The sequence below is a fragment of the Triticum aestivum genome, chromosome 5D, assembly GCF_018294505.1.
Source record: "Triticum aestivum cultivar Chinese Spring chromosome 5D, IWGSC CS RefSeq v2.1, whole genome shotgun sequence".
Taxonomy (NCBI): domain Eukaryota; kingdom Viridiplantae; phylum Streptophyta; class Magnoliopsida; order Poales; family Poaceae; genus Triticum; species Triticum aestivum.
The window spans coordinates 276,920,832-276,981,370 of NC_057808.1; the positions used below are offsets into that span (position 1 = coordinate 276,920,832).

General features: G+C 49.5%; 1 protein-coding gene and 3 non-coding genes across 4 annotated transcripts; all 4 read right to left on the reverse strand.

Annotated features, from left to right (window-relative positions):
• Positions 1-18,340: 18,340 nt before the first annotated feature.
• LOC123120900 (60S ribosomal protein L17-1) lies at positions 18,341-21,148 on the reverse strand. Its single transcript, XM_044540872.1, has 7 exons — positions 21,017-21,148; positions 20,876-20,912; positions 20,725-20,765; positions 19,000-19,230; positions 18,815-18,917; positions 18,657-18,724; positions 18,341-18,546 (listed from the first exon to the last, which is right to left on the reverse strand). Exons 1-7 carry the CDS (start codon positions 21,107-21,109, stop codon positions 18,517-18,519), a joined length of 603 nt encoding a protein of 200 aa, XP_044396807.1. The 5' UTR covers positions 21,110-21,148; the 3' UTR covers positions 18,341-18,516.
• On the reverse strand, positions 19,432-19,570 carry LOC123126451 (small nucleolar RNA snoR74). Its single transcript, XR_006461698.1, has one exon. It is a non-coding gene; the product is annotated as a small nucleolar RNA snoR74 (small nucleolar RNA).
• Positions 19,680-19,820, reverse strand: LOC123126448 (small nucleolar RNA snoR74). The gene has a single exon (XR_006461695.1). It is a non-coding gene; the product is annotated as a small nucleolar RNA snoR74 (small nucleolar RNA).
• Positions 19,975-20,113, reverse strand: LOC123126450 (small nucleolar RNA snoR74). Its single transcript, XR_006461697.1, has one exon. It is a non-coding gene; the product is annotated as a small nucleolar RNA snoR74 (small nucleolar RNA).
• Positions 21,149-60,539: the final 39,391 nt, after the last annotated feature.

The window sequence follows — 60,539 nt, forward strand, 5'->3', positions numbered from 1 at the left end:
CCGCTCGACGTCGCCCCTCCGGCCGCCTCCTTCCTCCTCGTCGTGTCCCGCCGGCCGCATCTCCTCCTCCGGCGTCGGCGAGGCCGAGCTCCTGTTGCTCCTGATCCAGATCCAACTGTGCGCGTTGACTTTTTCCCCGTGCCCGATTTTCTCCAAGTCCTTAAATTTTCATAGCATATGCCTCTGTTCAATAGTGCATAACTCCTTGCATGTAGCTCCGATTCACGCGTGTAATATGTCAAATTGTTCGTCTCGCGATGCTCTACATTTTGTTCAATTGCACCATGTTCATTAGAGGTTATCTTGATGCCCAAATATCTGTTGGAAGAGGGCTAGTTGCTGTTATCTGCTGGTTCTTAGCAGAACTTGGAGATTTGTCATTTTTGTATCATTTAATCTGTGCATCTTATGGGCTTGAGCTCTACATGTCTTTTGAAGTATGCCATGCCATCTTTCCAAGGGTGTATGCCATGTATTTTTTTGATCTCTGTGGTGACTAGCACAAGCATGCAAAGTAGGCCCCGTAATATTTCTGATTTCACGGACTCAAGTGATTTCTCCAAGTCTTTGTCTGCTGTTATTTTGTTGCCATGTAAACTTGATGCTACAGAGAGATCCATGCATATTTTGGAGATGTTCAGTAAGGATGTTTTGTAGCTATAGTTGTAATAGATCCATTCCTGCCCGTTTTTGCAATTATGGAGTGCCATAGCATGACTCAATCTTGCTCTACTTTTGCTATAAAATATTTCTGGCAGATTCTTAACATGATATTCATTTTTGCCAAGCTTATTGTAGTTGATCCATACATTCTATGCAATTGTTCTTGCCATGGATAGCTTCACAAACATTCCATATTGCTGTAGGTGTGCTTGTTTTGTCATGCATTGCTCTGTAGTGAGTGCATCAAGCTCACAAAGAGGCCTACATATTATTATTTCTGCCATGCTCTGTTTTCTGCTAAGTCTGGAACCTGATAACGAAACTTGCTATGTTTACATGCTTGCCATCATATCTTCTGGTCCTTTTTGGCTTATGGTCAGTAAGGGACTTTTGTCATATGCATTTAGTAGAACACTTCCATGCCTTGTTTTGCTATGTTAAGTTCCTGTAGCATGTTGATTTCGTGCTCTGAACATTGCTACCTGATGCTGTTTTCTGCCATGTCCAGTTTTTCACCGTCTGTGAACCTGTTATCTTTTGCACTTTTGCCATGCTTGTTTGAGTTTGATATGTTGTGATCTAGCCGTAGCTCAGTGTTCATCTTTTGTCAAGCATCTCCTGTAAATTACTGTTATATGCTTTGTTGCTATGTTGGAGTGTTGTAGCATTGTTGCTTGTTGCATTTTAAGTGCTATCATGCTGTTTATCGCAGATTCGCGTCATTCTTGTTTTGCTTGCCATTTGCGAACCGTGCATCCGATTCCGGTGATCTTTATATCGATTTCGACCGAAATCATATCATCTTTCAAGTGGCATGCTTGGTTTGCTAAGTTACTGCCTTGTTCATCATTTTCCTTCCGGAGCACGCATATGCATCGCATATCATATCTTGCATATCATACATGTTTTGCATCATGTTGCTTGTGCATTTCTCGTGGTTGATTGTGGTTCCGTTTGTTTGTGTTCTTGTCTTGGATAGAGCAGGGAGACGAGTTCGTGTACGAGGAACCTTTCGAGTACGCTTATGAGGATGAAGCTCTCGACAACTCTGAGAACCTTGCAGGCAAGATGACCACCCCTCGAAATCACTTCTATCTTTGCTTTGCTAGTTGTTCGCTCTATTGCCATGCTACGCTACCTATCACTTGCTATATCATGTCTCCCATATTGCCATGTCAGCCTCTAACCATCCTCTCCTAGCAAACCGTTGACTGGCTAAGTTACCGCTTTTGCTCAGCCCCTCTTATAGCGTTGCTAGTTGCAGGTGAAGTTGAAGTTTGTTCCATGTTGGAACATGGATATGTTGGGATATCACAATATCTCTTATTTAATTAATGCATCTATATATTTGGTAAAGGGTGGAAGGCTCGTCCTTATGCCTGGTGTTTTGTTCCACTCTTGCCGCCCTAGTTACTGTTATACCGGGATTATGTTCCTTGAGTTTGCGTTCCTTACGCGGTCGGGTGATTTATGGGACCCCCTTGACAGTTCGCCTTGAATAAAACTCCTCCGGCAAGGCCCAACCTTGGTTTTACCATTTGCCACCTAAGCCTTTTCCCCCGGGTTTTCGCGAGCCCGAGGGTCATCTTATTTTAACCCCCCCGGGCCAGTGCTCCTTCGAGTGTTGGTCCGAACTGAGTAGACTGCGGGGCCCCCTCTTGGAAACTCGAGGTCTGGTTTTACTCATAGGATGTCTCATCCAGTGTGCCCTGAGAACGAGATATGTGCAGCTCCTATCGGGATTTGTCGGCACATTCGGGTGGCTTTGCTGGTCTTGTTTTACCATTGTCGAAATGTCTTGTAAACCGGGATTCCGAGACTGATCGGGTCTTTCCGGGAGAAGGTTTATGCTTCGTTGACCGTGAGAGCTTATGATGGGCTAAGTTGGGACACCCCTGCAGGGTAATATCTTTCGAAAGCCGTGCCCGCGGTTATGAGGCAGATGGGAATTTGTTAATGTCCGGTTGTAGAGAACTTGTCACTTGACCCAATTAAAATACATCAACTGCGTGTGTAGCCGTGATGGTCTCTTCTCGGCGGAGTCCGGGAAGTGAACACGGCCTGAGTTATGAATGACGTAAGTAGGTGTTCAGGACCACTTCTTGGTCATTGCTAGATGACGACCGTTCCGTTGCTTCTCTTCTCACTCTCATTTGCGCAAGTTAGCCACCATATATGCCTTGCCGCTGCAGCTCCGCCTCATTACACCATTCTTCCCTATAAGCTTAAATAGTCTTGATCTCGCGGGTGTGAGATTGCTGAGTCCTCATGACTCACAGATTCTAGCAAAACAGTTGCAGGTGCCGACGATGCCAGTGCAGATGATGGGGTCGATCTCAAGTGGGAGTTCGACGAGGAACATGGTCGTTACTATGTGTCTTTTCCTGATGATCAGTAGTGGAGCCCAGTTGGGACGTTCGGGGATCTAGCATTTGGGGTTGTCTTATTTTCATCTGGATTTTGACCGTAGTCGGTCTATATGTTTGTATTTTGGATGATGTATGAATAATATTTATGTATTGTGTGAAGTGGCGACTGTAAGCCAACTCTTTATCCCATTCTTGTTCATTACATGGGATTGTGTGAAGATGACCCTTCTTGCGACAAAACCACTATGCGGTTATGCCTCTAAGTCATGCCTCGACACGTGGGAGATATAGCCGCATCGTGGGCGTAACACCCTGGCTCTTCGAAAAATTATCAGGCCATTCGAGCCTTCAAGCATACAAAGCAGAGGGCCGCCTTCCCCCGGCCGGCTATCCCCAGGACCGACTACCAGAAGGCGACCCGGCCTCAGAAACCTTCCCCAAGAAAGATACGAGATGGCCGACTCTAGGAAGCCGGCCCCAAGAGGACCGACTCCCAGAAGCCGGCCATGAAGAAAGCCGACTCCCAGAAGCCGGCCAAGACTGCACCCACCAAGACTGTATCCACATAACGGTGATAAGACAGGGCGTGGCCGCAGTAGAGCCCACTACCCCCGAATCCTGAAGCAGGCATGGCCACAGGGCGCCGTACGGGCCAGCCATCTCCCGTCCGGCGCGGCACTGTAGCCATGTTGACCTTGATGTCACCCACGACAGGCGCCAGTACGGCCCGCGGGCGGCGGGCCCCTTTAGCCAGAGAGACACTCGAAGGCGGCCCGGCCTCCCCTAGTCGGCCAGGGGCGTGGCCGGCTCCCAATAGCAGGCTGCCTCCCTCCCTCGAAACATGTGCCTCATTAAGGAGACAAGACGAGGTAAGGCTACAGTGAGAGCCCACAAGGCGGCGGCACTGTAGCCACGCTTACCTCGACAAAGCCCTCGTCATCAGAGGCGAGGCAACAGTAACCAGCCGCCGACAAGGCCCCCAAGCGGTGGGGCCGGCCTGTCGGCCAAGAGGCCGGCAGCCGGCGGGACCCACCAGTCGGCGGGCCCCAATGGCCGGCGGAGAAGCCGGCGAGCACAGACACTGACGACTGGGACCCGCGTCCAGACGGATTACCATTGTACCCCGGGGGGTAGGCCTATATAAACCCCCCGGGACACCCATGCAAAGGGTTGATCTCATAGAGTTTCAGACACCACATAGAGAGAAAAGGAGAGCTAGCCTTGCCCTTCTTCTTCCTCTAGCCAAACAGCTCAAGGAGCACTTGTAGCTACTTGTATTGATCTAGTGATCATGCGGAGACCCCGCAGAGCAGGACTAGGGGTGTTATCTCCACGGAGAGCCCCGAACCTGGGTAAGATCCGCCGGCGTGCATGTCTTCGCCTCATCCCGTTTCCAGGCACCGGTGATGTCTTACTGGCTCCCACAATGATAAGCCACCCGTTGGCATATGTCGCACCTACCACCCGACATTTGGCGCCCACCGTGGGGCCAGGTCCACCATCGTCCGGAGACCTGTTCTGGACGGGAACCCTTTTTCTCCCCCGCGAGCGTAGCCAGCCTGCTACGCCCGATGGCGCTTGCCTTGACGCGCTGCAAGGCGTCGACGACGCCTGCGCGGCGAGCTGCCTCGCCGACCTTCTTGGCGAGACTCGCATCTCTGACGAGCCCGCGTCCGACGCGGGCACAGACTACCCCGAGAGCCGCCTCGTCAGCCTCCTCGACCAGCTTCACGTCTCCAGCGAGCTTGCTGTGGACCTGGAGTCGGTCGGCTCCACCGACCCGATGCTTGTCGACTCCAACACGGCATCGCTCGACGCCTACCCCTCCGACGTGGTAGACTTCGACGACCCTCTCCCTCGAGCCGACAGGGGCAGCAGCGCTGTCACTGAGGTGCTGGTCATCAGCCACGGCGCCGACTCGGGCGAGAACGCCCACGACGCCCTACAAGCGGCGATGCATGACTTGTCCGCCCCCATCCCGGCCGACGCCGACGCCGAGACTCTGGAGGCACGCCGCCTCGCCCTCATCGCGGAGGGCCAGAAGATAGCCTCCATGAGACGCCTCACTGAGGCTCACCAGCGCGAAGTCGAACGCGCCGCCTTTGGCACGCCGCCTCATGGCGGGCCGAGCCGAGCCGGCCTCATCAAGAAGCGCGGCGCGGCCATCGCCAGCATGCTGGGGGCAGACCGCCCAGTCTACGCCACACCGCTCGAGAATCTGCGAGCCGCTCAGGCGGCCGCAGAACAGCTGAACGGGCTGGGGGCTGATGAGCTCCCCTACATGACAAGGCGCATCCAGCAGCTGATCGACGCGGCCGCAGAACGACATGAAGCCGGCGCCCGCGCTGAGAGTCCTCCCCCACGCCGAGAACACGCCGCGACATCCCGGTCGCCGACTGCGAGCGGCGCCCGAGGAAAGACAAGGAGCCGGCTGCTAGCCGCAGCCGGACTCGAATCACCATCGAGCGCGACGCAGAAGGCCGCCCTCGAGCGGTGGAGCGCCAGGGCAATCCGCCTCCTCCCCCGCCTCGTGGGGAGAGATATCCCACCCCGCCGCCTGTCACGCATCCGACTCTCGGTGGCTGACTAGGCCACCGCGAAGGAGTCGGCGAGAACGACGCCCGCCACCGGATCGATCGCCTAGCACGATCCCTGGTGCTAGACGAAAAAGACGATGTCGGCCCGCCTTGCTTTGGCCCCCGCATCCGCGACGAGCCCTTCCCCAAAGGGTTCTCGCTCCCCAGAGACACGCCCAAGTACGACGGCTCCGTGAAGCCAGAAGATTGGCTGATCGACTACTCTACCGCTGTCAGCATAGCGAATGGCAACAGGCGCGTAGCCGTGAAGTACGTCCCTCTCATGCTGCAAGGCATAGCACGCACCTGGCTAAACAGCCTCAAGCCCTACAGCGTCAACAGCTGGCTGGACTTCACAGAAGTCTTCGTCCGCAACTTCACCAGCACGTACAAGCGGCCTCCAAAGCCCCTCCAGCTCTCCTTGTGCGTCCAAGGGCCCAGCGAATCGACTCGCGACTACCTCACACGGTGGGCCGAGCTCCGCAACTCCTGCGAGGGGGTGCACGAGGTTCAAGCCATCGAATACTTCACCGCCGGGTGCCGAGAGGGCACCCTCCTTAAGCACCGACTCCTCTGCGACGAGCCGGCTACCCTCGACGAGCTGCTGGTCATAGCAGACAAGTACGCCACGGCCGACTCCTCGATGAAGACCGAGCTCCGAGTGGACGCCTCTGGGAAGGTGCTCGCTCCGGCTCCCAAGACGCCGGCTGGTGACTCCAACCGACGCCGCTACCAGAACGACCACAAGCGCAAGGCCCCTATGCCGCCTTCCACCAGTCGGCAGGTGGCCACTGTCGAAGACGAGTAGCCCGAAGAGCGGCCAGCTCTCAAGAAGAAGGGCGGCAGGGCGGCTTGGCAACCGGCCTTCTCCTACGAGCAGACTCTCGATGCCCCCTGCAAGTTTCACAGTGGCGCGAAGCCGTCCAACCACACGACCCGGAAGTGCCACTGGCTCACACGGATCTCCAAGGGCGAGGGGCTGGTGCCGCCTCCGCCTCCCGGCCCGCCGCCTCCCGCCCCCCAGCAGCCGGCTGCTCGACCAGCAGTCGGAGCCATTCAGGATGAATTCCCAGATGAGCAAGCCGCCTACGTCGTCTTCACGAGCCAGGTTGAAGACAAGCGCAGCCGGCGCCGACAGCAGCAAGAGGTCAACGCGGTCGCCTCCAGCAACCCCGAGTTCATGCATTGGTCTGAAAGGCCTATCAGCTGGAGCCGGGATGATCACCCAGAGGTGATGCCGTCTCCTGGCTCCTACGCGCTGGTGTTGAACATCACCCTCGCGATGGAGAGGCGAGCTGCCCGATTCTCCCGCGTACTGATTGATGGCGGAAGCAGTATCAACATACTGTACCGCGACACCATGGAGAAGTTGAACCTCAAGGCGAAGCAGCTCATGCCAAGCCGGACCGTGTTCCATGGCATCGTACCCGGACTGTCCTGTTCCCCAATCGGCAAGATCAAGATGGATGTTCTCTTCGGAGACAAGGATCACTTTCGCCGAGAAGCAATCTGGTTTGAGGTAGTGGACCTAGAGAGCCCTTACCACGCCTTGCTTGGCCGACCTGCCCTGGCCAAGTTCATGGTTGTGCCCCACTACGCCTACCTCAAGATGAAGATGCCGAGCTCAAAGGGGATCATCACTGTAGCCGGCGACTACAAGAAGTCCATCGAGTGCGCTGCAGCCAGCAGCCGACTGGCCGAGTCCCTCGTGGTGGCAGAAGAGAAGAAGATGCTGGAGCGAGTTGTGGCCATGGCCGGCAAGCAGCCGGCCCTGTCCCCCGACCCCAAGGAACATGATGCGCAGAGCTCCTTCCAGCCGGCCAAGGAGACGAAGAAGATACCTCTAGACCCAGAGAACCCGGAGAGGTTTACTGTCATTGGAGCAAACCTGGACAGTAAATAGGAAGGCGAGCTCGCCGACTTCCTCCGTGAGAATCGAGACATCTTTGCATGGTCCCCAAAGGACATGCCGGGTGTTCCGAAGGATTTCGCCGAGCACAAGTTACACGTCCGAGCGGACGCGAAGCCAGTCAAGCAGCCTCTCCGCCAACTGTCGGAGGAGAAGAGAAGAATCGTAGGAGAAGATATAGCCCGGCTCCTGGCCGCCGGCTTCATTACGGAAGTGTTTTTCCCAAAGTGGCTTGCCAACCCGGTCTTGGTGTTGAAGAACAACAACAAATGGCGTATGTGTATAGACTACACTAGCCTCAACAAAGCCTGCCCCAAAGATCCGTTTGCCCTACCACGGATTGATCAAGTGATAGACTCCACAGCCGGATGCGAGCTGTTGAGTTTCTTGGATGCCTACTCAGGATACCACCAGATCAAGTTGGACCCAGCTGACCGCCTGAAGACCGCCTTCATCACACCCTTCGGAGCTTTCTGTTACCTGACTATGACATTCGGCCTGAGGAATGCCGGTGCCACTTTTCAGTGTTGCATGCAGAAATGCCTCCTCAAGCAACTCGGCAGAAATGCCCACGTCTACGTAGACGATATTGTGGTGAAGACGGAGAAGCGCGGTACCCTGCTGGAAGACCTCAAAGAAACATTTGCCAACTTGCGCCGATTCCAGATCAAGCTCAACCCCGAGAAATGTGTGTTCGGAGTACCAGCCGGCCAGCTTCTAGGCTTTTTGGTCTCTGAACGGGGCATTGAGTGCAACCCTGTGAAGATCAAGGCCATTGAGAGAATGGAGATTCCCACCAAGTTGCGAGACGTTCAGAAGTTCACCGGGTGCCTGGCCTCCCTAAACCGCTTTATCAGCCGGCTAGGGGAGAAGGCTCTCCCCCTGTACTGGCTCATGAAGAAATCCACTCACTTCGAGTGGAACGACCAAGCAGACCAAGCCTTCCATGAGTTGAAGAAGATGCTGACCACTCCACCTGTCCTGGCGGCGCCGACTGAGAAGGAGCCCATGCTCCTCTACATTGTCGCGACTAGCCGAGTGGTCAGTACAGACATCGTGGTCCAGCGCCCAGAAGAAGGCCGAGCCAAGTTAGTCCAGAGGCCGGTATATTATTTAAGCGAAGTACTGTCCACCTCAAAGCAAAACTACCCGCACTACCAGAAGATGTGCTATGGAGTGTACTTCGCCGCCAAGAAGCTGAAGCCCTACTTTCAAGAGCATCCCATCACGGTCGTATGCACCACCCCGCTTGCCGAGATCATAGGCAGCCGCGATGCATCCGGCCGGGTGGCTAAGTGGGCCATTGCGCTGGCTCCTTACACAATATTCTACCAGCCCCGCACCGCCATCAAGTCCCAAGCATTGGCCGACTTCCTTGTCGACTGGGCCGAGACCCAGTACCTACCGCCGGCTCCCGACTCCACCCATTGGCGGATGCACTTCGACGGGTCCAAGATGCGCACCGGCTTGGGAGCCGGCATCGTCCTCACCTCTCCCAAAGGCGACAAGCTCAGATACACACTGCAAATCCATTTTGCCGCCTCCAACAACGTGGCTGAGTACGAGGCGCTCATACACGGGCTCCGGCTTGCCAAAGAGCTCGGCATACGCCGGATCCTGTGTTATGGCGACTCAGACTTGGTGGTCCAGCAGTCATCTGGCGACTGGGACGCCAAGGATGCAAACATGGCGAGCTATCGATTCCTCGTCCAGCAGATCAGTGGATACTTTGAAGGGTGTGAGTTCCTTCACGTGCCACGGGCCGACAACGACCAAGCAGATGCCCTGGCACGGATTGGCTCCACCCGACAGGCTATACCAACCGGTGTCTCTCTCCAGCGCCTCCTCAAACCGTCTATCAAGCCGTCTCCAGAATCGGACTCTATCTTCGTACCGCCCGCCCCTGATGCAGCCGGATCCGACTGGAGGAACCCAGCAGGCGGCTCAGGGACCTCACAAGCGGCCCGGGGACTGCCGTAGTCGCACCCAGCTCGGGGACTTCAGAACCCGGCCCGGGGACTGCAGCGGCAAAAGAAGCGGTGGCCGACTCCAACTCTCCACCATCCAACCCACCCACCCGGGTCACAGTGGTCGTACTGACAGTAGAAGAAGTCACAACTCCATCATGGGCCCAGCCCATCCTCAACTTCCTAGTCAACAAAGAGCTGCCGATTGATGAGATCTCGGCAAGACTAGTGCAACGCCGAGCCGGAGCATACGCAATAATAAACAGAGAACTTGTCAAGCGTAGCGTCACTGGAGTCTTCCAGCGCTGCGTCGAGCCAGACAAGGGCGTAGCAATCCTCAAGGATATCCACCAAGGAGAATGCGGCCACCACGCAGCCTCAAGATCACTTGTGGCCAAAGCTTTCCGCCATGGTTTCTTCTGGCCGACTGCTTTGGAAGATGCCAAGGAATTAGTCAAATGCTGCAAAGGATGCCAAGTCTTCAGTTCCAAGCAACACCTGCCGGCTTCTGCACTCAAAACCATCCCCCTCACCTGGCCCTTTGCCGTTTGGGGGCTGGACATGGTGGGCCCATTCAAGACAGCCCGCGGCGGCATGACACATCTGCTTGTCGCCGTGGACAAATTTACCAAGTGGATCGAAGCGAAGCCAATCAAGAAGCTGAACGGGCCGACTGCCGTGACATTCATCGCCGACATCACTACTCGGTATGGTGTGCCACACAGCATCATCACCGACAACGGCACAAATTTTGCCAAGGGAGCACTGGCACGTTTTTGCGCGACACAGGGCATCCGACTGGACTTAGCGTCCGTTGCCCACCCGCAGTCAAACGGCCAGGTCGAGCGAGCAAACGGCCTCATCCTCTCCGGCATCAAGCCCCGACTGGTCGTACCACTGGAGCGTTCGGCCGGCTGCTGGCTCGATGAGCTGCCGGCTGTCCTCTGGAGTCTGCGTACTACCCCAAACAAGTCAACCGGCTTCACTCCTTTCTTCCTTGTATATGGTGCCGAGGCTGTCATCCCAACTGACATCGAGTTCGACTCGCCTCGGGTCACCATGTACACGGAGGCGGAGGCCAAGGAAGCACGAGAAGACGGCGTCGACCTGCTGGAAGAAGGCCGGCTGTTAGCACTCAGCCGGTCCGCCATCTACTAGCAGGGTTTGCGCCGTTACCACAACCGGAAGGTCAAGCCAAGATCCTTCTAAGAGGGCGACCTTGTGCTCCGGCTGATCCAGCGAACAGCCGGCCAGCACAAGCTCTCGGCCCCTTGGGAAGGCCCTTTCATCGTCAGCAAGGCACTAGGCAACGACTCCTACTACCTGATCGACGCATAGAAGCCAAGAGCGCGCAAGAGGGATGATTCCGGCAAGGAGTCGGAACGACCATGGAATGCCAACCTCCTGAGAAGATTTTACAGTTGAAAGCAGTATGTATCATGCTACCTTTTTTGTATTAAGTACGACACAAACGGGCCCCCCGAGGCGCACTCGGGGACTGCCCTCCTTTATCTATGAATGACGAGTGTCATACTCATGAATGTATTAGTACACTTGATTTTCTATCTGGCACCGGGTTCGACTATTCGGCCCGGGGACTGGCCGCCTTAAGTTATATTAAAAGTTCTACCTGAAGTCAGACAAGTAGTGTGACCAGCACCCGAGCCCTCTCTTGTTGAAAGTCGCAGCTTGAAGAACCGACTGTCCGACTGGCAAGAGCCAAAGGCATAAAGGATGCCCACACGAAAAACGGCTAAGGACTAACGAACTTATATAACACAAGCCGGCCTCCAACCATGCCTTCCGGCTGTCAAAACAGCCGGCTGGCCGGCCTCCCAGTCACTTCGCTACAATCCAACAAAGCTAGAGTACTTGCCCTCCCAACTGGCCAAGCACTTCTCCAGCCACAGACTGCAGAGCAGCTGTCCGGCTGAGAAGGCGACAACCAAGGGAGGGCGGCAAAGGAAACAGCCGAAGGACGACAAGCAAAGAACAAGGGAAAGCCAAACGCATGCATAATTATATTTACACATAAGGCCTCCAACAGGCCGGCAGTCAATATAGTTCGAATACACCCCAGTGGGTGGAATTGTGCAAACTTAACAAAATACTGTTCCAAGAGTAATAAAACAGGAAAGAAGAGGCAGCAAATTAGACTAAGGGCGCAGCAGGGGAGCCGGGCTGGTCGGTGGAGACGGTGGCACCGGCTGGAGGAGTGGCCGGCTGGCGAGTCTCGGCTTGATCATCGCCGACTGCAGGCGGTGCGCTCGCACGTGCCTTGTTGCTGGAGGCACGGTCAAGCTGAGGCTGACCGGCCGCTCCACCATCTCGCGCGGCGTCTTCACCCTCCTCCTCCTCCTCGCCCTCGTCGCTGGAGTCGATCTCCTCTGCCGAGTCCTCGCCATCTGCTGGGTTCAGCCCGAACCACTCCTCCGGCTGGGCAACGCCGTTGTCGTCCACCTCAGGAGCAAAGGCGCTGGTGTCGGTGTAGTCGGCGATCGCCGAGGCTCGCTGGATGATAGCCGGCCGCACCAGCTCCAGCTTCGTGTCGGCCTCCTGCCGCCAGGTGGCCAGCTGGTCTAAACTCAGCTCGGGATACCATGCCTTGACGAACTCCAGCGCCGGACCGAGCCGTAGAAGCCTTCCAAGCCTCGAAGCGGTCGGCCGCCACGTCCAGCCAGTCGGCAGTCCGACTGGGGGTGCGGGGAATCACCTCACCGGGCCATAGAGCGGCCAGCACCTGCGCCCCAACACACTGAAGCCGGCGGAGCATGCGGTGAGCTGGCTGGAGGCGGGCTTGAATCGCCAAGAGTTGTTCCTCCAGCGATCAGCGAGCGTTCGGTGCGATCGTGGCGCCAGCCTGCCTTTGCGCCTCGCGGTGGGCCTCGACGACCTGGTTGGCGGCAGTAGAGTAGCCAGGGGAGTACTCTGCGCAAGAAAGAAGAGAAAAAACATCAAGTCAGAAAATGAACCAAACGGCAAGTGGCAAGCAAGGGACGAAGAAGAGGGCGGCCTACCGTCAACCAAGTCTTCAATCTGGCCGTAGCCGTTGATCAACGACTGCCTCGCCTCGGCCCAGCTTGCCGCCTCTGTCTCATATTCAGCTTGAAGGGCGGCATCGCTGTCCTGCACCGCCTTCAGGGCCGCCTTGTGGCTCTCCTCCTGGTCGGCCAGCCTCTTGGCCAGGCGGTCACGCTCCTGGGCCAAGGCGTCAAACTCGGCCTCCTTAGCGCGAAGGGCGGCCTGAGTCGCACCCAGCTGCTCCCTCAGTTTGGCATTGGCCGCTGCAGGCATGGCAGAGAAGAAAGAAGCAATAAGGAAGAAGTCGTCAAGAAAGATCCGACCCGACTGCTCAGCAGTTGGCCCGAATCTCGGGGACTACACCCAGTGGGTGCGCTGACGCGCCCCCACATGAGAAAAAAGATGAAGCACTTACCCCGGATCTCAGATAGATCAGCATTCTTCTGGGTCAGCTCCCGAGCCTGGGAGTTGAAGGCAGCCGCGCGGAGGTTGTGGTAGTCCTGCAAGTCAGGCAGAGAAGCGAATGAGAACAAGATAGTAAACAAAGCCCGCTAAGAAGTTCCAAGCCGCCTGCTCAGCAGCCGACTCGGAACTCGGGGACTACACCCAGTGGGTGCGCTGACGCGCCCCCATGGAAGAAACCAAGATCAAAAAAGCAAAAACGGGAAGACTAACCCGAATGGCCGCTCGCGTCGCAAGGAACTCGTCATTGTCTTTCCTCAGCACCGCAGCCTGGGACTGAAGCCGGTTCCGGACTTCCTGCGCCGCCACGTTCATCACGGCCGTCCCTCCACCCGGCGTCCACCCCGAGCTGGCGCTGGCCGCCTCCACGTCCCGGGCCGACGAGCCGGAGCCCGCGGCCTTCTGCGGGTCCGAAGTCGCCTTCCCCGCGCGCTGGCCCGATGGTGACTGGACCACCAGGTCCGTCCTCGCAGCCGGCTCGCCCCCAGCCGGTTGCGCCGGCGGCGCGTTAGGCCGGCTGCCTTGGGCCGCCCCAGTCGGCGAGGACGGTGCCGCCTCCCTCTTCGTGACGACGACGTCGTCCCCTTCCCTCTCCAGCCCCGGCAGATCGCCGCCGGCTTCCTCCGGCGGGGGCTCCGTGACCTCGGGCGCCACGACACGCGGAGGGGTGACAAGCAAGGCCCCCTCCGCTGTCGCCGCGGCCGCAGCCTCCACTTGGGCCTTGGCCGCCGCGTCGGCACGCGCCTTCGCCGACTCCTCCTCCTCCTGTGCCGCCTTGGCGGCAGCCGCCCTCAGCTCCTCCGCCTCCCGCGCCTCCCGCGCATTTCGCTCCGTCGCCACCTGAAGCTCGGCGCGGGGGTCCACACGGCGGGTGCTCCCGGATCCTCCCGGCGATCCAACCACGGAGGCGGCAGCAACCCGCTCAAGAGAAAGCAGAGCCCTGATTTTTGAGAAAGGGCAAGGATTCAGAAATCAACAAGAAAAGAAGAAAGAGTATGCAAAAGAATATACGCTTACGCCAACACCGTCTGCGGCTGCTTCACCGCCTTGCGGAAGCGGGCCGCCTTCGCGGCCGCCTCATCCCGCCTGGTCGCCGCCGCCCCGCCCTTGGGTTTCTTCGGCCGACTGCCGAACAAGCCCGACGCGGCCCGGCGCTTCTGCCCGCCGCCCCGAGCAGGCGGCGCGGCGGAGGAACCCGTGCCATGGCCGGACGCCGGCTGGCGGCGCGGGACGATTTCCGCCTCGTCGTCATCCGGCCAGTCGTCGAAGCTGACTCCAAGCCCGGAGCCGCCAGCTTCGCCGCCACCCGCCTCGGTGTTTTTGTCCATGGCAGCCGCCCCCAAGTCGTGGTCCTCCAGGTCATGCTCCGCCCGGTCGGGGAGAAATCGGCGATCCGCCTCCAACCCGGACGCAGGTCGAAGGAGAGGGCTCTGCCAAGACGTGCCGACTGGTCAGAGTCGGCCAAGAAAAACTCGGCGACAAAACTAAGAGAAGAAAGGGTAAAGAGAGCATAGGCGTGCACGGGAGTATGGCTCCTTGCCAAACCGCCACTCTGTGGAGAGCTGGCAGTTCGCAAGATAATTCACCATATGAGCCACCTCGTCGTGCGGCATATCCTTGGTGCACATCCGACTCGGATCGAGTTGGCCGCTCATCTGACAGATCAGGTGAGGGCGGCTTTGAAGTGGAAGCACCCGGCGCGCGACGAAGGCGGCCAGCAAGTCGGACCTAGTCAGGCCCTCCGACTGGATCATCACCCGGAGTCGGGCGACGGCCACGGCTCCAGCCTGCGACAGCGTCACGGCCCGATAGGACCACTGGGGCCGCCTCCCAGCCGGCGGGCCGGCTACGTAAGCAGGCAAGTTGACGTAGTCGCCTTGCGGGGCGACGTTCTTCGCGTAGAAATACGACTTCTGCCAGAGCTTCACCGACTGGATCAGCGTGATGACGGGGAAGGGGTTGTCGGCCGCCGGCCTCCGCATCACGATGAAGGCGCCGCTCTGAGCCGGCACGCCCTGCATACGGGTGCCAAGCTTAGATTGGAAGAACTCCCCCCAGAGCTCGAGGGTAGGGAGAACGCCAAGAAAGCCTTCGCACAGGGTGACGAAGGCGGACAGCAGCACCACCGTGTTCGGAGTGAGGTGGTGCGGCTGGAGTTGATAGAAGTTGAGGAAGGAGCGGAAGAAAGCGCTCGCCGGCAGGCCGAGGCCGCGCAGGAAGTGCGAGCGGAAGACTACCCGCTCGCCTTCCTCCGGCGCCGGCGTGATCTCCTTCTCCGGCGCGAGACGGACCTGCACCTGGTCCTTGCCGGGCAACCGCCGCGTCTTGCGGAGGAAGTCGATGTGGTCCATATGGACGAGGGAGTCGTCCCAGTCCCCGCCGTACTGCATGGTGGCGAGAAGCTAACGAGGAAGAGTGCGGCGGCGGAGAAAGCACAGCCCTGCGACGGCAAAGCCGCGGGGCGGAGTGAAGATTGGTGGGACGGCGCGGCGGCGAGGCGCTGTTGCGAGGGAAAGCAGGAGGAAGAAGATGGCGGAGAAGAGAGGAGCGTGCGAGCGTTTGCCGCTTCCCCTCCCCCCCTACTTATAGCCTCATGTGGCGAAGCCGAGGAGGCGAGGCGTGGGGAGGAACGTGGGATTAACTGCGCCCACTCCCCCACGTCCCGCGATTATTACGCCCTAACGGCGTGCGGAAACCGCCGCCGGAAGACGTGCGGACAGTTCTGGGCCACAGAGGGATCCGTGCCTGGGCCTAGGCGTAGGAGTGGTGGGCCCTCGGCCTGCGGCGACGTCCTGTCGCGCGCGTGGGTTGGCAGGCTTTTTTCAGCCGGAGGAGGCCACGTGGTTCGCGGCGGCGAGTGGCCGGCCCGCAGCCCGGCGCACACGCCAACAGACTCCCGCCTTCCGACTTTAGAAATTTCGCCAAGACGGCGCGCCCAACCGAAGCCGGCTCCTAGATGCTGGCTCGTCAAGATAAGAAGCTGACCGAGCTTCTTGACCTCCTCTCAGCCTCGAAGCCCAACCAGCTTCAGGGACTACTGTCGGAGTAAATGGCCATGGGTAGCCTAACCGACTCCCCCTGACTCTTCGAAAAATTATCAGGCCATTCGAGCCTTCAAGCATACAAAGCATAGGGCCGCCTTCCCCCGGCCGGCTATCCCCAGGACCGACTACCAGAAGGCGACCCGGCCTCAGAAACCTTCCCCAAGAAAGATACGACATGGCCGACTCCAGGAAGCCGGCCCCAAGAGGACCGACTCCCAGAAGCCGGCCATGAAGAAAGCCGACTCCCAGAAGCCGGCCAAGACTGCACCCACCAAGACTGTATCCACATAACGGTGATAAGACAGGGTGTGGCCGCAGTACAGCCCACTACCCCCGAATCCCGAAGCAGGCATGGCCACAGGGCACCGTACGGGCCAGCCATCTCCCGTCCAGCGCGGCACTGTAGCCATATTGACCTCGATATCACCCACGACAGGCGCCAGTACGGCCCGCGGGCGGCGGACCCCTTTAGCCAGAGAGACACTCGAAGGCGGCCCGGCCTCCCCTAGTCGGCCAGGGGCGTGGCCGGCTCCCAATAGCCGGCTGCCTCCCTCCCTCGAAACATGTGCCTCATTAAGGAGACAAGACGAGGTAAGGCTACAGTGAGAGCCCGCAAGGCGGCGGCACTGTAGCCACGCTTACCTCGACAAAGTCCTCGTCATCAGAGGCGAGGCAACAGTAACCAGCCGCCGACAAGGCCCCCAAGCGGTGGGGCCGGCCTGTTGGCCAAGAGGCCGGTGGGACCCACCAGTCGGCGGGCCCCAATGGCCGGCGGAGAAACCGGCGAGCACAGACACTGACGACTAGGACCCGCATCCAGCCGGATTACCATTGTACCCCTGTGGGGTAGGCCTATATAAACCCCCCGGGACACCCATGCAAAGGGTTGATCTCATAGAGTTTCAGACACCACATAGAGAGGAAAGGAGAACTAGCCTTGCCCTTCTTCTTCCTCCAGCCAAACAGCTCGAGGAGCACTTGTAGCTACTTGTATTGATCTAGTGATCATACGGAGACCCCGCAGAGCAGGACTAGGGGTGTTATCTCCACAGAGAGCCCCGAACCTGGGTAAGATCCGCCGGCGTGCATGTCTTCGCCTCATCCCGTTTCCAGGCACCGGCGATGTCTTACTGGCTGCCACAATGATAAGCCACCCGTTGGCATATGTCGCACCTACCACCCGACAAAACTAGTAGTTTTATGCTATTTACTCATACTTCTCTCCATCGGCGACGGTTGCTATTTCTGGTGCGCTGGTCCTCTAGGGCCTTCGCACGATGACTTTCTGATTTTCTACCGCAACAAGTTTGGCCCGGCTCCGGTGAAGGGCGGGCGATGAAGGCGGCGTACCTTCGTCTCACTCCAGCACTTGTAGTCGTCGCAAGGAGATCTATGGACATAAATGCAATTTTAGCTCACATGTTTTCGTTGCAATCTCTCTTTATTCTAAGACTGGCTCCTAGTGAAGCATCTATGTTATGCATGGCGAAGTCATCCACCCAATGACATCTCAAGTTAGCTTAGCCGGTAGATGCCTATTATGGGTTTATCATCATGCCCAAGGGGGCGTCAGAAACATTTGGCTATGCCCGCAATGATAATTTCATCGACAATGTAGTTGCCAAAGGTGCATGTTGTCTTCCCGTGGTAAATTTGTGAACCTTTTGCTAACAATATGCTCTCATCATTTTTGCTTGATGAAAAACAATATTTAGTTCAGCTCTAAGAGGCTTGATTGCACCTCTTAATCAAGTTCCATGACAGAAAAAAAGGAAGGCAAATGATAGCTCCTAGCCGTCATCCGTCTCAACAACTGTCAAATGCACATCATCACAGCCTTTGCTCGTCCTGATCCCCATCTACGCCTTCCCTCCCGTAACACCCGCAGTTCCATCCGCAAACACCCGTTCGCAGCTCACAACACTGCCATGTCGCCTACAAATCCTATTACCCGCCCTCACAATGTCGGCGAGCAGGCCGGCCCTTTCAAGATCAGATTGCAATAATGGCTGTTGTTGTGACCACGCCTTAGTTTGAGGTCCTGCGTTGCAGCACCGACGCCCCGTTCTTCAGGGCCATATTGATGGTGTGTGCGCTCGTCATTGCCAGCAGCCTGGCAGTCGGAACTAGCCATCTATGGAGGGATGCGTTATGTTCGTCAAGGACATCGCAAAGTTGAAAATAGTATAACGGGCGCTTAAAATCTTGGATGTGGGCGATTCTTTACAAGGAATTTATGTGTTTCATCAACTAAGTTACATACTGATGCGGGACAGCATAACGTAGGGATCAAACAGTAATAGCAAAGGAAAACTCATGCGATGAAAAATATTCCAAAACACAACCAGATTGAATCCAGTACATGAGACATCATCAAAGGTTTCACAAAGTATGAGCTAGCAGTATTTAGACGACAGATAACAGGCCAAAATTTCCACTCAGCCAAACCAGATGCTACAAGCTGCTCTAACGAATAGGGGGATAGGTTATGTAGAGCTTCCTTCTCTAGGCCTTCCTGGCGATCTGGGACTCAGCCTGCACGAACAAAGATCAAAACACCTATTAGGATAGCTCAAAACAGCATATACAACAAGAGCATCACAAACATAGAAATAGCAGCTGAGATAAATGCAAAGAATGCCGACCTCCTTCTTCACCGGCTCTTCCTTCTCCGACAAGATCAGCTCGATGTGGCAAGGGTTGGACATGTAGGCTGCAGCAAGGTAGTCGGAGCTATGAGCAATCTTCAAAAATTGCTTCAAACGTTACTACTAAGATGAAGCGAGTGTTTCAACAAACTTACGGTTGATGCGTCCATGGGCACGGTAGGTCCGGCGCCGCTGCTTCTGGGCCTGGTTCACTTGGATGTGTGAAATGTAGAGAGCATCGACATCAAGACCTTTCACCTGTAGAGCAGATACTGGGGTTATAAAAATGGAAAGGTAACATGGAATTGAAAACTACAGCAGTCACGGTAAGATAATGGACCTCAGCATTGCTCTCTGCGTTCTTAAGAAGATCCAGAACGAACTTAGCAGACTTGGCAGGCCAGCGTCCCTGACCATTTGGCTGGCGGTTCTTAACCTGGGCTGTACGCCCAACACCACGGCAGTACCTCCGGAAGGGGATAGCTTGCTTGTGTGCCAACACATCCTCAAGGTACCTCTTGGCTTTGTTCAATGACATCTTCCTCAGGGCAAACGCTGTTTCCCTCGTGTTCTGCAAATTTAAAAATCCAGGTTGGAAAATCAACACTTGCGTAAATCAGATCACACACCAAACAGCAAGTTTCTAAAAGTGAGCTCGGGAAAAAGATCTACAAAGCTGAACATAACTAACCAAGACTACCCTAGATTGTACTCCTGAAAACACAAAAAGCATCACATCCCACATTGAAGCAGAAAACAGAAGTCTGAATAGCAATGCGCCATCGTTTATTGAACCAATAGACATAAAACACATAGTACTGTGTCCAATGGTTCACCCAAGAACAATGATCATAATGTTCCTAAAGCTTACGGGGACACTGCTTGTAAAGAGCAAAGCATCCTGCTTTTTTTACTTTAGGGTCACAACAAAAGAAGCAGCTCCAAACAACAGCAGGTCACTCATTAGCTCAAAACAGTGAAAGTTACCAGTCAACAACAAAATTTTATAACATTACCAAAGAATGTGTCTTCGTTTACTGAACCAATAGACATAAAACACAAAGTACTGTGTCCATTGGTTCACCCAATAACAATGACAATGTGATCTTCCTAAAGTTTACGGGGACACTGCTTATAGAGAGCAAAGCATCCTGCTTTTTTACTTTAGGCTGATACCAATAGAAGATCAAGAACTACAACTGACTAACAATCAGAACAAAACTGTATCCATAACATAGCAAAAGTGAACATTTGTTGTGGCATATATTCAACAACAAACCCAACATTTAACAGTGAAGAGAATATAATTGACATAAAATGTGTCATCATTTACTGAACCAATAGACATAAAACACAAAGTACTGTGTCCACTGGTTCACCCAAAAACAATGAAAATGATATTCCTAGAGATTACGGGGACACTGCTTATTGAAAGCACAGCATCCTGCTTTTTTTCTTTAGGATGCAAATGAAAGAAGCTCCAGCACTATATGCAACTAAGCTCAATACAAATAAATAAGATTTTCTAAATTTGGATACGCCAGAAGAAGATTTCCACCGAGAAAAACTGAGAGTGCTAACTACCACAGAAACTGCACTTGTATTCGAGTTTCAGATGATTACATTTTCCTGAGTCTAGAGGACACTGTTTAACTCATAAACAAACACCCTGCTTAAGAGACTTGTCACTTAAAAAAACTGTATCAGGTGGTACATTAGAGGAACTGATACTATCAATCACTAGCTAGTTCATTACATACCAAACAATGGGATTATGGGAATTCGTGACTGCAGCCAAATCAGTTAGATTGTTCTTCAAACTAAACTTTAACTACAACCCATAAGCTTATTGCCCAAAATATGTACAAGAACTAACGCGCTAAAGGTACCACTACAACAGATAAATGCACACCACATGGGTTAACAGCTAATCCTTCTGAAGATAGGCTTCCAATCTTTAAGTTGACAAAAAGGGGAGTGACAAAACAGTAGCATAATCTACGAGCAAGCCATTCACTGCAAGATCCGTTGAAAAGCGTTATCGGAATTAGACTCGGGAGCTCACCTTGAAATGCACACGCAGGTCCCGGCCCATGGCCTTGGCGGCTGCAAGAATCAAGGGAAAATGCACACATGAGTAATCAGCAGATCTGCGGAAATCATCATACGACACGGCGAAAACAAATCCATCCGTCTCCTCAAGCAAGGGAACTTACACTTGGTGGGATTGGCGGGATCCGTTGAGTACTTCACCTGGAAACCATGAACGACAAACGAAACACACTGAGTCAGAGCAAAGCCAAGGAACATAGACGCTGGGGAGACGGCCGTGAGAGGGAGGGAGAGAGAGAACGAACCATGGCTGCGGCGGCGCGGTAGACAAGGCAGCGGCGGCGGCGAGAGCGAGGGGTTGGGAAGGTTGGGGGAAGCGGCCATTTATATAGGAGCATCGAGACCTAGAAGCAAAACCCTATCGGACTTCGAATGGGCCAACCTGTGGTCGCGGGGTCTAAAGGGTCGAGTATGAAGCCCAGTTACAAACAGTAGTCTGAAGCCCAGCCCAGTGACCAGACCAGCAGACCCAGATCGGTTGTCCTCTTCTTCTTCTTTTTTCCTTTTTTCGTGTGCAATTCAGAGGGCTTTATTCAGAAAATGCATCTATATCTGTACCAATATAAAAATACCTTAAGTGGCAGATCCTACTAATCTCGTCCATCAAACCAGGTCAATCCAACGACTAAACTGCTCCAATGACTAGCGCATAACATATTTAGCGTGTAACTAATATCATACCAAATATAGCACTAATCACGTTGATAGGTTTTGACGAACTTTGTTTTTCACAAAATAACGAAGAAAAAAAACGAGTAGGGAGCACCTTTTTCCCTTTCCGAGAGGCACGACCGTGCCACTCGTGAAAGCAAATCCACGTCTCCACGAGAAGTAAATCCATGTCTATTCCGAAAGGAAAAAAATGCGATTTTTTTTTCTTTTCCGAGAGGCATGGTCGTGCCTCTCGCGGAAGCAAATTTGTTTCTCTCATGGCAGGAAAAACGCCTTTTTTTCCTTTCTGTGAAGGCACGACTGTGCCTACGCGTAAGCAAATTCGTGCATCTCATGGTAGGAAAAAACATGTTTTTTTTTGTGAGAGGAAGGGTTGTGCCTCTCGTGTAAGAAAATATGTGCCTCCATAAGAAGTAAATTTGTGCCTCTCGTGGAAGGAGAAAAAAATGTATTTTTTCTTTTTCGAGAGGGACGGTCTGCGGAAGCAAATCCGTGCCTCCACTAGAAGTAAATCTGTGCCTCTCGTGGAACAGGAAAAAAAGGAAAACGCGTCTTTTTTCCTTTTGCGAGAGGCACAGCCGTGCCTCTCATGTAAGCAAATCTGTGCCCCACGAGCAGTAAATCTATGCCTCCCATGAAAATGAGGGGAAAATGCGTTTTCCGCGTTATTTTTTTATTTTTATGTCCAAAACATAAGAAAAGCCGAGAGAAAACAAGAAAAAAACATCTAAAAGCTGAAAAGCGCGTATATAAAAATAATAAAATAAAATTTCGAGGAAGCGCCCAGAGCGTGACACATGGTGGTGGCTTAGAGTGTACCACTTCCTAGCTCACCCCAAGTGACCTTTGCGGAGGCTCTCGAAGGAGTACTCCTTCGTTAGTTGTCGGTTACATCTTTCTTTCACAATAGACATGGATTTACATCCTAAAGATCCACGGTGACCATACGACGCAACCCCCCCCCACCCCGGGCGGCCCAGTTACATCTTTCTTTTCTCTTTCCATTAATCTTTTAGAAAAACCGCCTGGCCGTGACTCGAATTCTAGACCTCTAAGCAGCGCATGCAGTTGTAACCATCACAACACATTACATGTTGTGATATTTCTACATCAATTTACTTCTTTAATAAAGCTAACAAATGTTGTGCTTTCTTTGTGTCTTTTTTTGTATATGTTTTTTGGCCGGTTTTTTCTTCTAGCGTTTTTCTTTTTCCCTTTCTCTTTCTTTTTCATTTTATTTTTCTTTCTTAAAATTCGTGTTATGATTTCTCAAAAATTGTGAAGTTTATTTAAATTCGTGAACTTTTTTCATTTTTATGAACTTTTTTGCAAACTTGATTAACTTTTTAACAAATTTGATGGATTTTTTTCAATTTTATCTGAACTATTTTTTGCAAAATTGATGAACTTCTTTCAAATGAACTCTTTCAATGTTTGACGAACCATTTCCTTTTTTCAAATTCAATGAACTTTTTCTAATCCGATGTAATTTTTATCAAAATTGATGAACTTATTTTAAAATCGATGACTTTGTTTTTCAAAATCGATAAAAATTTCAAATTGGATGAACTTCTTCAAATCAATGAACTTTTTTGAAGTTTTGTGAACTTTTTTGAATTCATGAACCTTTTTGTGATTCTTTCTTTTTCGCAAAAGCCAACAGTTGACCGGTCAACTAGTCATCCAGCCAACCAGCTGGAGCGAGCGACCCGTTCAACTTCGCTGCGATCGATCTAAGTTTAGTTGGGCCAGCGTTGAGAACGCCAGTTAGGAGCTCCCCTCGCTATAGGCAAGACATAGGTGTGCTCCGGTTTAAGTGTGACCGAGAACTTGCTAATTCTCTGTCAACTAAAGCCCTGTTCGGAGTCCCTCCACTCCGCCGCTCCACTCCGGGAGCAGGGTGGAGCTGCAGTTAAACAGTACGGAGCTGCAGTCCATCCACTCTGCAGCTCCTCGTATTTTGAGGAGCTGGTGGGTTGCCGAACACTGCCTTAAGAAGTGCCAAATTAGTTTTTCTTTTTGTGCATAGCATACCAGCAGAAGCTATAGTGTTGGGTGTCTTCTTTTGGCCTACCGAGTTTTATATCGTGGAGACCTTCGCCCCGCTCGGGTAGATGTGTCCAGTCATTGTACGCAAATGTCGTTCCATCCAAAGCCAGCTTAGGGCATCACAAATCATCAAAACGTCTGTAAATGTTTGGATCGGACAATCCGCGTACTTTTAGACCTTCAACGCAAGTCATCAAATGTTCATAAAATAGTCCGGACATCTGAAATCTTACAAACAGTCCTCAAACAATGCAAGCTTTGGGAAAGTTCCGAAGTTCGCTTGGTCCACTCTCGGTTCGATCACTCCCCCCACAACCCAAGTTTTCCGCGCATCTCTTTATTTTCTTGGTTCGCATGACCCACTGTCAGTCATAACCCCAATCCGAATTTAAGGAACACGGTTGAATGACTAGTGTGTCCATGACCACGTCGCTGACATTTGGTGATATCTATTAGATGATCCACGTTAAAGATGCTCTTGCAGCAATCACTTGAAGACATCATATATTCAGTTAATCACTTGAGGACAGCATGTATGCGATTAACGATTAACGAGACCCAATTGCTATGCTATGCATGCAAAACGGCAAATATGCTTGGGAACTTGTTAAACTGTCATGTTCTTTCCACACAGCAGCGGTAGCGCGGCTTTGGCCTGGTCCTCTACGTGTCGGGGCTTTTTTCGTGTTTTGACCCTTTTTCCTACCACCAGGGGCTCGGCGGTAGGATTGTGTAGCCTAGCGTCAGGGCCTTCGGCGGTAGGAAACTAAACCACGTCAGCTGCCTAAACGGTCGTCGTCCCCCTCCGTCCCACCCTACCGTCGCTGGTCCTGGCGGTAGCTTGTCTTATCCTACCGCCACGGGCCCCGGCGGTAGGGTCTGGACAGTTATACGCCCGCGGGCCGGCCGCCCCACCCCCATCTCCCCCCACCCAGCCGCCGAAGAACAGAGAGTTCTTCTCTCTCGCCCCCTCTCTCATCTCCTCCACCCCTTCCTCGGATCTTCTTCGTTTCTTCACCGTTTTTGCGGATCGAGATGGCCCCGAAACGAGAAAGGTAAGATCCTCCTATCCCTCCAACTAGTTTTAGTCAAATAGCTTCCGATTCGTCGCATTATTTGATTGAAATCACCCCTATTTTTGAACTGGATTTAAATCTTTTGTACCCTAGGGTTGTTTTTGGTTGATTCTAGATGTTCTATTGTGTTGGATCTGAACTCTAATCTAGTTGGAATGGTAGTGTGAAGATTAAACCTTGTTCATTTTTTGTGAAGGAATTTTTTTATATGATGCATGTTGATATGCTATGATGCATGATGTATAGTGGATGGTGTTTGAGGAAAATATGCCTAAGATCATCCCTAGTTCATGTTTTTTGTTTTTGAAAAAAATATGATATGATGCATGTTGGATGGTTAACTCGTATGTGTGTTTTGCTATGATGCATGTTAATATGATGTGATGCATGATGTATAGTGGATGTTGTTGGAGAAATTTATATGAATGAATTAATCATGTGTACGCTATATTTTTTTGGATGTGATGAACCTTGGTGATGCATCTCAACCATTTGAACCTTGGTGATTGCATCTTGATATGTATTTGCTTATTTTTGAACCACATGATGAACCCTAGTTCATGTTCATGTTTAAAAAAATCTTCATATGCTTATTGTATGATTGAACTCATAGGTTTTTTTGGATGTGATGAACCTTTGTGATGCATCTCACCCATATGAACCTTTGGGATGAATCTATATGTTTCCTAGTTCATGATGAACCCTAGTTTATGTAAAAAAAATCTTGTTATGCTTGTTGAAGGAATGAACTCATATGCTATTGGAAGGAATGAACTACATGATGTGATGAACCTTTGTGATCAACCATATGCATAAAAATTGTACAAAATGAATGAATAATGTTAAAACAATCTTATGCAAAATGAATGAATGAATATGAGAATCATGTTTACAAATGAATGAATAAAAATTGTACAAATGCGTGTTCAATTATGCTTATGCTTATATTTATGCAATTTTTTAGGAGGCCACCTCTTGCGGACGACATCGACACAAAGTATACCATGCTTGACCCTACGTTCGACAAGGGTCATTGTGCCCGTTTTATTGAGAATGGAGTGGTAAATACCATTCTTAAACCAAATCTTTCGAATTGATGAAAACAAGTTGCTTTCTTCATTTTGACAGATGCTCCCACCACTGCGGATGAGGGGTCACAAGACGACCGTTAAGACGGAGTACGACAAGCGGTACACACCGTTCTACAAGAGAGCCCGACTGTTGGGTTTCGTCCTGCAGTTCAAGCGTAAGCCGCCGACGCTCGTTGCTACCTCTTGAGCACTGCGTTGGTTTTCCCTTGAAGATGAAAGAGTGATGCAGCAAAGTAGCGTAAGTATTTCCCTCAGTTTTTGAGAACCAAGGTATCAATCCAGTAGGAGGCCACGCCCAAGTCCCTCGCACCTACACAAACAAATAAAAACCTCGCAACCAACGCAATAAAGGGGTTGTCAATCCCTTCATGGTCACTTACGAAAGTGAGATCTGATAAGTATGATAAGATAATATTTTTGGTATTTTTATAATAAAGATGCAAAGTAAAATAAAAGGCAATAAAAATAGCTAAGTGTTGGAAGATTAATATGGTGGAAAATAGACCCGGGGGCCATAGGTTTCACTACTGGCTTATCTCAAGAGCATAAGTATTACGGTGGGTGAACAAATTACTGTCGAGCAATTGATAGAATTGAGCATAGTTATGAAAATATCTAGGTATGATCATGTATATAGGCATCACGTCCGTGAAAAGTAGACCGACTCCTGCCTGCATCTACTACTATTACTCCACACATCGACCGCTATCCAGCATGCATCTAGAGGATTAAGTTCATAAGAACAGAGTAACGCTTTAAGTAAGATGACATGATGTAGAGGGATAAACTCATGCAATATGATATAAACCCCATCTTGTTATCCTCGATGGCAACAATACAATACGTGCCTTGTTGCCCCTGCGGTCACTGGGAAAGGACACCGCAAGATTGAACCCAAAGCTAAGCACTTCTCCCATTGCAAGAAAGATCAATCTAGTAGGCCAAACCAAACTGATAATTCGAAGAGACTTGCAAAGATAACCAATCATACATAAAAGAATTCAGAGAAGATTCAAATATTGTTCATAGATAAACTTGATCATAAACCCACAATTCATCGGTCTCAACAAACACACCGCAAAAGAAGATTACATCGAATAGATCTCCACGAGAATCGTGGAGAACTTTGTATTGAGATCCAAAAAGAGAGAAGAAGCCATCTAGCTAATAACTATGGACCCAAAGGTCTGAGGTAAACTACTCACACATCATCGGAGGGGTATGGTGTTGATGTAGAAGCCCTCCGTGATCAATGCCCCCTCTGGCAGGACGCCGGAAAAGGCCCCAAGATGGGATCTCACGGGTACAGAAGGTTGCGGCTGTGGAATTAGGTTTTCGTGGATGCCCTTGTCGGTTTGGGGGTACGTAGGTATATATAGGAGGAAGAAGTACGTCGATGGAGCAACGTGGGCCCCATGAGGGTGGAGGGGGCGCCCCCTACCTCGTGCCCTTCTGGTTGCTTTCTTGACGTAGGGTCCAAGTCCTCTGGATCACGTTCGTTCCAAAAATCACGTTCCCGAAGGTTTCATTCCGTTTGGACTCCGTTTGATATTCTTTTTCTGCGAAACTCTGAAATAGGAAAAAAAACAGCAATTTGGGCTGGGCCTCCGGTTAATAGGTTAGTCCCAAAAATAATATAAAAGTGCATAATAAAGCCCTTAAACATCCAAAACAGAATATAATATAGCATGGAACAATAAAAAATTATAGATACGTTGGAGACGTATCACTCGTGCACTCAGCTCTCACGGCTTTGATCGACCGGTGGCGGCCAGAGACGCACAGTTTCCATCTTCCATGTGGGGAGATGACGGTGACCCTCGAGGATTGGGGGATGATTACGGCCCTACCACTCGAGGGTCGTGCTCTCACAGGACGAGTGGAGAGGAAGAACTGGCATGATAGGGTTATCGCCCTCATCAGCGAATGCCCCCCGGCTAAGAATAACCGGACTTCCGGCGTACCGCTACCCTGGCTCCTGAAGTACCAGAGCAAGTGCCCGGAAAGTGTTGAACCCCGGGTGGTGGAGCAGTACGCCAGAGCCTACCTGTGGTATCTTCCCACAGAGGTCGTGTTTCCAGACTGCTCTTAGGACATTGCCCTATGGATGTATCTCGACTTCCTAAAGGACTGGGATGTGGGGTATAGCTGGGGAAGCGGCACCGGCCTCGCCTATCTATACCGTTCGGTAAGTGACTATCACATTGTTTCAAATATCATGGACATGTGTTGCTTTAGATTATGTCATCTTATCATCTATACTTGTTTTGTAGCTTGACGACGCAACCCAGAGGGCGGAAGATACGTCCGGTATGTGTGGATGTGTATGGGGCCTCTCCATTTGGATGTGGGAGCGAATCCCGATGGGGCGTCCGGAGAAGCTACGCTCGCGTGAATGGACTGACTATGATGAAGATGACGAAGATGATCAGTACCCGACCGTCGCATACGCTTGGGACGTGGTGGGTGTCTACACGGGCACATCCAATGCTTTGTACAAGGTCTTCAGCAACGAGCTTGATGTTCTGATTGTTTTCCAGGTATAAGAACTAGATTTTGAATATTATAGACGACACTTTCACTTGAGCTTACCATTTTTTACTAGGTTAATTTTTTGACTATAAACATTAGGGTAAACACCCCACTGTATTTTTTAAAATAGCAAAGAACAAAAGGTACACAGTAACAAAGATACAATGAACAGCAAGGGCTTGAGAGAAGCCCCCTAAAAAAAGAAAAGCTAAGAAACTACAAAAAAACTAAGACTAAAAAGAAGAAAGAAAGAAAACACCTAGGCAGTTAAGTAGAGCTGCCACCAAAAAACTATCCTTGAAGATCCAACCATGAAAGGAATTGATTGGCATGCTTTGGTTTTATTCTATGCTTGAGTAACTTCATCTCCATCAAATAGATTTGCTTCCATCCTTGCAATGTGGGTTGAACATGCTCAAAGATCTTGTTGTTTCTGGAAATCCAGATTGCCCAAGAGCTGAGAATTATTATTTCCATGAAAAAAGGGAGTCTCAGTTTATCTTTAATGTCCTGAAATGCTTCTAAGACAGATAAATCTGGAGTTCTAGTGGGGCAAATCTAATCCCAACATCTCTTGGCAAAAGGGCATCCCCAAAATAAGTGATGTAATGTTTCCTCCTGTTGGCATCCTCTGACTGCACAGTTATATTCGTCTAGTACAAAGGTTTTCCTTCTCAGTAGATTTCTTGTATTGAGTCTGTCATGTAACAGCATCCAGAAGAACATTTTATGTTTTGGTTGGCATGAAGAATTATAGATCCAATTGAAGTGTGGAGGGGTTTGCTTGTAACCAATCATAACATTATAAGCCTTGGCCAAAGAAAAGTGTTCATTGCCCCATATATAGCTCCAGGTATCTGTCAAGTTCTGGTATTGTGATTGCCTCAGTGTGTAGCATATATCTTCCAGTTTAAAAAATTGTTCATGTGCCTCCATTGACAGTGGTAGGTGAAAAAGGTCTTCCAAATATTCTGTGTTAATGACCTGATGTACAGTGAGTCTGTGATTAATCACATAAGAGAAAAGATGTGGGAATTTATGTTGCATGAGTTCCTCAGCCCATAAATCATTCCAAAAGTAAGCAGTTCTGCCATCTCCCAAATTGCACCTTGCTAAAGCTTTATATTGTTGAATTAATTGCAAGTTTTCCTTCCACCAGAAAGATCCCACTAACTCATCTCCTGGCAGCTTGTTTTCAAAGTAGCGAGTTTTCCAAATCAATTGTACCTAGGGGATTTCATGTCTGTTGTAGAATTTGTGCAAATTTTTCATAAGTAGTGCCTTATTCTGTGTAAAAATGTCCATAACTCCTAGTCCTCCCTGATTTTTTGGCCTACAAACAGTGGTCCATTTCACGAAAGCAGGTCTATGATCCTCCATGTCTGGCCCTCTCCATAGGTAGTGTCTGAAATATTTTAGAATGTGCTGCTTAATAGTAACTGGAACATCCAAACAACTCATGAAGAAAATTGTGAGTGATTCCAAAATAGCTTTGACCATTAACAATTTACCTGCATAGGTCATAAATGTGGCAATACTAGCTAGCCTTTTTGCAACTCTATTAACCATTGGGAGACATTGTTCCACTGTTGGATTGTATAGCCCTAAAGGCAACCCCAGGTATGTGAGTGGAAAGTGGCCCATCTGACAATTAAGAGTTCATGCAAACACTTGTGCCCTCTCCCCTTGAATATTAATATGTACCATGATAGACTTATGATAATTTATTCTGAGACTAGTGGCAGCTGCAAAAGTGTTTAGGAGAGCTTTAAGGCAAATAAGTTGTCTGGAGTCAGCTTGCATTATCAATAAGGTGTCATCTGTATATTGTACAATTGGGAAATCAGGGCATGAATTAATTTGCAAAGGTGCATGTACAAGGCCCAGCCCCATTGCTTTATTGATCACTGATTGTAGAAGATCTGCAGCCAAAACAAATAGCAATGGGGATAGAGGATCTCCTTGCCTCACCCCCCTTCTACAATATTTTTTAGCTGGCACTCCATTCAGCAGTACAACAGTTGAAGCAGAGTTAAAGATCATTTGTATCCATGAGATCCACTTGTTGCCAAAACCTTTAGCTCTAAGAATGTCTATAATTGCTTGATGCTCAATGGTATCAAATGCTTTTTCAAAATCTAGCTTTAGCCCAAGCATTCCTTCTTTAGATTTCAGGCATTATGAATATACTCATAAGACCACCCCAAGCAATCCTGAATAACCCTGCCCTTAAGAAAACCATATTGGTTGATGTGTATCATTTGCAGAATAACCTTTTGCAATTTGTTTGCCAGTAATTTAGTGATGATCTTAAGCACCCCATTAAGCAGTGAAATTGGTCTAAAATCATTTGGAGTGAGAGGAGCATTATTATTGGGGATTAATGAGATATATGAAGTGTTGATGCTCTCAAGGGAAATATTACCTTCATGAAAAGCATGTATCAATTTTCTGACATCAGATCCTATAATATCCCAGCATGCTTTTAAAAACCCATTATTGAATCCATCTGGCCCAGGAGATTTGTCACTGGGGAGCTCCTTAACAATATTGTTAATCTCCTCATCTGAAAAAGTTTTTTCAATGTCACTGAAAATATCTGGATTTATCTGTTGTCCAAGGAGATTTTCTAAGTCAAAATGCATTGAGTGTCCCTCGGATTTTCCTAGTCTCTTTTTGAAAGCTTCCCAAAGTATACGAGCCTTGCCAGCATGATCTGTTATTTCAATGTGGTCATCATTAAGGAGCATAGCAATTTTATTATGTCTGTAGTTAATGGAAGCTCTTGTATGGAAAAACTTTGTGTTCTCATCTCCAAATTTTACTCCTTTTACTTTTCCTCTCAACTTCCAGTATATTTTCTGGTTTTTCAGAATAGTCAACAATTGATCCTTGAGCAAAGCGCTACAATTCCACTCCATTGTGTCAAGCTTTCTAAACTCCTCAAAGAAATCCAATAGGAAAATGCATTCATTGATGTCAGCAATATGTTTCTTAAGACATGTCAAACTCTTAGCCCATAATTTTAAACCCCTCCTTAGATTCTTGAATTTTGCATTGATCATTTTAGCAGGATCTGTGTATCCCACAGGAATGTCCCAAGCTGCTTTGACCACCTCCTTAAAAGAGTTGTGTTTCAGCCAAAAGTTTTCAAATCTAAACATTTTGGATTTAGGTATTGAAGTGCCCACTTTAATCAAACAGGTCAAGTGGTCAGAAATAGACCTTGCTAGTGGAAGAGAATGTAACACCCCAAGTGTCATGCTATAGTAATCCCCTGTTAATGGTGCCATGTCATCATGTTACTGTTGCTAATCTTCACTTGATCCAAATCACAATTCAAATTCAAATTATGAGTGAAATTCAAAATTTCTCATACATGAAAACTAAAATGTTCTTCATGTGCCAAATAATCCATAACTAATATTGGTAGTGAACCAACATTTTTGCAAATGTCTAAGTGCCCTAAACCACTTTAAAACAGTGGCTAAAACTATAGTTTAAATGCCTTTTAAATTATGAAGGTTGCAAACTATTTCAAAATCCTCACAATCTTTTGTGGCAGTGCCAACTATTGCAATGTAATTATGTGGCCCAGTCCCACACTTTACAGAATCCTTGGCAACTCAAATATTTCGTAGCATTTTTCTGTAAAGAGAAAAGAGCATTAGAAATAAAAAAAGAAAAAAGGGGAAAGAGAGAAAGCCCCTGTCCCACTTGGGCTTCGGCCCGCCCGAGCCACCTGGCCCAGCTAGGTCGGCCCACGCCCCCCTCCCCGGTCGCTCTCCCCTCCCAACTGTTCCACCGACCCGGTGCACGCGCCGAGTGTGCCCCACCGCACGCGCCCGCCGGCATCGAGGTGGATAAGCCTCCCTGACGCCTCGCCCCTCCTCCCCTGCCACTCCCACTTCCCCTTGCCCGCTCCGCCTCTCCCACTTCCCACTAGATCCCCCTCGCTCTTTCTTCCCCTCTGCCCGAGCTCCTCCGAGCAGGCTCGCCGCCGTCGCCGCGTCGATTCCGCGGCCACCGCCTCCCATTCGCCTCGCCGACGTGCTTGAATGCCTTCCCGACGTCGACTACGTCGACTACGCTGAATGGAACGAGCAGGAAAGCCTCTACGCCGCCGCTATCTTCTTCTCCTTCCTCGGATTGTCGCCGTCTGTCACCGTCGATTCCGGACGCTCCGCGCCTCCCCGAGCACACTGCCACCTCCCTACGGCTCCCGGTGAGCCACCGCGTGTTTCCCCTCCCTCTCTCGTACATTTCCGCCACCGTAGCCGTCGTTGCCATCGCCTCTCAAAGCGAGCGCTGCCGTGCAGCTCGTCGCCATTGTTACAGTCGTTGCCATGCTCACCCGAGCACGGGAACGTGCTCAGTGCGGCTCGCCGAGGCCGCCCGTGCCGCTTGCCCACCTCGTCGTCCCCCGTAGCGCTGTTCCCGATCGTGGCCGAACTCCGACGAAGTTCCTGAGCTCGCCGCCGTCGCCGTAGGGCCTCCCTGGCCGCGACGAAAATGTTCCATAGAAAATAAACCGTAACTCGGATGAAAATGTTTTCTACATGAAAGTTGCTCAGAACGACGAGTCGAATCCGAATACTCGGTCCGTTTACCTGTCAGATGCCTCTAACTATCTGAACATGGAACATTCCCCTCCGGTCATCTGTCTGACACAGGTCTGGAACCGGGAATACCTTCCCGGTTGAATTCCCCCTTCAATTGTATTGTGCAGCACTACGTTAGAACACTCCTAGCACTGCGTATTGCCATGTTATGCCTTGTGATGCCTTGTTTGCTCTGTATTTACTGTTTCTTCCCCCTATTCTCTCCGGTAGACCCCGAGACTGATGCTGCCCCTGTGATTGACTACGTCAACGACGACCCTTCTTCCCTTCCAGCGGAGCTTCCAGGCAAGCCCCCCCTTTGATCATCCCGATATCGCCCCATTCCATTCTCTCATGCTTGCATTAGATTTTGCAACTGTTATTGTTTGCTCCTATTCTGATGCATAGCCCGCTTTTGTAACCTGCTTATTGTTACCTACCTGCTTATCTTAAACTACTTAGTATAGGTTGGTTAGTGATCCATCAATGACCCCCACCTTGTCCTTGTTGCCCCTGCTTCATCATCGACGACTCGAGCAACATGATCGAAGACCGGGCCCGGCACCGCACATCACTTTCCCCTTAGTTGCTCGACACTACTGGGTTACTATCGAGTGCCGAGGGTGATACCTCATTAGCACTTCTGATGTTAACCCTGTAGTGTAGCTATTTGGTCGTGGTCATCAAGGGTGATTCCTCCTTAACCACTTTCGATATGACTCTGTCGTGCAACCCCTCAAGTGTGAACCTCGAGGGTGGTTCCTCCTACGTTCACCTTGATGATTACATCGAGTGGAATCCGCCGAGGGTGATTCCTCAGGGTTTCCCCCTGGTGTTTGGAAACACGGATACTTGGACTTTACAGCTGTTACTTGGAAGGGCGGGTCGACCCTGAGGGGTACCCGCGAGTGATGTGGAGACGGGTTGACCCGAAGGGTACCCGAGAGTTGAATACGAGGCGTGGCCGGGCATTCTTAGCCCTTGCCGCAAGTCCTCAAGATGGGGCGACGGGGTCACATCTTTCATGAGTCTCTGCTCGTGACCACACTACCAACACACTAATGGTTTGGATATTTGATTCAAGAAGGCCTCTGGCCTGATAGAGCTAACCATCACGTGGGCATAGTATGGCGGTTCTGTGTCATATGCATCAGCCGAAGCTTAATAGACGTCATGCGACTGAGCGGCGCGCGCCGGGTTGGACTGGTAAGCACCTGCCTTTTTAAGGAGGTAGCTAGGTCTGCTCACCGGCCGCCCACGCAACGTGCAGGAGTTCCCGGGGCGATGGCCCAAGACCCCTGGGGGCATAGGTTTAGCCCGGCGTGCTGACCTCTCTATTAAGCCTAGGTTGGGTTGCGGCGTATAGTTTGGCCGAGGCCGGGCATGACCCAGTAAAGTGTGTCCGACCGGAGTTAAGCGAGCGTGGTGGGTAAGTTGGTGCACCCCTGCAGGGAAGAAAACATCTATCGATAGCCTGCCCTATGGTAACAGACACTCGGAGTTGTATCCCGATCGATACAACTAGAACTAGATACTTGAGGTGATAACTGGGTAGTATGGCTCTGGGATTGCTTTCTCGCAGGGAGTCGAGAAAGGATCTCTGGCCGAGGTTGATAACACTACTACTACTTTACTTTATGCTATTTTGTACTCTTCTGAATGCTGCAAGATGCTTGGAGCTGCTTGAAGATGCTAGTCTTCGATAGGCTAGGCTTTCCCCTTCTCTTCTCGCATTTTGCAGTCCAGTCCACAGATACAACCCATTTCATTGATACCGATGCATATGTAGTGTAGATCCTTGATTGCGAGTACTTTGGACACTCATGGTTGCTTTGCTCCCTCTTTTCTCCCTTTTCCATTCTTTTCGGATGTCGCAACCAGATGGTGGAGATCAAGAGCCAGACGACACCACCGACGACTACTACTACCCCGAGGGTGCCTATACTACTACGTGGAGACCGTCGACAACCAGGAGTAGTTAGGAGGCTCCCAGGCAGGAGGCCTTGCCTTTTCGATCGATGTTGCTTTTTTGCGAGCCTACTTAAGGCAAACTTGTTTAACTTATGTCTGTACTCAGATATTGTTGCTTCCGCTGACTCCTGTGTATTCGAGCCCTTGAGGCCCCTGGCTTGTAATATAAGGCTTGTATTATTTTAATTTGTGTCTAGAGTCATGTTGTGATATCTTCCCGTGAGTCCCTGATCTTGATCGTACACATTTGCGTGTAAGATTAGTGTATGATTGAATCAGGGGCATCACAGAGAAGTAGTGTCTGGATATGAAGTCATCCAGGAAGCAGAAGTAAAAAACCAGTCTAGCTTCTCTAATAGTGGATTCTCCTGCATGTTACTCCAACTAAATTGTCTCCCTTTTAAAGGCAATTCTAACAAACCCAGGTTGCTAATAGCTTCATTAAAAAGTAGCATTTGATTCACATCCCCCCTGGTTTGTTTCTGTCACTTGGAGATCTGATAAAGTTGAAATCACCCATAACTATCCAATCCACTTCAGGAGGCATTTGAATGTTACTAAACCATTGTATAAATTCAGCTTTATCTTCCTGATTACTAGGACCATATATGTTTGTCAAAATCCAAGACTGATTGGAGGTGTTGCAAATAAATTTCACTGAGAGAGAAAATCTGTTTTGGAACAAAACTTCTCCTTGGAAGAGAGAACCAACCCAGGCAATAATGATTCCACCAAAAGCCCCTACAAAGGGCAAGTACTCAAATTTATTAAATCTTTGTGGGCAAAAATTGTGTACATAAGCCAGATCAAACATCTCTCTTTTAGTCTCCTGTAAACAAACAATCCCAGATGCACTTTCCTCAATTTTCTGCTTTAAAGCAAGCCACTTTGCTTCTGCATTAATGCCCCGAATGTTCCAGTTTAATATGTTCCAAGATCTGTTACTATTCATATTGTAACCTCTTAGTCATTATTTTGCTGTCAAAGTCCATCCCTTGACATTCCAGAGCATACCAAACCGTGAACCTAAATTTATACTGATTGCAGCACAGAACCTGTATATATCTAGGTTGCCAAATCCCCTGCTTACATATCACCCAGATATAGAATTCATTACAGCAGAAGCAACAAAGTCTGCATATATATATGCCAGTCAAGTACATAACAAAATGCATATGACACTGCTTAAAGCCAACAGTCTGAAATAATAACTTAGGAACATTCCTCCTCTGATTCCTGGCTTTCCAGCCAGTACATATAGATATAGTACTAATCATTAGGCACTATTGCTGGAGTTGTTGCTGTCCTTGGCCTTGGAATTCTTGGCCTCCCCATCCGACTCCTTGCTTTTGGCCCTCTTGGCCAGTTTCTCTTGCAGCTCCTCCTCAGCCACCTTGCAAAAAGATGTTGTGAGGTTTTTAACTACTTTACTGTGTAAAACTGGAGGAGCAGCATTGAAAGGAAGACAAATATTTCCTGAGCATGAATTTCTTTTGAAACCTTTGTTTTCCTCTCTAATTCTTCCACTTCTTCTTACCTGAGTTTCAACTAGGGGACCTTCCCCCTCCTTTTCTTGAGATTGCCTCACCAGCAGGTAGGAGAATAACATTGCCAGGAGAGACCATTTTGAGGGGTCTGCCTGCTCCAGATGAAGAGTGTGCTGCTGGGCTACATCCTACATTCTCTTTATTAAAGCCAACTGGGGACTGAAGCTTACAGACAGGAGCCTGAGAGACAGAACATTTACCAGGAATGCAAAATGTCATGGTGTCTTCGTCCTTACAGTTTTCAATCAAAATTTGCCATAAAGAGGATTTTAACAAATGCAGTGTCCATTCAAACTTGTCTGGTGTCAGAAGTAAGGGAAGGATGAAATTGAACCAACTTACTAGAATTTCAGATGAAAAGGCGCTTGTCACCTGTGTATGGGAAGGTGCAAAGTGTTTCCCCCAAAGCTCAATACCTTCCTCAGACATAAGATGAGCACCATCAATAACAGATAAAGCATGTTGGGAGGCCAAATTAAATATATCTTGTGAACTGATATTTGGTTTACTAGCATTATGCAGGTTAATAGTGCTTATACCTGTAGAAGTACCAGCATTTTCCCCAATAGGGCTAGGAATAGAGTTCATTGGAGCCTTATTTACTTTTGACCCCTCTTTAGTCAGAACTTGTGCTGCAGCAACCTGCAATTCTTCTGCAATAACCACTTATGCAACTGCAACAACATTTCCCTCTGTTCCAGTGACTTGAACTTCTTGAACCTTCTGCTATTGGTCAGATCTATGTCATTCACATTCTCTTCTGCAATATTTTGCTCTAGAGCTACAACTGCAGGTTGTTCCAATTGTTCAGCAGCTCCCAGTTGCTGATCCACAGGTGCAATGAACTCTCCTTCTTCAAAATCATTGTCAGCATCATCAGAATGGTATGCTTGCAGTATATTGTGTAAGCCAATACCTAGAGGTGCCCCAATGTTTCCCAAAGCAATTTGATTTACTTCTTGATTATGAATGTTGAGCCCACCATTGTTATGTGAAGATAAACCTTCAGACAAAGACACTGTTGTCGTAATGTTGTTGTTAGGCAGAGCTTCATTACCATCTAACTAAACTTCTTCCTGCTGAACCATGTCCATAGGTTGTGCTACTGGCTGAGGAAAAGACCAATGACCCTGTTCATCCCACTCTTCCCATTCAGCATTGTCTGCAGGTGCATTGTTGATCTGCATGATATGAAAACCTGGAAAGTCATTTGCATTCTGAGGCACCGGATGTGGGTCCACTCCAGGAGGGGGAAAGGATCTTCATCAGCAGGCCCACCTCCCTGCATTTCTTCCAGCAAAACCTCCACTGAGCTTGTAAGAGAACCTTCCTCAAAATTCTCTCCTTCAGACCATCTAATGCTCTTGGGGATTTCAATCAGATCTGTAACTCTGGCCTTGACAAGAATCTTGCCCTTTAAAGCATCTTCCTTTTCCCAGTTTATGATTCTACCAAATTTAGCTATTGCAGTCGCAATATCTTCAATATTACAGTGATCAAATGGAACCCCTACTATCAGCAGCCAGCAAACCCTGTTAAACTGCACCCTCCTCCAGTTTCTACCTTCATTGTGTTTGGAAAAAGTAATAAACACATCACCAAAAGCATGAGGACTATCTCTGACCATCCTGTCTCTGTCTTGGATGTGCCGAAACTGAACATATGCCTCCCCAAACGGGCAAGGTTGAATCTCTCGAAAACCTACTTGTGCATCTGGATCATTGTGCAGAAAATCTTCCAAAACTTCACGGACGTTGGGGAAGTGTACCTCATCTGGAAGCGGTTGGATGGTGGCGATGGCCCAATCCTCATGGCGACGCGGTCGAGGTGGCAAGAGCACCCTGGTTACCCCTGTTCTTACTTTAATATGTTGAATCTGGAACCCATGCGGAACAAACGGCTGCGGGTCGATGGGGATATTGGCCATTATGGCCTCTGCAGTGGTTTGGTGCTCAGAATCTGTCAACAATGGCGAAGAGCTCGACTGAGTGAGCACAGAAGAGGTCGTAGGAGTGGAATGCGAGGAGTCTGTGTCAGTGTACAAAAGTAGGGGTCCTTTTTGCACCCCTTTACTTGTGTGCGGGCAGTCGCAGCCACACACCCGCAGCCGCGCTTGGCGGGACAGAAGAGGAAGCAAAGTCACAAGACTACCAGAGCCATGCTCACGACCAGAAGCATGAAGAACAGAGGGGCGAGGTGAAACTCCTCCGGCAAGGCCCTTGCCGGGGCGACCATCATGGCCCCGGCAAGAGCCTTCCCGGGGCAACTTGCCCAACACCAACGGGGCCACCACCCTTGAGTCTAAAAGTTCCGACGCCATCAACCACATTGGAACCAAGGCTCGGGAGGCGCCTCCATGGTGGCATGCAGATCTTTGTGAAGACAAAGGGCCTGCGAGGCCTAGGTAGGAACCAGAAAACAAGACAACAACGAGGCTCCTTGCCGAGGATGCCCACGAGGCCCCGGCAAGACCCTTGCCGGGAATATCAGCAAGATCGCGGCAAGGCCTTGCCGCCCTGTCGCCACCCTAGCTCAGCAGCCGACCCACCAACTAAGCAGGTACCCACGTGGCAGTACGTGGCTCCTAAGCCAACTAGTCAAGCACCTACGTGGTGGCATGCAGATCTTCGTGAAGACCCTTCCACCCCACTAGCTCAGCAGCCTGCCAGCCTACATGGCGCTGCATGCCTCGTTGGCCTGGACGCGTGTCGGAGCAAGGCGAAGTGGCGATGGACAGGACGGGCCTCGTTGCCGTCCCCGATAAAGTAAGAGGACACCTAAGTAGCACATTTAATACATTTTGTCCTACGATGCCAGAGATAAACTCGACTACTGTACAACTTTCCACCTCCTGTGTGCCACTGTGGCAGCCCCTTTGACTATAAAAGGAGGCCCACGGCGTACTGAGAGAGGATTCAGACTTTTTGGACCCTGCACGCTTTATAGCTAGTCCAAGAACACCAAATAAACACAGGCCAGCAGGAATAGGGTATTACGCATCACTTGCGGCACGAACCTGGATAAATTTCCCGTGTTGATCTCTTAAACCCGCTCTTTCCACAGCCCCGCGCCCGCCGACCGTAGAAGGGATTCCCGTGATCCCATAGGTGTTGTTTCCACCGACATCTTTGGCGCGCCAGGTAGGGGGCGCAAGCTGTGAAAATCCGGTTTTGAAGACAACCTATCGACTCCCTCGTCGCGGTGGCCCGAGAAGAGAAGGCGACATCAATCAGCCGCACTCTGGTGCCGTCCGCGGCAGCAATGATCATCTGCGTGGCCGCAAAAAGCTAAGTCGCGCAAAACCTTGAGTAATTCCCTTTTCTTTTATAAAGTTAGTTTCCTCGAAAGATCTCCATCTTTGTATGGAAAACCTACACGCGATGGGACCCTCCCACTATTGGCAACACCCTTGTTCTGTTTCGAGTCCGCTCAACAGTTCGAGCGGCCGCGTTGAGATCTGCAGGGTGGCCTATCCGCTATTGGCAATGCCCTTGTTCTGTTTCGAGTCCGGTCAACAGTTCAAGCGGTCGCGCTGAGAGCGGTAAGGTGGTTTGCCCGGCAGCAAGCACACCCGGCAGGCCGCTAAGGATCCGTCCTCAAAGCGCCACGGCTTGGGTTTACGCGCCGGCAAGCCTGTCCAACTAAGCGTAGGGCATACATACCAGGAAGATCGAACAGGAAAATAGCATGCATCGTTTTAAAAAGTACTGCAAAGTTATATTACATCAATTGTTGCTGCCGTTGTAACTTAAGATGAAATCGTCTTGGTTATGAACTCGCAGCGGCAAAGGGAAATGGGGCGCCTAGTCTCGGCGCTGGCCCTCCACCCTCCGGACTCCATTGATGCGCTTGATGATGGGCTCGATACGCTCCTCGAGTGCCGTGAGGTCCACATCCTCCCGCAAGCTCTCCAGCGCAGCGGCGAAGTCGATGTTGGGGTTCCAGTACGCCACCTTGGTGAGGACCTTGGTCAGGGCGCCCCGGCAGAGCTTCCGGGCCTCATTGGCCAGAGAGGCCGCTCGGTTGGAATGGAGCTGCTCCAGGGCTCCAAGAACGCCCTCGAAGAACAGAGTCAGCCTGGCATTGGGACTCATGTTCAGCTCCTGGGAGTACCTGACATTCGACATCCCCATGGCGGCCAGCTTCGTGGTGATCCTATCGGCGACGTCGACGAGGCGGCTGATCCAAAGGTTTACGCCCTTCGCGTACTCCTCATGTTCGGCGGCATCATTCCTCCGCAGCTGCTTCTCGTCCTCCAGGACCTTGTTCAATGTCTCCTCACGAGCCCCGGCCTCCGAAAGCTTCACCTCCAAGCCGTCCAGCTTCAACTTCAGATAGTTGATGGAGTCGTTGGCCTCGGAGAGCAGCTTGGCCTTGTCGGAGACTGTGGCCTGGGCATCCGCCAAAGAATGGTTGGCCATGTTCCTCTCCTTTGTCAGTTCTGAAGCCACCTTCTTCAGCTCCTCCCGCTCCAGCTCCAGCTCCTTCACCTTGTCGGCATGGACTAGGGCCTGAGCATTGAGTGCCTCCTTGTGCCTCTGCTCCAGCTCCTGGGTCCGCTGCACGACGAGCTTCTCGACCTCCTCATCCTTGCCACGGAGTGTGGCAGCGAGCGCCTCCTCACGGGCAGCAAGGTTCTCCTCCTGGGAGTTCAGCAGAGCCTGGTGCTGATGCCGAGCGGCCTCGTCCTTGGCGGCCTATTCCTTCGCTGCCTCCTGGGCCTTCTCGATGTCAGCTTGCTTCAGGATGAGCTCCTGTTTGCGCTCAGCCAGCAAACCCTGGGCAACCCTCAGTTCTTCGTGGGCCTCGCGGAACTAGGCCTGCGTCTCGGCGACGCGCTCCTCAAGATCCGCCCCCGCCTTGTCCGCCGCCGCCATCCTGGATTTTCCCTTGTCCAGGTGGGCACGGTGGAGCGCCTGAAGCTTCTGGAAGCTGATGCTCATGGCCCGAAGAAGCTGCTCCTCTTGGGAACCGTCACCGCCGGCGCTCGGTTCATCAACAACCTGAAGCCCGGCGGTGGCGAGCGCCTCGTCGTCAAACACCTCCCCCTCGGTTGGCGCCCTGGTGCTCATCGTCCCTGGGAGGTGGACGAACAGGTCGTCGCCCACCTTCAAGTACTTGCCCCGAGCTAGAGGTAGCGGAGGAGGAAGGTTGGTCGTCAACCACCCCCTCCCCGGCAGGCCCCTTAACGGCCTCCTCGACAGCAGCCTTGCCGGCCTCCCCGACAGGCCCCTTGGCGGCCTCCTCAGCGGTGGTCTTGGCGTCCTCCTTGGCGGCAATCTTGTCGACCTCGGCCTCGGCGTCCTTGGAGACCTCCTCGATGACGGTGTCAATATTCTCCCGGTCCGCCGAGGAAGGGTCTGGATACCAAGAAGGGAAATGAGACAGGGCCAAGGTCAAGGTTCAAAAAGAAGAAGAAAGAACAGGGACGGGAAGCAAACGACTTACCCACACCGGGCTGGGAAGAAGTGGCGCCCTCCCCGCCAGCATTCGTTGCTGGGGTAGAACCACCGGCACCCAAGCTCGCCCCCTCCTCCTCCATATGCGCGGGCTCGGTGGTGGATGCCCTTGCTGGGGACACCCCTCCAGGCGATGTAGTCGAGGGGGGTGGCGTGTTAGGAGTGGCCCTCGGCGGCTCCTCCTGCTACCGTTCTCCTCCTGCAAACCCAACAAGGTCAGCACCAAGAATTCACACCCCAATGTTCATTAGTGAAGGAGTGAGTGACGAGCTCACTTTGGGGGCTGAAGCGGGGGCTGCTGTCCGGACTGCTCTCCACCAACACCGGCGTATGCGAAGTACCCGCCAGGGGCTTGTCGCCCGTCGAGGCCTTGGCCCTCTTCGCCACCCTCTGGGCCAGCGTCTCCGTGTCCCTGTGAAGACCACATCAAATCAAAGGAGGATAACACAGGCGTAAGGTCAGAAGATGATGGGGGGCGAAATACTTACTCGTCCTCCACCTCCCCCTCCACTAGCTTCCTCTTCCTTTTCGGGCTAAAAGATCCGAGGTCGAATTCGGCCTCCAGGGTGCTGTCTGAGGGAGGGGGGAAAGGAGATGGGGTCCGGCACCGCTTGGATGAGGAGGAGGCAGTCGCCGTCTTCTTCGCCACCGCAGCCTTCACCGTCTTCTTCGTTGTCGCGGCCTTCATCGCCCTCGTCTGGCGCACGAGCTACTCCTGAGTCGGTTGCCGCTGCGCGGTCCTGCCGGGCCGGACCGGCTCACCGGAGCTGGCCCACCACAGGACGCGCTTCTTCCCCGCGAACGGAGGGTCGTCCGCTTCGGCTTCCTCTTCGGGTGACTCGTCACCCGCGTCTTCAATAAGGGGGCCCCGACGCCGGCACCGCTGGCCTCCCCGGCAGACTCCGCCCACTAGGCGAACTCCTTCTCCTCCGCGGCCACGTCGGCCTCGTCCTCCACGGCGCCGGTGCTACCGGTCTCCTTGGCAAGCGCTGCCTCCGCCGCCCTGGCGGTGATGTAGTCCAGCTCCTCCTTGGTGGTGTCGCGGATGAGCAGCGGCTCGTCGCAGACATAGCCCTCCGACAAGTTGTCGAAAAACTCCTGCACCTTCTCTGCTGGCGGCTCAGCCCAGGCCGGGTCGAGGCCGTGCGCGTTGAAATCCGGCATCATGGCAATGATAGCGGACCGGCGAGAGTTGTTGCTCAGCGGGACCACTCCCACCGGCAACCCAAACAGGGGCCCCTTGACGGCCTTGCCGGTCTTCGCGGCCCTGCTGGTCCTCTCAGCCCAGCCGTCGTCGTCCACATTGAGCTGGAAGAGCCTCTAGGAAAAATGGGCATGCCCCAGCACCGTGAAGTTATGCTTCAGGCCAGGGTGGAGCCTCATGACATCGTCCGCATTCCTGAAGTCCCAGGCCGGCCTCCCCTTGTTGTGCAGTGGGGCGATTCAGCTACAAATGAAATTGGCCCCAGTCATCTCAAGGGTGAGCCCGGCCATGGTGAGGCGATGGATCCTGGTAGTGGTGACCGTGAGCTTCTTGTCGTTGGCGTCGAGGTCGCTCCAGTCCTTGCGGCGGGTCGGCGGGCTCTGACGAACTCGGCAGAACTCCTGCGGATCCTCCTCCCTGATCCAGAGCCACTGGCCCTGCCACTCGTCCCACCTCTCCTTTTGGGCACCCTCCGGTCCTCAGGATCCAGGTGATGCACCCAGAAATGGCATCCCCTGGCTGGATGCGAGGATAGAAGTAGTGGCGGAAGAGCGCCGTGTTGGGGAGCACTCCGACAAAGCCCTCGTAGAGATGGGCAAAGAGGGCCATGCACGCCACGACATTCGGCGTTAAGTCGAGGAGGTGAAAGCTGTAGGTGTGCATGATGTCGTTGAAGAAATTAGACAAAAGGGGGCAGAGCCCGCAAGAAAAGTAGTTGACAAAGAAGGGATACCGATTTGGGACGGCCTTGGCGAAATCGGCAGGGACGATGTATGTGGCAGGGTGCCCCATCGTCTCCCTCCCCCACAGGGGCTTGAAGTAGTCCCTGAGATGGACCGCATCGACCGTCGAGGGGAAATAGGCGTGCTGCGTCCACAACACCGCCAACTCGCTCTCCGGTGCCTCTTTCTCCCCGACGTCCTTGGCCACCCCTTTGCCTTTGCCTGTCTTGGGCGCCATGGCGACTCAGAGGGGATGGAGGATTAAGGGCAGTGAGGGCACAACGGTGACGAGCAAAGGCAAGAGCTTGAGGAGGAAGAAGGGAGCGGCGGTTCCGAGATTGGAGAAGGCACAAGGGGCAAATGAGCAGCGCGCCTGCGGTCTCTCCTTTTTATGGGGAAGGCGCGGGCCGCCTCTTTACCATTTACCACGATGTGACGCAGTCGTGCTGCAAACGCCCCACGCATGACCCCCACATCACGCATTCAACGCAGATCATGGGGAAGCGCAGCTGGCGGGGGAGTTACTGCAATAAAACTCCGCCGTGCGCGCGCCCGCGCACCGTTCTGTACCTGGCCCAATAACGCCCCGCGCTTATATGTGGCCTGGGCCCGGGGGCTCCTGTCGATGTACAAAAGTAGGGGTCCTTTTTGCACCCCTTTACTTGTGCGCGGGCAGTCGCAGCCACACACCCGTAGCCGCACTTGGCGGGACAGAAGAGGAAGCAAAGTCACAAGACTACCAGAGCCGTGCTCAAGACCAGAAGCATGAAGAGCAGAGGGGCGAGGTGAAACTCCCCCGGCAAGGCCCTTACCGGGGCGGCCTTCACGGCTCCGGCAAGAGCCTTGCCAGGGCAACTTGCTGTAACGCCCACGATGCAGCTATATCTCCCACGTGTCGAGGCACGACTTAGAGGCATAACCGCATTGTGGTTTTGTCGCAAGAAGGGTCATCTTCACACAATCCCATGTAATGAACCAGAATGGGATATAGAGTTGGCTTACAATCGCCACTTCACACAATACATAAATAAATCATACATCAATCAGAGTACACACATAGACCGACTACGGTCAAAGCCAAAAGAAAAGAAGATAACCCAACTGCTAGATCCCCGATCGTCCCAACTGGGCTCCACTACTGATCAACAGGAAACGAAACATAGTAACGACCAAGGTCCTCGTCGAACTCCCACTTGAGCACGGTTGCATCACCTGCACTGGTATCGTCGGCACCTACAACTGTTTTGGAAGCATCTGTGAGTCACGAGGACTCAGCAATCTCACACCCGCGAGATCAAGGCTATTTAAGCTTATGGGTAGGAAAGGGTAAGGTGGTGAGGTTGCAGCAGCGACTAAGCATATATGGTGGCTAACATACGCAAATAAGAGCGAGAAGAGAAGCAACGGAACGGTCGTGAAGCTAGCAATGATCAAGAAGTGATCCTGAACTCCTACTTACATCAAACATAACACAAGAACCGTGTTCACTTCCCGGACTCCGCCGAGAAGAGACCATCACGGCTACACACGCGGTTGATGTATTTTAATTAAGTCAAGTGTCAAGTTCTCTACAACCGGATATTAACAAATTCCCATCTGCGACATAACCGCGGGCATGGCTTTCGAAAGATAATACCCTGCAGGGGTGTCCCAACTAAGCCCATTATAAGCTCTCACGGTCAACGAAGGATATTCCTTCTCCCGGGAAGACCCGATCAGTCTCGGAATCCCGGTTTACAAGACATTTCGACAATGGTAAAACAAGACCAGCAAGACCGCCCAATGTGCCGACAATCCCGAGAGGAGCTGCACATATCTCGTTCTCAGGGCAACACCGGATGAGACAGGCTACGAGTAAAACCAGACTTCGAGTTTCCCCGAGGTGGCCCCGCAGGCGGCTCGGTTCGGACCAACACTTAGAGAAGCACTGGCCCGAGGGGGGGGGGCTAAATAAAGATGACCCTCGGGAGAGCGACTCCCTAGGGAAAAGAAATGGGTGATAGGCAAATGGTAAAACCAAGGTTGGGCCTTGCTGGACGAGTTTTATTCAAAGCGAACTGTCAAGGGGGTCCCATAAATCACCCCACCGCGTAAGGGACGCAAAATCAAGGAACATAACACCGGTATGACGGAATCTAGGGCGGCAAGAGTGGAACAAAACACCAAGCATAAGGCCGAGCCTTCCACCCTTTACCAAGTATATAGATGCATTAATTTAAATAAGAGATATTGTGATATCCCAACATATCCATGTTCCAACATGGAACCAGCTTCAACTTCACCTGCAACTAGCAACGCTATAAGAGGGGCTGAGCAAAAGCGGTAACATAGCCAAACAACGGTTTGCTAGGAAGGATGGTTAGAGGCTTGACATGGCAACATGGGAGGCATGATATAGCAAGTGGTAGGTAGCACAGCATAGCAATAGAGCGAACAACTAGCAAGCAAAGATAGAAGTGATTTCGAGGGTATGGTCATCTTGCCTGAGATCCCGCAAGGAAGAAGAACGAGTCCATGAAGAAGACAAACAGCCGTAGTCGAACGAATCCTCACAACTCCGGAACGAAACCGAAGCTAACGAGAGAAGCAACCCGGAAAGAAACAAACAACATGATAAACAACCATCACATAAACATGGCATGATACACAATCAAGTATGATGCATGTCCGGTTTAAAGAGGCATGGCATGGCAAAGTGCAACAAACAACACTACAAATTAAGTGGAGCTCAATATGCAACGAGTTGCATATTGACGAAACACCTCATCAATTATTTAGTTCTCTCTCGTTTATGTACCCAACAATATTAAATGTTGATAAACATGGCAATAGGTGAGGCATAATTAAACTTCACTATCTAAGCAATTTAAATGGGGCCGGAAACAACAAACAACAATTCCGGAAAATCCTCATGTGCATATTTTAGATTTGGTACTGTTCTGCCATAAACACAATTTTAATGTTGTTAAACAGCAACATAAAGTGCACCAAGTTAATCTATGCATTTTTCTACCCCATTTACATATAAAGTTTATTTAAATCCGAGCTACGGTTATTTAGTTATGAAATAAAACATTTTAGCATGGCATTTGAGCAAAATTAAACAAACAACATTTTAAAGATTTCAAACATGGATGAAAACATCATATTATGAAACTAGACAGAATTCTTAACATTTTTCATATATGAAGTTTTTCAAACCGATGCACGGTTAATGAGTTATTATATGCATGAAGACTAGGGCCTTTCTGCAAAACTGCCAACACTGGATAATTAGCTAAATTCGCAGAACTAGGAAAAAACATATACGGGCCGAAACTGATGCATTGCTGGGCTGAACAGAGAGGAGGGGGGCTGGATTTGGCGCTCACCCATGGGCTTCGGCCCAGTCGGTGGAGAGATGAGGCCGGCAGGGGGGCTGTTGGGCCTGGCGACGCGGTCAACACCAGACTGAACCGAGCGAGCCACTACTGCTCTCGTTTCTGAAGAAACAAAAGCAGCAGCCGGAGCATGGCAAAGGAGAAGACGACGGCAAGGGGCCCTGGCGACGGGGTCGGCGGAAACCGTACGGAACGGGCGGATCGAGTCGTCCGGCCTCGGTTCCGGGCAACGGCGGCGGCCAACAGAGCTCGGGCGCGGGGCACAACCATCCATGGCGGCGGCGGCGGTCTTGCTCGAACAGAGATACAGAAGCGACAGAGAGGTGAGAGAAGGAGAAAGAGCGCGACGCGAAGGGAGAGGGAAGCGGCGGCAGGGCTCACCGGAGCGCATGGGGCGGCGAGGAGCAGCTGCTTGCTCCGGCGGCGGGATCCTGGTGGCTTCGGTGGGCAGAGTCGGGGCGAGCGCACAAGCAGAGGTGCGGGGCTCCATGCGTCGGTCCCTGTGAAGAGAAACGAGAGAGATGAGAGAATCTGAGAGAGAGCGTTACCGGGGAGCAAAAGGAAAACAGAGGGGAGGATGGAGAGGAAGGGCACAGTCCTACTGGTCCGGTGCTGCTCCAGTTCGACGGAGCTTGACGGCAGCGACGCGGAAACAGAGGTCTCCGGTGCGGGAGGCTAGCGAGGGAGGGGAGCAGCGGCCTGGTGGCACTCCGGCGAGCTTGGTCGCAGGGACGCGGGTCCAGTGAGGCAGCAGGGTCGAGGAGGGAGGATCGAACGGGAGGAGCTCGGTGTGGGGGTGGATTGATGGGTGGATCGGGAAGGCAGGTGGCTGCGCTTGCGGGATTGGTTGGAGGAGGAAAACAAGGAGAAAGGGGATCTGGGAGGATCCCGATGTGGGATTTGAGTGTGGCGGCGGAGGAGGAAGAATTTTAGGGAGTTGGTCTAGGTTTTGTCCAAATAGGCATGTGGGTGGACTAAATATAGGGAAGGACGAAGAGTTTGGACCTTCCGATCGAAAATCGATGTACGAGAATAAATAGGCTAGGGAGTCCAATAAAGAAAAACGGAGATGTTTGATAGATGTTTGGGGATGATCCGGACCCATTGGTAACAACAACCCGGGTCGGGCTCGGGACAATTTTCGGACGCGCGCGAGGGGTGGATGCACTGTGCAAAGAGACTCCGGTTTAGGCAAGAGGGAAAACGAAGAAAAGGTTGGTCTCGGAACGGTCAACAAAAGCAAGGGGGACGCGGCAACTACGAGCGAAAGCAAGTTTTAAAAACAATGACGAGAACGAGTGCCGATGCAATGCGGATGATGCCATGATGAAATGCAACAAAGAAAATAAATCACACGACGATAACGAAAAACATGGAAGCCGTCTGGAGCGTCGGTCTCGGGGCGTTACACTTGCTCAACACCAACGGGGCCGCCACCCTTGAGTCTAAAAGTTCCGACGCCATCAACCACATTGGAACCAAGGCTTGGGAGGCGCCTCCATGGTGGCATGCAGATCTTTGTGAAGACAAAGGGCCTGTGAGGCCTAGGTAGGAACCAGAAAACAAGACAACAACGAGGCTCCTTGCCAAGGATGCCCACGAGGCCCCGGCAAGACTCTTTGCCGAGGGCGCCCACAAGGCCCCGGCAAGACACTTGCCAGGAATATCAGCAAGACCGCGGCAAGGCCTTGCCGCCTGATACGTCTCCGTCGTATCTACTTTTCCAAACACTTTTGCCCTTGTTTTGGACTCGAACTTGCATGATTTGAATGGAACTAACCCGGACTGACGCTGTTTTCAGCAGACTTTCCATGGTGTTATTTATGTGCAGAAACAAAAGTTCTCGGAATGACCTGAAACTCCACGGAACATCTATTTGGAAAATATTAAAAATACTGGAAGAAAAATCCACGCCAGGGGGCCCATAACCTGTCCACGAGGGTGGGGGGTGCGCCCAGGCCCCCCTACCTCGTGGGCCCCCTGACGCTCCACCGACCTCAACTCCAACTCCATATATTCACTTTTGGGGAGAAAAAAATCAGAGAAGGATTCATCGCGTTTTACGATACGGAGCCGCCGCCAAGCCCTAAAACCTCTTGGGAGGGCTGATCTGGAGTACGTTCGGGGCTCCGGAGAGGGGGATTCGTCGCCGTCGTCATCATCAACCATCCTCCATCACCAATTTCATGATGCTCACCGTCGTGCGTGAGTAATTCCATCATAGGCTTGCTGGACGGTGATGGGTTGGATGAGATCTATCATGTAATCGAGTTAGTTCTGTTAGGGTTTGATCCCTAGTATCCAGTATGTTTTGAGATTGATGTTGCTATGACTTTGCTATGCTTAATGCTTGTCACTAGGGCCCGAGTGCCATGATTTCAGATCTGAACCTATTATGTTTTCATGAATATATGTGAGTTCTTGATCCTATCTTGCAAGTCTATAGTCACCTACTATGAGTTATGATCCGGCAACCCCGAAGTGACAATAATCGGGACCACTCCCGATGATGACCATAGTTTGAGGAGTTCATGTATTCACCACGTGTTAATGCTTTGTTCCAGTACTCTATTAAAAGGAGGCCTTAATATCCCTTAGTTTCCATTAGGACCCCGCTTCCACGGGAGGGTAGGACAAAAGATGTCATGCAAGTTCTTTTCCATAAGCACGTATGACTATATTCGGAATACATGCCTACATTACATTGATGAATTGGAGCTAGTTCTGTGTCACCCTATGTTATGATTGTTACATGATGAACCGCATCCGGCATAATTCTCCATCACTGATCCAATGCCTACGAGCTTTTCATATACTGTTTTCTGCTTATTTACTTTTCTATTGCTACTGTCACAATCACTACAAAACCCAAAAATATTACTTTTGCTACCGTTACCGTTACTTCCATATTACTTTGCTACTAGCAACTTTGTTGTAGATACTAAGTTATCCAGGTGTGGTTGAATTGACAACTCAGCTGCTAATACTTGAGAATATTCGTTGGCTCCCCTTGTGTCGAATCAATAAATTTGGGTTGAATACTCTACCCTCGAAAACTGTTGCGATCCCCTATACTTGTGGGTTATCAAGACTATTTTCTGGCGTCGTTGCCGGGGAGCATAGCTCTATTCTTTGAGTCACTTGGGATTTATATTTGCTGGACACTATGAAGAACTTGAAAGACGAGAAAACAAAAATTTATCTCTCAACTATGAGGGGAGGTAAGGAACTGCCATCTAGCTCTGCACTTGATTCACCTTCTGTTTTGAGTAAGCTTGCAACACCTAAACCTGCTTCTGCTATTCGTTCTGATATGTCGCATGTTATTGATGATGCCACTTCTGCTATGCATGATACTTATGATGAAATTACTTCTATGCTTGATACTACCGTGCCACTTGGTGAATTTCTTGATGAACAACTTGCTAGGGTTAGAGAGAATGAAATTATTGAAATAGATAACATTGATGAAAGTGATGATGAAGACTCTCCCCCTAATAAATATGAATCGCATGTTGTTCCTGAAGGTTGTGTTTTTGAAAAAGAAGCTGCTTTAGCTATTTTAGCTTGCAAAGATAGATACGAGCTCAAGAGGTTATTAGCTAAATGGAAGCAGCAATCTCTTAATGCTAGAATGAAACCTGACCCTGCTTTTGCTACTTCACCTATCTATGTTACTGATAAGGATTATGAATTCTCTGCTGATCCTGATATAATTACTTTGGTTGAATCTGATCCTTTTCATGGCTATGAATCTGAAACTGTTGTGGCACATCTTACTAAATTAAATGATATAGCCACCCTATTCACTAATGATGAGAAATCTCGCTACCTATATATCCTTAAAATATTTCCGTTCTCATTAAAGGGTGGTGCTAAGATATGGTTTAATTCTCTTGATCCTGGTTGTGTGCGTAGTCCCCAGGATATGATTTATTACTTCTCTGCTAAATATTTCCCCGCTCATAAGAAACAAGCTGCTTTAAGGGAAATATATAATTTTGTGCAAATTGAAGAAGAGAGTCTCCCACAAGCTTGGGGGAGGCTTCTCCAATTACTTAATGCTTTGCCTGATCATCCTCTTAAGAAAAATGAAATACTTGATATCTTTTACAATGGACTAACCGATGCTTCCAGAGATTACCTGGATAGTTGTGCTGGTTCTGTTTTCAGGGAAAGAACACTGGATGAAGCTGAAATTCTATTGAATAATATGTTGACAAATGAAAATAATTGGACACTTCCTGAGCCAGCTCCTGAGCCAATTCCTGAGCCTATTCCTAAACCAACTCTGAAGAAGAGGGGTGTTTTATTTCTCAGTCCTGAAGATATGCAAGAGGCAAAGAAATCTATGAAATAAAAAGGTATTGAAGTTGAAGATGTTAAGAATTTACCTCCTATTGAAGAAATACATGGTCTTAATTTATCGCCTATTGAAGAAACATATGATCTTAATCCATTACCTATTGAAGGAACTCATGGTCTTGATAACCCGATACATGTAGTAAAGGTAAATTCTCTCTATAGATATGATAAAGCTGAAATCCCTCCTATTAAAATTGCTAGCCAATGCTTGGATGAGTTTGTTAACTTTATGGTTAAGCAAGAAGATTTCAATGCTTATTTTGGTAGACAATTAAAACAGAATGCTTATATGATTGAACACTTGAGTAATTACATGGCTAATGTTAAAGGTGAACTTAAACTCATTAGTAAACATGCTTCTATGGTTACCACTCAAGTAGAACAAGTACTTAAAGCTCAAAATGATTTGCTCAATGAAATGAATAGTAAGAAAAATGATTATGATGTTAGAGTGGCTACTAGAACTGGTAAGATGACTCAGGAACCTTTGTATCCTGAAGGCCACCCTAAGAGAATTGAGCAAGATTCTCAGAGAAATAATATAGATGCACCTAGCTCTTCTAAAAAGAATAAAAAGAAAAATGATAGGACTTCGCTTGCTTCTAGTGAACCTATTGCTGAAACACTTGAGAATCCAAACGATATTTCTATTTCTGATGCTGAAACACAATCTGGTAATGAACATGAACCTAGCGATAATTTTAATGATGATGCTCAACCTAGTAATGATAATGATGTAGAAATTGAACCTGCTGTTGATCTTGATAACCCACAATCAAAGAATCAACGTTATGATAAGAGAGACTTTGTTGCTAGGAAACACGGTAAAGAAAGAGAACATTGGGTTCAGAAACCCATGCCTTTTCCTCCCAAACCATCCAAGAAAAAGGATGATGAGGATTTTGAGCGCTTTGCTGAAATGATTAGACCTATCTTTTTGCGTGTACGATTAACTGATATGCTCAAAATGAATCCTTATGCTAAGTATATGAAAGATATTGTCACTAATAAAAGAAAGATACCGCAAGCTGAGATTTCCACCATGCTTGCTAATTATACTTTTAAGGGTGGAATACCAAAGAAAGTTGGAGATTCAGGAGTACCTACTATACCATGCTCCATTAAAAGAAACTATGTTAAAATTGCTTTATGTGATCTTGGAGCCGGTGTTAGTGTTGTGCCTCTCTCTTTATATCGTAGACTTGATTTGAATAAGTTGACACCTACTGAAATATCTTTGCAAATGGCTAATAAATCAACTGCTATACCTGTCGGTATTTGTGAGGATGTGCGTGTTGTGGTGGCAAACTTTACTATTTTAACGGACTTTGTTATTCTTGATATTCCTGAGGACGATAGTATGTCTATTATTCTTGGAAGACCTTTTTTGAATACTGCAGGGTCTATTATTGATTACAACAAAGGCAATGTCACTTTTCATGTTAATGGTAATGAGCATACGGTACACTTTCCGAGGAAACAACCTCAAGTTCACAGTATCAATTCTATTGGAAAAATTCCATCGATTATTTGTGGAGGTTTTGAATTTCCTCTTCCTACTGTCAAGAAGAAATATGATATTCTTATTATTGGGGATGTGCATATCCCCATTGAGGTAACATAGTGTTATTCGAAATTTCTCCGGTCCATGTTATTCGGAATGAGTTGTTAACAAGACTTGATCAACCTTGTTAATGGATTCCTTTTGATGAGCATGAGATGGATGAAACTAGAAAGCACAACCTTCTGTACCCTCTCTCTACTTTCTGTTATTTAGTTGAAATAAAGTAAAAATAGTATTTTTCTGTCTGTTTTCTGATTTATCTGTGCAATATAAAAATACCCCGAAAATAAAAGTTCTCCAAATGCCCTGAAAATGGAATATGATTTTTTTAGAATATTTGAGAATATCTGGCACTGAGAACACAGCAGGAGGGGCAAGCACCTAGCCACGAGGGTGGAGGGCGCGCCCTACCCCCCTGGGCGCGCCCCCTGCCTCGTGGGCCCATGGTGGCTCCCCTCCACTTATTCCTGCACCCACACACTTCTTCTTCCTCCCAAAAAATCACCGTCCAGCTCAAGCACGAGTTCTAGCTCATTTTGCTGCGATTTTCGATCTCCTTGCTCAAAGCACCTCTCACAAAACTGCTTGGGGGGATTGTTCCTTGGTATGTGACTCCTCCATTGGTCCAATTAGTTTTTGTTCTAGTGCTCTATTCATTGCAAATTTGTGCTGCATAGGTGACCATGTTCTTGAGCTTGCATGTTAAATTTATATGGTTCCAAGTAGTTCTAATGCATGATATAGTCTCTAGGCACTTGTAGGAGTAGTTGCTATCAATTTTGTTGAGCTTGGTTTACTTTTATTTGAAGTTACTAAAAATTTCAGAAATTTTTCAGAGGAAGAAATATGCTTAGGAAAATGTACCAAGGTGGTTCTTCAAGGAAGCAAGGACCCAGGCTTGCAATGCGTGATGCTGACGATGAGCCACCAAGGGACGCTCCAGTGCGGCCCTGTGAATGGCCTTCAAATTTTTTTATGGATCGAGCGGGAATCAAGGAAGAATTTAACGCATATTTGCGTAATGCTGATCTTGTGGCTTTGAGGCAGAAAAATGGTGCCAGTACCACTATCTCACTAGTTCCTTTGTGAGGAGGTTTGAATTTTCATCTTCACGTAATTCTCCAACTGTCCTGTTTGATCTTTATGAAAAATCTTATACGATGGACTTAGAGGATTTTACCACTGCTTGCAAACTTCCGCAATGGGGTAGTGCTAGTGAACCCTGCAAATCTGAATTTAGAAATTTTCTTGCTAGTATAACTGTGGGGGAATCTAGAGATATAGTACAAGCTACCATAGGGAGCATCCATTTTCCTGCTATACACTATTTTGCTCTCTTCATAGGTAGGTGCATAAATGGTAAAGATGAAGCATGTCATATGTGTGTTCCTGACCTCAGTATTCTTAGGAGTGTTGTGTTAGGAGACAAATCTTATAATTTGGGAGCCATTGTTGCACGTAGGTTGCATAATAATAGATTTAATGGAGATTTCTTCGGTGGAATTTATGCAACCCGCTTAGCTGATTTTCTTGGTGTAACCATACGTAATGATGATATTGAATTGCCTCCTGCTTACCTAGACTTTAATGCTATGGTTCACCACTAGTTTGTTGAGAGGAATGAATCACCTCTCCAGTATCGCTTAATCTTTCACAGACGCCGTGCTATCCGTATTACTCTCCCTGCTCCTGCCTTCTTTGATTATCAGGCAAAAGGAAGATATGTTATTACCAGAGAGGATGCAGATGAGTACGAGAGGAGGGCGGAAGCTGCTCGTCGCCACACTGCAGCTCAGGAGGCGATAGCCGCTGCATCTCAGTACGACCCCGGCTACAACTATGCATATCCGCCAGGCCACCCGTGGCAATGAACCAACTTAGGCCAAAAGCCTAAGCTTGGGGGAGTACGTATTTCCCACCGACATTACATTCATGTTCACACACTCATTGCTATATGTCGGTGCTCATACTCTTTCACTGTAATATCCATGCTAGTTTATTTTATTTTTCTTGCTTTCTTCTTGTGTGTTTGTTAAACCTTAAGAAAAACCAAAAAAATTAGTGTAGCTTTTAGTTAGTTTACTTTTCTTGCTGTAGTAGTAATAATTAAAAAGAAAACCCAAAAAGATTTCCCGTTCTTCTTTTGCTTGTTGGGAGCTTTCCCGTGTAAATAGTTTTATTTCTTTTCTTTTCTTTGGGGGTCGATAGGAGAAGATCATGATTAAATTGTTGAAGTGGCTCTTATGTGCATTATTGTTGATTTAACTAAGAGCCCATATTGCTTTGTCTTCTCCTGTTTATTGAATGCTCGCAGATTCCAGCTTAGTCCAATGCACGTGCACTCTTATTATTATTCACTTCGTTCAGTCGTGCAAGTGAAAGGCAATTATGACGATATATGATGGACTGACTGAGATGAGAGAAGCTGGTATGAACTCGACCTCTCTTGTTTTTGTAAATATGATTAGTTCATCATTCCTGCTTCAGCCTATTATGAATAAACATGTTTGCAATGACAATTAGAGATCATAGTTGCTCGTGCCATGCTTGATTAGCTATGAGTTATAATGGTTTACCTTGCGTGCCAACATGCTATTAAAATGGTTGTGATGTGGTATAGTGGGGTGGTATCCTCCTTTGAATGATTTAAGTGACTCGACTTGGCACATGTTCACACATGTAGTTGAAACGAATCAACATAGCCTTCACAATATTTATGTTCATGGTGGATTATATCCTACTCATGCTTGCACTCAGTGTTTATTAATTTTAATGCATGTCCATGACTGTTGTCGCTCTCTAGTTGGTCGCTTCCCAGTCTTTTGCTAGCCTTCACTTGTACTAAGCGGGAATACTGCTTGTGCATCCAATCCCTTAAACCCCAAAGTTATTCCATATGAGTCCACTATACCTTCCTATATGCGGTATCTACCTGCCGTTCCAAGTAAATTTGTATGTGCCAAACTCTAAACCTTCAAATGAAATTTTGTTTTGTATGCTCGAATAGCTCATGTATCAACTAGGGCTGTCCGTATCTTCCATGCTAGGCGGGTTATTCTCAAGAGGAGTGGACTCCGCTCCTCATTCACGAGAAAATGGCTGGTCACCGGGATGCCCAGTCCCATGATTTATGCAAAACTAAATCAAAATTAATTGCAAACAAAACTCCCCCGGGGCTGTTGCTAGTTGGAGGCACTCGTTGTTTCGAGCAAGCCATGGATCGATGCTTGTTGGTGGAGGGGGAGTATAAACTTTACCATTCTGTTTGGGAACCGCCTATAATGTGTGTAGCATGGAAGATATCGCCATCTCTTGGTTGTTATGTTGACAATGAAAGTATGCCGCTCAAAATATTATTTATCTCTATTTCAAAATCGAGCTCTGGCACCTCTACAAATCCCTGCTTCCCTCTGCGAAGGGCCTATCTATTTACTTTCATGTTGAGTCATCACCCTCTTATTAAAAAGCACTAGCTGGAGAGCGCTGCTGTCATTTGCATCCATTATTATTAATTTATATTGGGTATGACTATGATTGGATCTCTTTTACCATGAATTACAATGTCTAGTCAGTCCTTGATCTTTAAAGGTGCTCTGCATTTATGTTTGCGGTCTCAGAAAGGGCTAGTGAGATACCATCCTGTTATATCATATTATGGTTGTTTTGAGAAAGTGTTGTCATCCGAGATTTATTATTATTGCTCGCTAGTTGATTATGCCATTGATATGAGTAAACATGGTACCTAAGAGTTATTGTGAATGTGGTTAGTCATAATCTTTGCTGAAAACTTGAATGCTGGCTTTACATATTTACAACAACAAGAGCAAACAGAGTTTGTAGAAGTTTTTATTTATCACTTTCAGTTTATCAACTGAATTGCTTGAGGACAAACAAAGGTTTAAGCTTGGGGGAGTTGATATGTCTCCGTCGTATCTACTTTTCCAAACACTTTTGCCCTTGTTTTGGACTCTAACTTGCATGATTTGAATGGAACTAACCTGGGCTGACGCTGTTTTCAGCAGACTTTCCATGGTGTTATTTATGTGAAGAAACAAAAGTTCTCGGAATGACCTGAAACTCCACGCAACATCTATTTGGAAAATATTAAAAATACTGGAAGAAAAATCCACGTCAGGGGGCCCACACCCTGTCCATGAGGGTGGGGGGCGCGCCTGCCCCCCTAGGCGCGCCCCTACCTCGTGGGCCCCCTGACGCTCCACCGACCTCAACTCCAACTCCATATATTCACTTTTGGGGAGAAAAAATCAGAGAGCAGGATTCATCGCGTTTTACGATACGGAGCCGCCGCCAAGCCCTAAAACCTCTCGGGAGGGCTGATCTAGAGTCCGTTCGGGGCTCCGGAGAGGGGGATTCATCGCCGTCGTCATCATCAACCATCCTCCATCACCAATTTCATGATGCTCACCGCCGTGCGTGAGTAATTCCATCGTAGGCTTGCTGGACGGTGATGGGTTGGATGAGATCTATCATGTAATCGAGTTAGTTTTGTTAGGGTTTGATCCCTAGTATCCACTATGTTCTGAGATTGATGTTTCTATGACTTTGCTATGCTTAATGCTTGTCACTAGGGCCCGAGTGCCATGATTTCAGATCTGAACCTATTATGTTTTCATGAATATATGTGAGTTCTTCATCCTATCTTGCAAGTCTATAGTCACCTACTATATGTTATGATCCGGCAACCCCGAAGTGACAATAATCGGGACCACTCCCGGTGATGACCATAGTTTGAGGAGTTCATGTATTCACCACTTGTTAATGCTTTGTTCCGGTACTCTATTAAAAGGAGGCCTTAATATCCCTTAGTTTCCATTAGGACCCCGCTGCCACGGGAGGGTAGGACAAAAGATGTCATGCAAGTTCTTTTCCATAAGCACGTATGACTATATTCAGAATACATGCCTACATTACATTGATGAATTGGAGCTAGTTCTGTGTCACCCTATGTTATGATTGTTACATGATGAACCGCATCCGGCATAATTCTCCATCACCGATCCAATGCCTACGAGCTTTTCATATACTGTTTTCTGCTTATTTACTTTTCTATTGCTACTGTCACAATCACTACAAAACCCAAAAATATTACTTTTGCTACCGTTACCGTTACTTCCATATTACTTTGCTACTAGCAACTTTGTTGCAGATACTAAGTTATCTAGGTGTGGTTGAATTGACAACTCAGCTGCTAATACTTGAGAATATTCTTTGGCTCCCCTCACTACAAAAAAAATACACTTCCGTGATGATACGTGTTTGTCACAGTAGGTCGCGTTTTTTATCATGCATGTACATCCATGACAAATTTATGACAGAATCAAGATAGTCATACCTGTGCTGTCGTAGAAGTGTTCCATGACATTACCAAAATTATCATCACGGAAGTGTCCACTTCCATGACGATAAATCGCGGGTCACAGAAGTGCTTTCGTCAAGGGTGACCGACACGTGGCATCCACCGTAACGGAACGCCGTTAAGCTATCGGGTTGGGTTTTGGATCCGATAACCCGTTAACAGCCCCGACCAATGGGGATTTTCCACGTGTAAAATCATCATTGGCTGGAGGAGACACGTGTCAGGTCCGCGTTGGCACAGGTGTCACTCATCCAATGGGTGAGACGCCCTATGATATGTTGACACGTGGACCGACCCATCAAGTTTAAATGGGCCGGCCCAACTGAAGGCCCACAAGATTTTGCGGACCATAATGGGCCGGCCCAGCTAAAGGCCCACGAGATTTTGCGAACCATAATGGGCTGGCCTAGCTAAAGGCCCACAAGATTTTGCGGGCCATAATGGGCCGGCCCAGGTAAAGGCCCACAAGATTTTTGTGTGCCATAATGGGTCGGCCCAGGTAAAGGCCCACAAGATTCTTGCGGATCATAATGGGCCGTCCTAGCTAAAGGCCCACGAGATTTCGCCGACATTAATGGGCCGACCCAGCTGTAGGCCCACAAGATTTTGAGGACCCTAGTAGGCCGGCCCATTAACTGGCTGCCATGTTTTGGGCCAAATGCCAGCCCATATTTGATCCGGTCCATTAATGGCCTGCCACGCTCCGGTCCTAATAGTGGCCCATATGAGATTCGGCCCGTTAAAAGCCTACCACGTTCTGGGCCAAATTACGGCCCAGATCAGGTCCGGCCCTTTAAGAGGCTTTGGGCTCAATTATGGCCCATATCAGATTCGACCCGTCAACTGGACACTATGCTTTTGGGCCCACTTGCTAAAGGCCCAGTTAGTAATTCGGCCTGATATTAGTTTTGGCCTGTTAAGGGCCCGTTTAACATTTCGGCCCTATATTAATTTCGGCCTGTTAAAAGCCCGTCATATAGTTGGGCCTAACTACGGCCCGGTTTGCATCCGGCCTGCTCGCAACCGATATCTGATTGGGCCAAACAAGGACCGAGACAATTTTGGCCTGTTAAAAGCCCGTGATTTGATTCGCACAATCATGGGTCGGGGTTCATTTTGGGCTGCTGCCGGCCCGTGAGCTGTTCGGCACATTTCAGGCCCAACCTACATCGTGATTGCATGACGGCCCGATTATGTACCGTAATTTTATGGTTTGGCCGGTTTACTGCGAAGAGAGGATATATATACAGTAAAATAACTGCAGCATCGTGAATAAGAAAAAACCTAGACTATACAATAAAGAAATTACGGCATATTACATCCACTGGGCATCAAAGTTCGCCACTATGATAATAAAGCACAAGCAGACAGCAGATTACATACACTGGGCATCAAAGATCGCCACCAGTGCAAATAAACACGCCGACAAAATAATATACAAAACCGACAGCACTTCAATAGAGTTCAAGAAAGGTTAGCCCTGCTGGGGAGCTGCAGCGCAAGCAGCTGAGCAAGATGATGAGACTGCGCTTGTTCAACACTTATATCTTCCACACTCTGAAAGAACAAGCAGACAGATGACAGGTTTTGCACATAAAAGTATCACTGCTGACAATTCATCACATTTCTTACTGACGAATAAAGTGACACCGTTTAAAATTGCATTAACACAATATGGTATTGTTCAGGTCAAGACATGGCAGGAAATGACATTGTGAAGGAGTTGGCAGCTTCACGACACCACTGGATTACAGATCAAGAACTCATAAGTATAAATGGTTAGTGTGCTGTCAATTTATACCATTTCAGATTGGCAAATAAAGAGATGGTTTAAATAATAGTAGAATGATATGACATTGTTCATAGTTAAGACATTGCAGAATATGACATTGTGCTGTAGTGGGTAGGTTCACCACACCACTGGATTACGGATGAAGAACAGAAGCATACATGCAGTGCAAAAGAAGATCACTTGCTCTGTATAGTTTAATTTACATGGTATGAAGAAGGAACTTGGTTGTACAACTGAAAACTTAAATTGAGAAAGGACAAACTTTTGTTTATGAACTACATAATAAACTTTAAACAAGCAATTTGATGCAAACACCAAAAATAAACAGCTGTTGCAGTCATGCCTAACCAAATATATACAACAAAG

Bases quoted from the DNA above. Each gene is read 5' to 3' on its own strand.
- LOC123120900 (XM_044540872.1), bottom strand. From the start codon at position 21,109: ATGCTCCTATATAAATGGCCGCTTCCCCCAACCTTCCCAACCCCTCGC. The intron at 20,913-21,016 runs GTTCGTTCTCTC...CATGGTTTCCAG, and splicing joins ACCGCGCCGCCGCAGCCATG to GTGAAGTACTCAACGGATCC. The intron at 19,231-20,724 runs GTGAGCTCCCGA...TTAAATTTGCAG, and splicing joins ACCTGCGTGTGCATTTCAAG to AACACGAGGGAAACAGCGTT.